Here is a 60,948-nt window from a genome sequence, read left to right on the forward strand (position 1 = left end):
AGTAGCTTCTGTATTAATGCTCATTGACCACTTTTACTTGAAAGTGAAATAGTGTGTTGACATTGATCCATGCGACAAAAATACTTTATGTTTTTTTATTTTTTTATACCTATATGTTGCTATAAGGGTAGAGTTGCTAGCTTGCCCAGTGATGCATAGGTTTTGAAACAGAAATCGGACTCAAATTAATAGAAAAACAAAACATTTTCATGTGATTGTGCATCGAAGGAACCACTTGTGTATGCCATACCATAACTTCACTTTTGGTGCACATGATAGCTTCAATTGATAGAATCCTCATTTCAAACGAAACAGAAATTTTCCCACAATCCTGGGATATATACATGTACAGTAACATATTACTGGAATGGTCTACATATTTTGTGCATGTTTGTGAATCTGCATATTGCTTTGTTGATCTTGTTTAACCAAATAGTGTGTTGAGGGATAAATAATCTGTTGGCATGTGCTTAACCTGTACATTGCTTTTTGTTCGATATTTGTGGACTTTAACACAGTTGTATTAAAGACAAAGCATTTACAGTAACTGAAAACTTTGTGCACACCAAATTTCATTGTTACACTACAAACTGCTTCTTTTCTTTTGAAAGTATGTAATTATTGTAGTAAATCTCTACTGCAGTAAATCTCTATGCATGGTTGTTGGTAAATGAGATGGTAACAAATACAGGTATAGTGAGTATTTATCAAAATTCCAAAGAAGACTTTTTTTACACATGTATGTGTTTTGGGTAAAAATACCAGTGTTAGCTTATTGCATGTTCCTTGTCATTCTCTCTCCAATTTCGAAATTGAAGACCCCCTACCCCCCCCCTCCCCCTTCCCTTAATGAAGGAAACTTCACATTCACCTAAGTTCTTCATGTTTTTCATCTTCAAAAGTTTTCCTGCAAATATGCCTCCGAAGAAGACTTTTTTTACCAGAAGAAGCATAAACAAATACCTATCTGTGACAAGGATACCAGTCAATTTCTCCGTGGTCAATAAGCCACATGTTTCAACTGAAATGTCTGTGTGACGGAGCAGTACCATCAAGCAGTCAAACTCCATCTGGCTGATGAGGTCAGCATAGAGAAACTTCCAGTACCAAGAAGAAGGAAGAGGTCAGTGCATGGCAAAATATTAGACGAAACAGCATACATTGAATCCTCTGTACCCTCTTGCACCGGTTGCCACTTTTGTTCCCAACCCTCCCCTTGAAGTATTGGTCATCTGCTTCGACTGCGACACTCGACCAGTGAAATGCCCTGGATGAGAAGTGGAAAAGCTAGCACTGAATACAAAGTATCACAACTTGGTGCAGTATAAGGTATGCTACTCTATTTTCCTTACTTCAGACTCTGTACCTATATGTATATGGTTTGCATGGGTTATACATGTGTATAATAGGTGCTGTGGGTAAGGAGCTATGATAGGATGGTGGGATATGGATGTGTCATGATATCAAGTTATTATATGTATTTTTGTACTAGCTGCAATATTGCTAGGATATCAATTCATGTTGTAAATATCAATATATTAAATGATGCCCTAATTGCATGTGTGTCAATCAAGCACAGGTTCACAGGTTAATGAAGATGGTGATGCAGTATGTTTAGTCATCACCATCAGTAGATGTATACTATGTGCTGATGAATTTCAGTTTTGATGTTTATTCCCTGTTAAAAGCAAAGGAAGCATATACGTGATGGTAATGCTATATGTTTTTGTCTATGTGATGCATTCGCTTGTAGACATGATAGATCAAGAAGTACTTTGTTTATGAACTTCACATATAAATTGACAGTTTGAGTATTAAAAAAACATCTTGTTTTCTATGGAGGTCTAAGGCCAGCAAAGGTCTGTAAAGTAAAGGCAAAATAGTTGACAGAGGTCAAGATCTGAAAACATAAAAGTTTGGATGCAATTTATACTTGAAGTTTGGACTAATATTTATTGCGCATGACAAATCTTCTTTTAGGAGGGGTTTATTTCTAACATGAAGTCCTTAAAGTAGTTTATGGCTCACAAAACTGATCACCAATCTGTTTGCATATGATTTTAATTTGATTATATAAAGGTAGTGCTTGTTCTACTATTTAACTTTTAGAAGGAGCTGAAGGCTACCCACCATAAAGACTGTGGTAACTTTTTCATGAGGTCAATGGTTGTACAGTATTTGACCATAGAGGTACTGTAAATTGTGAAACACGTTTCTTTTTTCATATGATTGCGTTGCAAATTAATGTTGTGCAGGTGTGAACTTTGGATGTCACATGAAATCTTCTGCAATGTAGTGTTGATGTAACCATTTACCAACTCACCATATCACATTCAATCAGTATGAAAATGGTTCCTAAGGAAAGCCAAATTCCCTTTGATTTAATATCATTTACAAACTGTATTTATTACTGACTAATTGTTCTTTTTTTTTCCTATTTAGATGGACAAGCTATTGCACAGCAGTTAGGAAAACAAATTAAAAAATCTTCCCGATCAATAACAGGCTCTCATCAAACCCTACAATCAAATTTTCAGTCATATAATTTGTATCATGTTTTGGATGATGCACATTCAACGGATTATTATTGTATATGTTTGACAGTTGACTGACTGATCAGTTGTTTTCTGAGTCATTGCACCTTTAAATGTACATATATCTATTTGCTCTGGCTGTTACAGGGTAGACAGTCAAAAACAGTATTATTTGGTTCCTAACAACAGCAGACAAAGTAGGACTTACATCACTAACCATTACAGTTTAAAACTAGATGGAAACATGTATCATACATATATCATCCACATATAGAGCAAACATAGATTGTAATCCTGCTGGTGTTTGCAAGCCTCTTTGCATTCTAAAAAATGAAACTATATTTATATCCATTCAGTCATTTATTTGTAGAAAAATGTGCACAATTACAATGACTGCATCACAACTGCATCACTGACTACATATAGTATTTGTACAATGAATGAATGCATTGTTAGTATTTTTTTATTGTTCAACAAGGGAACACACTTACTTCATAATTTCCAGGACAAGAAAAACTTGAAGAGGAGGGCAGTTTGTGCCCTCAACATGCTAGAGAGAGCAAAAAAGAGGAACAAATCACCACAAAGGACGTGAAGTACACCATTCAGATTGGTGATGTTCAGGCCTCATTACTTTATAACCTCATATCAAACTTAGAGCTTCATGGTTACCGAATGAAGAAGGCCTGTTAGTTCTTTACAGAGGAAAGAAGTCTTCTATTGATTCTTTATCACCTATATTAAAAAGTCAATTTGATATAGCAAGTAGAGGAAATATTGATATTCCTGTGATATTCCTGTGATATTCCTGTGAGTCAGTTAATCTTAATGATGGTGGTGATGGTGTTGGAGGTGGTGGTGGTGGTTGTGGTGGTGGTGGTGGTGGAGGTGGTGATGGTGATGATGGTGGAGATGGTGATGGTGATGATGGTGGAGGTGGTGATGGTGGTGATGGTGGCGATGGTGGTGGTGATGGTGATGATTGTGGAGATGGTGATGGTGATGATGGTGGAGGTGGTGATGGTGGTGGAGGTGGTGATGGTGATGATGGTGGAGGTGGTGATGGTGATGATGGTGGAGGTGGTGATGGTGGTGATGGTGATGATGGTGGAGATGATGATGGTGGAGGTGGTGATGGTGGCGGTGGTGGTGATGGTGATCTGTTAATCTTCCTGTTGAGAAATTGTACACATAACAGAGACGTCAAAACATTTCATTTATTTACCACTGCTTTAAAATGCTTTTTTGTCTTGTGTATGATTTCATTTACTATTATGTGTTCAATGCAAGGTCCATCAGTAACATTTTACTACCAAATGGTTTCCTAATAAAGAAGCCACTGACAAAAAAAAATGCCATCAGATAGGATCTTCATTAATCTATCTTCTAAAAATATTCTCACTGCTTGCAATATGTTATCTCCATTGTCAAATTATATTAATAAGATATTTATGGTCAGTGCAAGAAAATCTTTAATTATTCTTTTGTTGCCTAGTTTATATTCAACAGATAGCTAAATGAAGGAAATTATTGTTGCATTGGTTAGATCAGAACAGATGTAATGGTATGGAACCTATATAAGGTACTCTGATTAGCTGCAGGATTCTTATATAGCTTCTCTGGATAAACTTCAAAGATTTTTGCATGTGTCAATGGAAAGTAATTACCAGTCTTGCATTCATGTATGATGAATATTTGAAGAAATTTTAAATGGGATCCTAAATGAACACTTCCAGAGTTATAAAATTGTAAATGTCAGATGTACTTTTCTTGCCAAGCCCAATGATGATGGAGATTATACTTCCAAAGTTCTCAGCAACTTACATGTAGGACTACTCCTATGGATTTTGCATTATTTCCACAAAAAGAAGCACTTAGAGGAAGCATCCCTTAAAGCAGTTTTGAGTTTGTAGCCACTAGAGATTCAAATCAGACCTGACATAGTCATTACTGTATTTTTCAAATTTCATGTTTAGTAACTTCCGCTTGCGAACATGTATTTCCACTCAGTCAAAGATGGAGGATAATACAAAATAAACATGAAATGTTATCATATTTCATGCAGTGCTGCTTCCATTTGTACCATACCATTAATTAAATTTATGGACAAGTTCTACTATAGAGCAGCACTACAGTTCTCACTCAGATACAGGGATCATTCATTGACAAGCATAATTCTTACATTGGTAGAGGTTATCTATTGAGATGTACTTCCTTTAAGTAATCATGTGTACATGTTAGTCATGTTAAATTGGTATTGTGGTTTGCTAGCCATTTCTCATGTATTAGAAATGGAAGGGATATAATTTTCTGACTGTTTTAAGTCATCTTTCCTTTAACAGACATCATAAATACAACAAAAAACATCTCCTTATTATTTAGTCTTCTGTCCGTCTTAAATTTTGAGATGCTGCACCAATCCCTTACGTGGAGTGGGTGTTTGTCATACAGCTCACATTCAAGTGGCTGAAATTGTTATTGGGCCTTGAAACTATCTAATATGGAGGAAGATAACCCCAAGTATAATTGTAAGTGGTAATAGTATTCAGTGTGTGTGTGTTTTTTTCTCTGTCTCCATTTTTCTAATTTCCACTTGTAACAGTCCATTGAAAACATAAACTACATATCTACTTTGCGAAAACGAACTGTACTTGATGATGAGCAAGTGGTATGCTAAATGAGTGGTTCTAAGTAGGTGAAAGGATGTCTAAAGGGTGTTCTCTCTGGGTTCCGTCTGAAGTTGGTGATCATACCCCCCCCCCCACTCCCACCCCTCCTTGTATGTCATAACATACTGCATGTGGCACTTGATTGGTCTATTCATCATTTGACTGGATATCCACATGTTGCTATGTAAATAACCCTTCCCACCCACCCATACACTTACTTGAAAGAAGGTGATCCTGCACAGTTCAGCTTCACATGTTATCTATCATGTAAATGCATGTGGTTCATGCCCCTCCACCTTCCCCTCCCCACATACAACCAGAATAACATCTACTTCCACAGTAAGTTTTAAGAGAAGGCTTACATTTGTGTAGCCTCCATTTTGTGTGATATTGTCGTTCGGGGAAAGGGAACTCTAACCCATGTAACTCATCCTCCTATGTTAACATACACTTTAAGAAAAACAGAATGAAAAAGTGCATTGTGGTTTTGATGATGCAACATGATCAGTTTTCTTCATATATCTGACGTAATGTTTAGTGATGGTGTACTTGTTTACAAGGGTTTCACGATTTGACCCTAAATGACCTTTGACCTCGACCAAAAACAATAGGCTTCTTGTACTTAATGTGTCACTTCTACACACTGAGTATGCAGTTGATCTGACCTTCCCTTCTTGTGATATCATGTTTACAAGTTTTCCCAAGTTAAGCCCCGGTGGCGATTTTTTTTTTCCCAAACAGGTTCTCAATTGTGTATAAATAGTCGCTCATAACAATAAAACCCTTCACTTCGAGGTTATCAAAATGTCTGCATCCATTCGTTGCAACGAAGATATACCCGTTCAAAATTACCCGCAGCTTTTCGTAAATATATGTAGATGTGTTTGGAATTGGTTTAGACATAATGAGCACACTAGTATTGTATGATCTACTTTGATCGAAGATTTCTGTGAAGGCAGTTTATCGATAACATCGCACAGTGAAAGTTTCGTACAGGGGTACATAACACATGCGATATAGGCCTATATGTATTATAACTGTGTACACAGTGCAGTGACGGAAATACATGATACTGTAGCATGGTGGGCTCATAATTGACGCACTTAAGGATTTGATCAACGATTTCTATCAAGGAAAAATCAAAATCACTCAACTGTATGTGTTTTTCATATGTGTGGTTCCTCAGAAATGTAATGATCTCAATATATTTATTGTTCTGTGCATATGCAACGTACAATTGAGCAGAACTTGACCACAAAATGTCTGCCGTGTCAAGTTCTTTCATACCCCTAAATTGACATATTCGGCGATAAGCTAACTGTAGTGAAGGCTTTAGTATACATCCATTGACTTTAGATGCTGTTTGCTATACTTTGAGCCTCTAAGCTTAGACAGATCAGGTCCCAGAGAGTAGTGTTGTCCATGATATTGAGGAAATGTTGGTTAGTTTTAGGGTGCAAGATTTCCAAATGCCCAAAAACTGAACGTACAAAACCGGGGGAAAGGGTGTTAAAAGCTTAAAAATTCCACAATTTGGTCATCAAATAGCTGAAATGGATTCAAACTCATGAAATATGTAATTCTGCTTGACTGCAAAAAGTTTAGGTGGCCTGCTCTATCGTTGCTAGTAATAATTGAAGGTGCGTCAATTACGGGGGTGCGTCAATTATGAAGCCTTGACTATACACTAAACTGTTTTGCGTATATTCATTCAAGGCTGAACTCGCGTCGTGAAGTTGATTTTAGTGTAGGCCTACCCATTCCACGAAAAGAATTCCGATTTCAATAGAACGGCTGACGAATCTTGGATGGCGTAAACACGAAACCGATAAAATGTAGCGTATGTATCATAAGTAAGGTCAACATGTTATCCAAGCATTAAAAGTAAAAGTTAGGGCATTTGCAGGGAAACCGCGTAACAAGACTTTATTAAGTGTCAGTGTGTAACTCAGTGTATGTCTTCGAACTATCAAGCGTTTGATGCTGACGTCACGAGCAATCTGATTGGCTGAAAACTCCGTAATTGAGAACCTGTTTGGGAAAAAAAATTCGCCCCCCGGTGACCCAAATGACCTTCACCTTCATCAAAAACAATAGGCTTCTTGTACTTAATGTGGTACTTCTACACAACAAATATGAAATTGGTCTGACCATTCCTTCTTGAGATATCGTGTTTACAAGGTATTCACAATTTGACCCTGGTGACCCAAAATGACCATTGCCTCCACTCCAAAAACAATAGGCTTCTTATACATTATGTGGTACTTCTAGGCACTAAATATGAAATTGGTGTGACATTACCTTCTTGAGATATTGTGTTTACAAGCAGCTGGGAGTTTACAAACGCACTCACACATACACACATACGCCATCATGAATGCAAAGGTTACGATTATCATCGAAACCAAAAATGGTGAAACTTATATGTCATATCTTCGGGGATCTGTGACAATATTGATTGCCGCATTTTGTTTTCAAAATGACACCAATTTTAACTTGCAAATTTGTAACGTCACAATTACGTATGCAAGTAATCAAAAGACTCTCGGTTTGGATATGTGTTCGGCATTAAAATCACCCACCGATCTTTCAATATGCAGCTCTCAAACTTTTAGGCGGACACATTGAGTTTAACCCATAGTTAAAAAAGCCTACGCCTTTCCAAAAATGAGATTAAGCAAGAGTATTAGTAATATAAAGTAGCGTTGTATTTTAGAATAGCTCGAGTTGGCAATGTCACAAGAAGCGGGATTACTTGAGGTGGAACTATTTGGTCCAACTGAACAGTCTTTCCCAGCTGGGGAACTTAGCTAGCCCGCTTGAGACCCACTTATACAAATTAATTGAACACCAACTGTAAACACATCCTGATGATATTTTGCTATATATATAGTGAGTTGAATTTTACGTCACTTCCCGGCAAAACTTTACTCAGATGGGTACTTGAATGCTACGCTGATCCTATGCTGAAGATTAGCCAGAATATTATAGAATTTGGAATAAGTCACGATTCATTGTGACTAACTCAAAATGCACCCGCACGGCCAAAATGACACTTTCTTGTGGAATATTGGTCTAGTAATAGCGTTCAAGTATGTACAGAAATATTCAAAACATGGATTGAGCTAACAAGAGTTATTACGTATGTTATTATAATATCATGGTTCGTGCATCAACGGAATATATAAATGTATTTAATATTTCTTAATATATTCATTCATTATCCACCCATATTTGAGAACCGCAAAAGAACAAACACATAAACTTTGATTAGACCAATAAACAGGAAGTACGCAAACAAAGAAAAGGTGTAACAAATATTGTCAAACACATCACCAATTAAAACATGTCCCGCAAAATTTTAAAACTGAATCGCACGAATTGTCACAAATGTTTCATTTATTTTCAGTAAGGTTGAGCATCCCACAGAATAAATCCAAAGTATGAAATATCATCGGTATACCAAATTTTGGCAAACTGGAAATCAAAACTCCGAAATTAAATTGGAAGCTTTATGAATCATCCAAATCCCCTCCCCCTACAATGGGCATGGTATTCTCTGACATTTCATCGTAATTATTATTGATATAGATTTGAGACGTCATGCCGTTATTAATCTGCTGACCGACTCATTCCATTATATACAACTTTCATTCGGGTTTCAATAATTTTATAGCAAATATTTGGTAATACACTCCAGTACATTGCCGTACAGAATACAGATAGAGTTCCACTAACGTTAAATGAATGCTCCGCCTGACTCTGGATGTGTCTTCTCCGTAAATTAAGTTCTATGTTGCAAACATACGCGGCATGTATGTCCATGTCTGCACACTGTGATTGGCGGAAAGTTATTGAAAGTTCACGAACAATTGTCAATCTTAAATAGTACTTCTGTCCCTGTGATCAATCGAGATGATGCCATGGATAAGTAATTGATATAAACTATGACGTAATGAATATTGTTATTTCTATGAGAAATAACGTTTTTTGTTGCGGCTGTACGTAAATCCTTCTGCGTAAGTTCAGTATTAGTACTAGGCTTTAATCAGCCTATTGACAGCACATTGTGAACTAAACAATAGGGGGCCTAGGCCTAGGCCTTACCAATGTTAAGGCCATGGTATGCATTGTCACTAGCCAGCTAAAACTTAGGCTCGGCAAAGTCCTAGGGCTATAGATCTATCTTAGACAATAATGATAAAGTGTTCTACGTTGACCCAAGCTTGGTATGCTTTACCGATGTAAAAACTTTGAAGGTGCCCAGTCGTACAATGCTTAGTATAGTACTAGTACTAGAGGCATATTCCCAACCCCGCACAGCAGATCTGATCCAGGCAGTCACATTCACGCACGACAGTCCATTTCATGACAATTACATTCATGCACAAGAAACAAACGATTACAAAATACAAATGGGAACAGGACTAGTGCATGCATTCAGAAAGGTAAATTTCAAGTTGCTGACACTAACCTAGGGCTTAATTATAGCCTAAGCCTATATCAGTTAGTAGTTCAGTTAGTCTTCGCCCAAGTGTAAGGACGTATTATTGTTTGAGTTCTCATAACTTATTATTGTGTAACCGTTTTATCCCATCTATTTGCTCCGAGTCAATTTGGAATCTGAACATGACAATTAAGTTTATCACAAGAAGAAAAGTATCTGACTCGATCTTCTCATGAACTGTTCCTGTATAATCGCTACATTTTGGACGTTACCCTCGGCAGATCGAAAAATCTTGTGTTAGGTTCACAGTTCACTAAATACCCTGCCTTACTACTGATATAAGCCTACTACTTAGGCCACTATACAGCATATGGTTCTACTACCTAGTCTAGCTACAGTATATTTAGGCTTAGTGTAGTAAAGTGAAATTTTGTAGTGTGCACCCGCTGTATATTTGCATGTATTATGTAATATGCCGTAATAGCCAGTTTGTAGCGTTTGCTGTGTCCACGTGTATTGTTCAGTTCTGTATACGTCGTTTTAATGGCAGCATCGTCCCTGCAGAGCTCCGGGGCAAGTTCGCCTCGTTATCCCTTTCGTAATTTGTTAATTTCATTTATTCTTGGGTCGTAAATTGCCCAGAGTTATTCATAATCTTTACTTTGAAGTCAGGAAGGAGATATCACCCTTTTTAGAGGCAGGATGCCTCAGGTTTTTGGATGGTTCGGCTTCTGGCTCGAAGCCACTGGTTTCCAAATTTTGTAAACATTAGCCTGGCTACATTTGTGAATGTAATGACGCAATTCCTGATATTCACAAAATCCTTTTCTTATCAATCAGCTGTCTGGGCCAGAAGGTGCAGTGGGCCATATGGCAGTTGCGCATATTTTTATGTGCATATTGCAGATCTTGTCTTCATATATGTTTTTTGAGAAGAAATCATTACATTTATTGAGCCTTTGGCTCTTAGATGTTCTCACCATTGCATGACTGTAAGGTAAAACATGCATCAACATATGGTTTATGTGAGACATGCATCTGGAACTTATCATGACACTTAGAATAATTCCATTGTTGTTGGTCAGTGTTCAAAATGGAAAGTTGTATGTGAGCTTCTTCTCTCATCACAATTAATGTTAACTGCTTTTATATGTGGCATGTGTCTTGCTATACTGGAAGTAAAATATCCCGTATTGGCATTAGGTGTGGGTCAAAGACAGATGGAGGTTAGCAAGGGTGACAAAACCTGGAATGAAGATATGCATCTTAGGCCATGTTTGTATATGTGCAGTTAGAAAAGTTCAGAGAAACAGTTCTGTAGATTATAGAGTGCTCTCATTTAAACGTTTGTGCCTTTCTAACTTTATAAATAAAAGGTTAAGTAATAATCCTTACGATACGTTTTGGAATAACCCATTCTTACTTAAATTTGCTTTTTTGGGGGGAAAGGGGGTCGTTGGCATGCCACTCCTTGACTGGTATTCATGGCGGACCATATCTGCTTCTTTTGCCACTGTTTTGAGCTGTTAGACCAGAAGAGCTTCTTTGGAGTACCATATAGCAAACATTGCTGTGGCCGAATGGATAAAGGCGGTGGCATTTGAAGCAATGAGGCTTAGCAATCGGGAGGTTCCAGGTTCGATACCCGGCAGGGTCATAGTAAGGTGGGTTTTTCATCCAACAGCAATCTTAGGTTTTCCCATCTGAAATGACTTTCTAAATTGAAAAGATTCCAAATTTGAGTTAAAATGTTGAATTGGAAGCCACCAGACGTGTAAGATGTAATCCATAAGCCCTGGCGGGTTTCTCCCATATTTGTGTTCGCTTTAGCATCGTAAAACTAACTGCTCATGATTATTATTTCAAACAACAGCTGAGGCAGCGAGATATTAGAAAACTCTGTCTACTTTACTTTTTTTAGGAAGGGAATAGATACAAATTCTAGCGGAGGGCTTTTCATTTTCAAAAGGAATGTTTTAACACTTTTTAAAAAGGTAAGGGGGTCAGGGATATGCCGCTGGTTCTAACACCCTGTTGCACATGTATCTTCGCTGACAACTAATGAAAAGAAATCCGTTGTGTTACACATTTACAGCTTGTCTTTTGTGTAGTCCAGCATTGAATGTAGTACATTTCTACTCATTGATGGGTTTGTAAAGAAACTAACACCAATGATAAATCTAATGATGTAAGATGGTACTTTAATGGATATTCGCGAACATACTAGTATATTATGCATATCTTACAGGATTTCAAGACATGAAAACACTTTGTTTTACTTTGGACACTGAAAGGAATAATTTTCCTCTCAAGTAATGTCTTTTTCTTACAGAAGAAATGAAGAGTAGCAAAAAGTCAACCCACCCCAAATCAGTGAGCATGAGGTATGATACTCATAATTATCTGATACAGTTACAAGAAGATGCCACCTTTGCAATATCATCTGTACCTGACCTTTGAAAGAAACACTATAAAAACTCCTACAAATGTTTGAAGATTTGTACAAGATAACTATTTCATATGGCAGAGAGCTATTATCAATAGATTTTGACCAATTTTCAAAGCATAGGAGGTAATTGGAAGATTTTGTTCTCAAAGCCTTCCAGTTGAGAAGCATTTACTATTTTTTAATCATTCAGTGGGCTCAACATTTGATATAATTACCAAAACCAGTAAAGCAGCATGCTGCTTTACTTATTCAGGTGATGGGCCCAATGATACATAATCGTATTAACTTTCCCTTGTATTTGAAGAATTTTGACAAAAGAATTGGTTTTGATGAAATCATAATCCTTTACGTTCATGATGGCTTGGGTGGGTGCGTGTGTGCATGTGTGATTTGGCACCTAGCTTGTAAACACGATATCTCAAGAATCTCATATTTGGTATGTATGTGTACCACATTAAGAACAAGAATGCTATTGTTGTTGGTGGAGGTCATTTGATGTCAACAGGGTTAAATAGTAAAAACTTTTGTAAACATGATATCTCAAGTAGAGAAGCTTGGATAGATCTGAAATTAGGTATGTTCGTGTTCCACATTGAGTACTAAGGACCATATTGGTTGTGGTAGAGATCAAAGGTCATTTTGGGTCAACAGGATCAAATTGTGACAAGGTTATAAGCTGGATATCTCAAGATTAGGAACTTAAGCTTGGGGAGATCTTATATTTAGTATGCTCATGTATCACAGTGAGTACAAGTAGGCTATCAGTAGTCATTTTATGTCACAGCTGTCATTGTGAATATACAATATGTCACGAGGAGTACTCCTGGCTTCTTGCTGTATTACTTAAAGCAAGTACGTCAGTATGTCCCATTCATACAAAATGTACTCATAGTACTTTATCCACACCACAATGCATTTTGGCATTCTGGTTTATACATATATATACTGTTTTTATGAATATAGCTTACCTTCATTTACATTGTATGCATGTATCTGTTTTCCTTATTGCACAGCTGTCTTTAGGATTTTGCAACCAATATACCAGGATCTGACTTCTTGAAGTGACTTTTGCTGGAGACATATATGTGCTGTTATGCTATTCCCTGTCGCCAAAATCATGACAGTGAGTTTAAAAAGCAGCCAAGATGAAGTGATTTGGGTCAATTACAGTCGGTTAACTTCACACAACATTATCGTTGTGTTTCAGTAGGAGAATGACTGATTCACATTTTGTTCTTAATAATGCATGTTACAGCAATGTTCCAATATTGTTTTGATAGCATGTTAGCTTAACTGAATGAAGTGTTGGACATTAACATAGGACAAGATATTCATCTCTGCAACACATATATGTTACATTAAGTTTTCAACCACAGTAAATTATATCATAGTTCAGCAGACCAGGAACAGTACTCTTTCAACTGTTTGTAATAAGCACATTTATATACAAAGCTAGTTGAAGTGACAGTATTTACAGCTGATGTAAATGAACTCACGTGGTGATTGGTTATGGGTTACTCTTTGCTAAGTTTATCAAAATGTACTAGATACTAGAAATCAGTTAACCATTGCATGGAAATGTTGTTCCACTCCTCTTTCATTGTACAGCTAAACACACTTATAAAAGCACTTGCATGTGTACAAGCATGTTCCATTCCTTACTTAAGTAATGTATTTAATCTTCCAAACTTTCTCTGCTGACCCGAACAACCTCATTGCATTTTCACTGCATATTCTACATTCCTAATAATGTCACACTGACTGGAGCAGCTCATTTGAAATCCTCCCTTTAACCATGGTATTAAAGGGCTCATTTCATATGAACAGTATTAGAGTGTACAGTAGTATCATGTCATATCCTCTGATCCACAAAAAAATGCCAGTCAAAAAAAACTAGTGTGATATAACATATCATTAAGCACATACATTTAATAGGTTGACATATTTTACACATTTTTGGTTCGTTGCTGAAGCAAAGGAACCCATGTATTTAGGTTGGCGTGTGCGTGTGTGTTAGACGCTTTACCTTGTATGCATGATAACTCAACAAGGGAATGACCGATCATTACCATACTTGGTGGCCCATAGTGACTAGATGAAACCTATTGATTTTGGTGCCTAATCATAAATATTAATGAGGTCACAGGGTCAAACGTGAAAAACTCCAAATTGCAATAACTTGGCTACTATTAGTCGGAATTTCGTCAAACTTGGTATGATGATATTGGTAGATAGTCTTCACACACTGATGTTTTATGCAATTGATATCATGCATATTTATGAGGGGGCGGCTTAGCAATATTTTGGTATGAAAAGTTTGTATGCAAGATTACTCAACAAGGGAATGACCGATCATTACCATACTTAGTGGGTGGGGACGTGGCCCGTAGTGAGTAGATGAACCCATATTTTTTGGGCTAATCTCATGAATAATAATGAGGTCACAGGGTCAAACGTAAAAAGCTTCAAATGCTAATAACTCCACAACCAAAAGTCAGAATTTATTTAAACTTGGTAATATGTTGATAAATAGCTGGTACATGGTGATATATGTTTAAGTTGACATTATGCATATTTATTAGGGGTGGAGCTTAAGTTGATTTTCACTAAAATAGATTGTAAACACCGTAACTGAACAATGGCAAGTTGGACTGAGGTCATACTTGGTACATATATGTGCCATAGTGAGTAGAAGAGCTCTAGTGATTTTGTTGCTCATCTCAAGAATATTACTAAGGTCACAGGGTCAATGGTAAACATTTTCAGAATGAATCATACTTTGTGTGAAGGAGTTGGTAGATAGTGGGTGCATGATATTGTATGTTCAATGTGATATTATGCACATTTATTAGGGGGCAGGGCTTGAGTTGATTTTTGCTAAAAGTAGCTTGTAAACATGGTAAGTTAACATATTTAGTAGGTAAGTCCACAGTCAGTGAAAGAACCTTGCTGATCAATTTAATCAACAATGACGAAAGCTTGGAATTATAATCTCAATTGGCAAGGAACGACAATAAGCCAACTGGCTTTCTGGTTTATTTTGCTACAGTGTTGTGAAAATTCCTCAGCATTGAATAAGCTTTTCCATTTTCAATTGCAATATTTCTGTTTGGGTTGCATATATAGATGTGGCCATTTGCTAGAATGGAGTCTGCGGCCCATCTTCACTTGAATGTCCTGGTTAAGTATGACTCCAAGGTGCTATTTGTGACTATACATACATCTAATCAGTATAGTGTTGGGAGTTAACATCTACTAAGTTGATATCACATGAGTATCACATTAGGTTTATTTCAAGAAATAGATTCAAAGCTTACTATAGAGAGGTTTCTACTTCCTACATGAACACAACATATGTAAGGTTACCATGAATCATTTGATATCATAATGGTGCAATAAGACAATCACCTTTTTTATGTATTCCTTATAAGAATCTGTTAAACTTTCATCAATACTTGTTTTCTGTTTCTTCTTTCTGTGTGAGTCTTGTGTTAAGAAAATGTAACTCTGCAGCAAAGCAGAGCATATGAAAATTGACTTGAAGTACCAATCCGGCAATACATCAGATGACCTTTAAAGAATGGACTTCACCTAGTGTCTGGTACCACAAAAAAAAATCAGAAACAATTATGTGGCTCACAGATATCTTGCAATGTATGGTAATAAATCAGCCCCAATATGAGGAGATTTTGGCATCAAGCACTTTACTTGTGTAGTTCTTGTGATAACCATGGGCGGCGATCCGTACTTCCGAGTGGGGGGGATATGACCTTGTTGACTATCTAAGCGTAGCGCCACCATCGGTTGGCGCGAAGCGTACAAGAAAATTTGGGGATTTACAAACCCTCTAGATGGCCGGAAACGGCACTTCCCGAGGTTTCCAAGCGGCATATACCCAACTTTAAAATAGGGATATCATGTCCGAAATATCTCATAATCAGGATCCAAAATACTTTTCTTTTTTTTTAATTTCGGGGGTTATTTTGGGAAAATTGCCCCTGTCAATCTTGTTTCAGGCGCTACGTTAGAATGTTCGAGAGCTCTTTTATATTATTCGATGAAGAAAATGGCCTCATGCAGGCTATTATAGGCCTATACACATGCTATACACAATTACACATAGTTAGATTCCTAGGTACCGATTGCTAGGGCATCCAGGTGAAACGTGTATTAAGCATTACCCTGGTAACATGATATTCTCAGCGGTTCGAGGGAACATGTACGTGTGTAGGCCTACTATAGGGCCTATATGAATACTATGAGGGTGCATATATGTGCTATATCAATACCGTGGGCGCAATAATACATTTTGTTGTTATAGGGCCAATGAAGCCTACAGTCAACTATTCTTGCTTTATAAAGACGGTTTATTTGAAAAGATCGCACTGCGTTTATGGTAGGCGAGAAATGAAGCTAAAAAAGAGCCGTACATTCACGATGATGCATATAAAGGCATGAAAATATTCTTATCCCTGGCATTTGGTGGGGGGGATATGGTGTATTACATCCCCTCCACCCATTTTCATGGGGGGATATATCCCCCCTTCCCCCCCAGGATCGCCGCCCATGGTGATAACCAATACATGTCTAATATGGTATTCTATTTGATTCTGTGAAGTAAGCCTATGAGATATGGGCTCTCTACACTATGGATGCCAATGTGTTCACCATTTCTGATCTTTATTAACTCAGTAGTGAGAATATTGTACCCTATAGCAAAATCCTGTGGCTGCTTCGATACAAGTCTTGCCATTCCTAAGAACACTATTTCTTATGTTGCATTGATGCCAAATATGGTCACCTAGCTAGAAAAAAAATAATGAACAATATGGCACATAAAGGTTATATCAAAGACTTGAATCAACAGGAATACTGAAAGGATCGATATATTACTGTTGAAGAAATCGACTCAAAACTTCGATTTACAACAATTAAATTGGAAGATGTTGGTTTACTAACTTAACTGGCAGCCTAACTGTCGTCACTACACTGCGGGTTAATCAAATGAAGTATCATGGTATCAAGTCACATTTAGCAGGGACTTGCTACCTCAATGATTAACAAGTTACTGACCTAAGCACTGTTACTTAGGGAAACGTTTCTGTCAGGGTTCCTATCATGTTCATTCCATCGTTTCTGATATGATAGTTAAATAACCCCGGAAAATTCTTCAGCACCCAAACTGTATGTGGTGCCCATGGTTGCATCGAAAAAGGTCGGAAATGAACATGGAATAGTTTTGTCAGTATTGACAAATATAGTATTGACCTGAAAATGTTCAGTGTAAGTTGCCTGACCATAGCTGGAATGAGTAGTAACAAGAACACATATATATCGCAAGAATGGTACTCAACCACAACCCATCTGTGCAGGCAAATATACCCAGTACCATGATGTCATATCTTCATTCTTTTTTGTTTTATTTTTTAAGGGGGGATGGGGGCATAGAACTGCAAATGCATGAAACATCTTCCTTGTTCTTGGAGCAATCGTGAGTGAAGGTACGAAAAGCGATGCTAGATCAGTGAATGTAAAAGGGGGGATGGTTGGTGGGGACTTTTGGGCATCTTCCTTATAATCGATAGGTTTTGGTTTCCTCAATAAAATACTTGATGGGTGAGTGGCCAATAATCAGTATAGTGCCCTATTGACTTTGATGCAAATATATTAGATATATGAGGTTAATCTGCTTAAAATTGTCATAATAGCAAGTGCATGCAAGTGTACGTGGTAACCATTTGTCAGAATTCTTAATAAAAAAGTATTATTGATCATGTATATGTACTGAAATGCGGTTGTATGTATTTAGCAATGTGACATCATGATGATGCACTTATGATTGACCATGTGACTATTACATTAAATAAATTGAATGCGGGCGAATGTTGCAAGTGGGAGGGCAATTCTCCCCGATAGCTTCCAAAGCAAAGCAATATTTTGCATATTTTCTTTAGATGACATTACTGCTGAATGAGTGTTTCTCATCCAATAATATTATTAAAAAAATATAAAGAATTGGAATTCGATTTAAATGCATGTGTTTTCACTACTGCGGAAAAAAATAAACCGAAATCACAAATTGCTCACTAACTGACAATCACTTCTAATAATAGAAAAAACCCGGTTACACTGGCCTGCTTTGTCAGTCAACCCTAGCTTAGGGTTGAAGCTTATGCGCCGATGGTCAATCAATTTAGATCAGTTAGACCTTCAAAATGCAAGTGGATTTCGCAATGTCAAATGTAAATTGTCAATACTTAAGAGTTAACATCCCAGTCGCTTTCTGTAATATCCGACTATCAAATGTCTCCTTGAATGGCTTGTAAGGGTCCACGATAGTTATCGTGAAATTCATAACATGTGTGATGAAGTTATAACACAGCACGATAACTATCGTGGATCACAATTAGCAAGAACCACGTTAGCTATCGTGACGACAAGGAGAATCGGGTGGCTTGAGTGCTGTGCTTTTGACATTTACCTCTGTAGATTTATATAGAAAGATAACTGAAGTAATTGTTAGGTGCTGGCTAATTGGTATGTTTGAAACTGATATATCCACGATTAATTTGGGTGGAAAATGCTATGATATCGTACTACTAAAGTATAAAAAATTGTAGTAGCAACGAGTGTTTTCTCGAAAAATCCAATGAGATGAATCATCCGGCAACTTATATAGTTATATATTGTTAGTTTCTAACAATTAATATCGGAAAAATTACGTTAAATTTACTTTTTAAATCAGATTTACAATTTTGCTTTCTATAAGGTGAGTTTGTATCTTGTCCGTACTTTACTAGATCTGTTAGCCACGCACTTCCCGTCCACTCGGTTTGCGTGGCTTTAATGTTTATAGCTCCATGCTTTAATATAGTCTGAACTGTGATATCCGGTTGAAGCAAATGTCTGTGCTGTCATTCACTGTCATTCGTTTTAGTCAATGCAATTTTTTAGTGTGTACAACATATTGTCATTCGTTATGTTTAACGCAATTGTCATTCGTTTAAGTAACCAGGCGCGTATCCAGGATTTTCTAACCCGGGGGGCGCGAATTACTATCTAAGCGGAGCGCCACCATCGGTTGGCGCGCAGCGTACAAGAAAATTTCTGGGTTCTGTACCCCCCCCCCCCCCAGATCACCGGAAACGGCACTTCTCGGGCTTGAAATGACCAACCAGATGTACACTTTTGGCCTGAGAACCAAGTTTTTCCTAATAGTTTTTTTCTCCATCCATAACCTTTTTGAAGATTGTCAACCCGGCACACGTCATGTTCGACCTGATCGCCTGTGGGTCTTTGCTTTTGTAGGTAATTCTATGTCGCGGCCCACAATACCCGTCAGCCCCACTTTTCAAGGTTTTAAGCCCCAAATTTGTTCAGAATTTGAAAATTCACATTTCTCGTGAATAAACTCACTTCAAAACATACCTATAATGTTGTACAAAATTTCATCTATGGACAACCAATATAGAAAAACTACCTTCAACCCCTAACAGACCGGTCAAAATTGCACGAGTAGAGGGAAGTGTGATGCAGAATGTTGGTTAGAAATTTTCGAAAATTCAGACACAGTTAATTTATTGGTGTACAAATATTAAACCTCTTATAACGGCTATTATAAAACTTGGTTGAAGGAAATGAAAAAATAGCAGATGTTTCCGAAACCGAACACTACACACATAGGCGTAGGAGGCGCGGCGGCAGTGGCGGAGCTAGGGGTATTGGTCAGGAGAGGCGAGAATGGTCTGTAGGGGCGCTTTCGACACTATCTAAGCGGAGCGCCACCACTGGTTAGCGCGTAGCGCACAGACAAATTTTGAGAAAAGATACTCCCTAGATCGCCGGAAATGACCACTTTCAGGGCCTGGCTAATTTGCAGATAAACGAAGAATAGGGTGTCATCGCCAAATTACACCAACAAAATGTGACAAATGTCAATAAGTAGATGAGAGCGCAATAAAAAAGTCAATAATCTAGAATAAGTAAAAAGTGGTAAAGAGCTGAAAAAGGCGCCAGCAGTCCATTTGAGTCCGTCAGGGGGCGCATCCGCCCCCTGGCCGTATGGAGGCTCCGTCACTGCGCGGCGGGGGTGCAGCCCCTAATTCGCCATTACTAATGTAAAAGAAACTTTTGACATAATTGGACCTCCATGCTTTTTATACATCTACATGAGACATGTCGTTGTTTACATTAGCATCCCGCGGTATACTGCGCAATTTTAACGGACCGTACGGTAGGCCTACATGATGGCATGCGATGTAATAACCGATGCTTGCTTATATGATATTGACATTGACACGTTGAACGCGCGCTTCGCGCGCGAAAGCATTCGGTTATTTTTTCAGGCAAGTCGAACAGTTTTGAGGATTTTCATCCCGGAACGCCATTTTCATGCTCACTGATATGATGTGATATCTGCTGTTTGCGTTACAAATTCGAACAGGCGCGTAGCGAGGAATTTGCGAAGCCTGTAGGCAAATTATCTAAGCGTAGCGCCACCATAGGTTGGCGCGAAGCGTACAAGAAAATTTTGGCCGAAAATGCCTCCCAGATCGCTGGAAATGGCACTACCCAGGACCATTTGTTAGCGCGAAGCGTACAAGCAAATTTTGGCCGAAAATGTCTCCCAGATCGCTGCAAATGACACTTCCCAGGCCTTGTAAGTTGCATCTAAGCACTTTCTGTTTTGAAATTACTTAGCGATATCATTTAAAAATATGCTGAATGGGGGGGGGGGGGCGGTCGCCCCCATCCCAAAATGCGTCATGTTCCCCGACGACACGGTCGAGTTCGAGACCAGCCACAGTTGGTTTCAGAGCACAATTCTACACACGCGTTATGATAGACCATATATAGTATATATATATAAATCATTAGTGAGAGAGGAAAATGGAAACGTCAAAAAATGGAGTTGTCGGTGTAAGGGGTAGGGTGAGGCACACTTTTACGAAATCATTGATCCGTCACTGGCTACCCTTCAGCGCTGTAATGATGTCACTGTTCCTCTTTCTCTTCCCGGTGTCTTCGCGTTTTTCTTTTACTCCCTCCTTTTCTCCTTCTTCTCTCTTTCTTCTTTTTCTTTTCCCTTCCTTCCTCTCCTCCTCCTCGTTTTCCCCTCTTTTTTCCTTTTTTCTTCTCTTTTTTCTCTCTCCTCTTTTTTCTTACCCGGGGGGCGCGCGCCCCCAACGCCCCCCCCCTGGATACGCACCTGGTAACACCCCAATTTGTTACAAATTACATTAGATAACTGCGCCCGTCAGAGAAATAACTTTCCCTAGGTGAATGAAGTGACCTATGTAAGGGAATTTCCCCAATTGAAAACAACCACGCGCATTTGTTCCTGAACCTACGGAAGCGTAGAAGGGACATGGTGATGAAAGAGTAACGAACTCGTCAAAATGACAAAATTCAGAAAAATGACGTTTTGCCGAGTTTAACAACTGGTCAAAACGACAAAATTATTAAATTTGCCGAGATACAACAAGTCGTCACAATGACAAAATTCCGAAAATTGACGTTTTGCCGAGATACAACAAGTCGTCAAAATGACAAAATTCCGAAAATTGACGTTTTGCCGAGATACAACAAGTCGTCAAAATGACAAAATTCCGAAAATTGACGTTTTGCCGAGATACAACAAGTCGTCAAAATGACAAAATTCCGAAAATTGACGTTTTGCCGAGATACAACAAGTCGTCAAAATGACAAAATTCTGAAAATTGACGTTTTGGTGAGATACGACAATTCGTCAAAATGACAAAATTCTGAAAATTGACGTTTTGTTGAGATACGACAATTCGTCAAAATGACAAAATTCTGAAAATTGACGTTTTGCCGAGATAAAACAAGTTGTCAAAATGACAAAATTCTGAAAATTGACGTTTTGCCGAGATACAACAAGTTGTCAAAATGACAAAATTCCGAAAATTGACGTTTTGCCGAGATACAACAACTCAAAACGTCAATTTTCAGATTTTTGTCATTTTGACGACTTGTTGTATTTCGGCAAAACGTTAAGATTCAGATTTTTGTCATTTTGACGACTTGTTATATCTCTGCAAAACGTCAATTTTTAAAATTTTGTCATTTTGACGAGTTGTTGTATCTCGGCAGAACGTCAATTTTCAAAATTTTGTCATTTTGACGAATTGTCGTATCTCAAGAAAACGTCAATTTTCAGATTTTTGTCATTTTGACGACTTGTTGTATCCCGGCAAAACGTCAATTTTCAAAACTTTGTCATTTTGACGACTTGTTGTATCTCAGCAAAACGTCAATTTTCAGATTTTTGTTATTTTGATGAGTTATTGTATCTCGGCAAAACGTCAATTTTCAGATTTTTGTCATATTGATGAGTTATTGTTTCTCGACATAACTTCAATTTTCAGAATTTTGTCATTTTGACGATTTGTTGCATCTCGGCAAATTTAATAATTTTGTCGTTTTGACGAGTTGTAAAACTCGACAAAACGTCATTTTTCTGAATTTTGTCATTTTGACGAGTTTGTTTCTCTTTCATCACCATGTCCCTTCTACGCTTCCGTATGAACCCCCTATGGCCTAGCATAGAGCAAGGCGCTGTTTACCTGAGTAAATCAGAGCCGTATGTTTAAATATACGGCTCTGGAGTAAATGCGATAGTATTACATATAAACATCACGGAGCCTGGCGACTGAATGGAAGCGCCGTAATTTTAAAGTATCTTCGGTAATATTATATAGGCTAGCAGCATCAGTCTCTTCAAGCCGATCGATTGTTTCAAGGAGAAACACCTCGGATTACAAAAATGGCTGCTCGCACTTTTCAATTCGTGTAAGTGTTTACAGAATTAAGCTTTTAAACAAGTTAATTATCTATGCTCGGTAGGCTATTGAGTAAGAACTTAGGGGGAAGTCATGATAGCCTTTGGTTAGGTTTACTAATGCTGCCTATCGCTGTACAACTTTGGTACTGCGTGTAGCGTTATGTTATTTGAGGTTAGGCTACCAATGGAAGTCTCAAAACAGCAAAAGCTAGATTACTGAGGGTTAACATGTATTATATTGTGAACCCAAACAGTGTTGCCATTGTCCAACATGGTAGCCTCATAATAAAAAGTAGCTGTCTGGAACTAAGAGAACTTAAATCACTTCAAATTTTGAAAGTTGTTTGGATACAACTAGTATACTATAGACTATAGTATAGAACATGCCAACATGCAAGTCCACTTTGTAGCCGAATACATCGTCACACATGCACACAATTCCCACACAGAACAACAAAGACTAACGGATCTCGTTCAACCAAACCCATGCATAACCACGGAAAGTTCCAGTGTAGCCACTACCGTGGAAACCTTTGGACTTAATGCTAAAGTGGCTTAAGGAACAATTGGGGTAGTTGATGGTCGTTTTCATTATATATAATTCTGCAGGGGTATTTTCATGAAAGATCTGACACTGTTGGTGTAACCACTACACAACCAACCTTTGTACTTATTTGAAATATGTTCAAAAGATTTTGCAAAACTTGATGTAGCCACCTGATTTGAGGGGGAGGTGGGGGGGGGGTCTCATGTGGCTGAGTATGCTATAATTGCTCATACATATATACATACTAGGCCTAGTTATCCCACAAATCATAACATAGGATCAATTTGTTGCCAAGCACCCCTAGTAACTCACACATTTCTACAGATTATAACTAAAATTAGAACATTCCTATGAATGATACATGTTTGCATATTACATAATGACCTGTTAAGGGATCATTTAAAAACGCCATATCTGGGTCCGTCTATGATTATGTAAAATTAAATATTCACTCTCCGGTTGCATGCTGTTTTTCGCTAATTTTTCAACAGAAACGTAACTTTTCAGTTTGCACAGTTTCCTAATTCCCAAATTATTTGAACTGCATGTTTCCATTAGAGATGTTACGTACCATTTTTCAATCATTCACAAATTCTGAAAGAATTCTTAGGAGTGGTTGCAGTGGAAACATTTCAAGATGTATTGCAATCAAATGAAAAGGATATGTAGTGATGGGGAGGGAGATTTGAGGTAGATGGTATCTCTTTGGGGAAGGTGAGTTGCAGAAAGGGATTGAACAAAAGTCGCTAAATCAAGGAATAGAGATGGAAGGGTAAGAACAATAAAGGGGACAATAGTTTTTCTATATTCGTCAATCCAATCGTTATTGATTCTGTTTATGATCTCTCGCCACCAATGTTTGCATGTACACCTTTTCACATTGAACAAGGTTCAGAAGTTTTTTGTAATTCTGTAACTTATTCAAAATGTTTGGACTCATTGTTTGGAGCTGTTTATACAGATCATACATTCAACTTATTAAAAAGTATCACATACAGTAGTTCTGGAAATGAATTGTGCACCTTTCAGTGGGATTATGATACTTTCTCATTCTGATATAATACATATTAATTAAGAAGTAAAGACCTCAAAAGTAGACATCAATGAGTCATTTCTACATCTGAATTGAACATTGGCAAGTTGATTCTGACGGATTCACTAAAACCTGCCACACACTGTAGGACTGATCCCAGCCCTGCTCAACTGGACCTTCGTTACATGGAAAATCTTCAATTGTGAAGACTGAAAGTCCTACCACTGACCCCAGCAAACTGACCGACTGATCAGAGCCCACAAGGACCGTTTGTTGTTAATGACCAGAGCTCATTCGGGTCGCATACAAATTCATGAAACTGTGATTGGTTTTATTTGTTAAAACTGTCCAGTACATTCGTCTAGATCATCCACACGCTACAGGACTGCCAGTCTGGAAAATTGATACATGGTCAGTTTCCCTGAATGAAGCCAGGGTGACTTAAAACTGGCAAAGAAACGATCAGTCTTAAACCGTCGCACACTGGCCGACTGTCCATGTTTTCCCACATTACGATAGATGTGTTGCATCGAGTCATGAGCATTCATGTGGTGTGCAAGGGGTGTTAACATGAAGAGAAGTGTTTTGCATTTTGTTTGGTTTGACATAATTTGTTAGAAGAAAACAATCCTTCTTTGCAATATCATGTATTCGTTGAGAAAGGTATGGTAGGCTAGAGACCAAGAAATTGTTATTCAGAATAATTGTGTGACGGCTGAATGGTAACAACATCAGACAATTTCAAAGTGTATTCAAAAACATGCCATGCTGACAGTCGACCCATTACTCTAAATGAGTATGTAAACTACTGTACGTTAAAATTAGGTTCAGCTTTAAACATACATGAATGCATTCATGACAAACATCAAAGTAGCATGTGATTATATATACCATAGGCGTAGGAGCCTAATTTGATTTGGGGGGCTGTAACAACTTGCCCGAAAAATAAAACCCAAACTTTTTCGCTCATTCAACATGTTAATGTGCATATCATATAGGCATCCCTCCGGTTATTATATCACATGCCATTAACAGACAATCATTTTCCGTGTTATTACCCTTCCATATTGGTTATAATTATTGGGCAAGTCGTTACAATAATAATGGTAATAATAATGTAAGTTCAACCAATATTGAAAAACACATTGCAAATTAGTTTTCTCTCAGTACAGCTGTAGGTGCCCGAAAAATTCTCAGCATATTGCCAGAATTTTCACCAAAAAAATTGGTTGGGGGAGCTGCAGCCCCCCCAGCCCCAGCCCCCCCCCCCTCCTACGCCTATGTGATTATATCTAGAGAAAACGATGACATTAAAATATTTGACGTTTAACCAAATAAGTCTCCAACCCAGTAATTCCATTTCTTTTCTTTCTATGGTAGGTCAAACTACCCAGTCCTTTGTTTGTCCCACAAGTGCTTTTCATCAACTGCTACCAGACTACCAACAGTCTATGAAAGTGAGTTCTATTTTCATCTTAAATTGTCAAAAAGCTTAGTCAAAGGTCTGTAGGTCACCATCATATAAAAAGGGGTTTTTGCTCATCATGATGGGAACACATCCTTTTCACAGGGACAAGATAGTGGGTTTCAGATCATGGAATTATGGGAAGTGCCTATTTCCGAATGAAAAACAAACACTGAATATGCTGGCATTTAGCCAGCAAAGAAATAGCCCGAGTATTTCTGATACTTGGGCATTTCAGAAGGGTTGGATAACAGGTTATGGTATGATTTGTTTATGTAACATAGTAAACACTTCTAAACCCGGACGTAAGCATTTGCACGAAGACTTGATCAAGTGTTTTTGTGGTAAAAGTTTACAAGTGAATAACATCTAACGAATAAAGCTAGTAAAACTGCAATGTTATGAAATTCTGGTCTCCAATCATGTTAAGTTTGCATTAATAATGTGTGAAGTAGCCATAACATATTCAGGGGTTCCAAATTATGGAAGAGTTGTTTATACTCTGGTTGATTAATTTTCTTTTCAGAAATGATCCATATATTTGGTGAGCGTGAAGAATAATGATCACTGGACGTTAATGATCTAATTGATGTTTTCTTTTCTGTCTATTACAGTTAGAGAGAAAATTAAATCGATTGTGTCTGCATCCCAAACATGGAGGTATGGTGGGCAGAGATTAATAGATAAATTATTTATTAATTAGTTATCCATCAATGAGTTATTTACTAATAAGTATATCATCACCGTAGCAGATACTAGAACTGCACATCTTCGGTACTCCACAGTTTTACATTGAGTTACTTAATACTTAGGTTGCAATCAATGCGTACAATAGAACATGATGCAATGTAACACAATATATTACAATACAACACAACCCAATACAATGGCATACAATATGTGTGGTCGGGTAACTCGGTTCGGTTACAGGCCATTACTACCGGTTATATTACATTGAAAGAGCGCGTAATTAAAAAGAATTTACAGCCATTTCTTTTCATAGTGGATACCAGTGACTTGCGCCAGGGGGCTGGGATGGCTTGCATTGATACTAGGGCCCCACCAGTGGCGTAACCAGAGGGGTTGTTGGGGAGAAATCCCCGCTCTCAAAAGTCTCGCCCCCCATCCCTGCTGCCCCAAAAGAAATTTATAATACAATATAACTTAATAAATAGATATAACATACCCTATTTTAAACAATATCGCGCCCCCCCCCCTTGTCAATTTCTTTGACCCCCTCTGAAGCTCCTCAAATGAAAAAGTCTAGTTACGCCTATCGACCATCGGTTCGTGGAAATTCAGTCTTGCGGACCTTCACTCTTGTGAAATTCCCCCCTCGGTTCATCAATATCTTTCACCTGGTCAAGGAAACAATATTCCTCTTCTAACGTGGAAACCACTATTATTTGTTTAAGGATTTGAATGGCTGATTCATCTTTTTGCCTGTTGTATGCTTTATATTGTTTGATATATATTGTAAACTGCATTTATTTCTTTTTATGTTTTGATCTTTTCCTCTGTAACAATTCATACCATAGTACCATCAATTTATTATTCAGCTTGGGTAAAACTTACTTATAAAGTGAAAGTGTCTTTGACTGCGTTTCATGTGCAGATTCCTTTTGTTCGTTGGATTGCTATGCGATACAAGGCAGTGCCACTGTGGCGTAGCGAGGGCAGGGCCCTTGTAACAGGGCCCTTGTGCAGCAGTAGTCATGGACCTCCAAGTGAGAGTCCACATTCACACAATCCCAACAGGGGGTTTCTTGCTTGGATGAGCAGTTTTGATATTTGGTACCAATATTCACCCTTATATGTCTACTCTCGGGCTTTCTCTATTTATTCCCACCCATGTCACTGGTCCCCTCAGGGGTCTGGGCCCAGGGTGAACACACCTGCCCAGTTATGAAATATGCACCAAAAGTTAGTAATATTCCTATCTATTTCATTCATAATATTACTCTCAATAATATTTTCTTCAAATTTTAGGCCCGATGTGAAGAGGTCTGTCGCGGGCATGGATACCCCAATCGTCCAGAGTGACCTACCTCAGAGGACCATGCAAGACAGTTATAGTGAGGCAGTTATACCTCTATCTGACCCTTTGATCAGAGAGAAATACATCAACCAGTTCTCAAATCTAAGGATCGGCAGGTTACTGGAGGATTTGGATACAATGGGAGGTAAAAAGAAGGAAAAAATGATTTTGAATTTGAAGAATTTTTCTTTCCCTTTGAGTTTGCATTGATTTGCCCGGCATTGAAAGAAATTCCAGGATAAGCCTTAAAGAATTTTTGCATGCCCACAACCAGGGTATACTATAGTAATCCAACAACTTCCCTCATACATGTACAAACTATCCCTTACCCCTCCATATCCCCCCCCCCCCCATCCCAACTTCACCAACTAATCTGAAAGCAAATCAAATTGAAATTTTCAACGTAAATGTCTCTTATTACTTAACAGTAGTCTGTATGGAAAAAAAAAAAACATTTTCTTTTGAATTATTGAATGTAACCATCATTCTGTGACATTACTGAGATTGTTACATTACCTTTGCTATTACTTTTACTGTCAACTTCAAGAAAGTGGCAATTCCAATTAGAATGCTTAGAACAATTGACTTGCAAACTAAGGATTGCAGGTTTAAGGCTACGTCATTTACACTGTGTCCTACCTGAAAAAAAGTGCTTTATCTCAGCGACCTCTCTTTTACCCAGGTGTATTGATATGCTGTAACGTGTCGATATAGTCAAGTGCACACTGGTTAGTGGCTCCAACCCTGACACGTCAAAATGGCGCACAGTAGTAGCTTGGGAGCCACCGTTTTATTTGTGTACACTTGTAGATCTCTGATCAGGGGGGGAAAATGTTGCAAATCATAATATTTAGTTATATTTTTTTTGTGTATCTTACTGTGATATGATTCCTTCAACCCTTGTAGTTCTGCAGTCAGGTCCATACATTAGTACAGTACACAACATGCAGTGTGGGAAATAACCATTAGAGGGTGCGCCACAATTTGCTCAATTTGCAAGAGCGTCCTCCCTTCACGCTAAGTACCATTGACAGGAAACGATTTTCTCCACGGTGTGCATAAAGGTGGGATCCACGTAAAAGTGAGGAGGCCTTGCCTTCATATTACAAGGCTGTTCATCTTGAAACTTTTACTTTTACTTTTTAAGAAAGGCCATCTTGGAGGGTGACAGCAGGACAAAGAGGAATGGAATCAAGGAAAAATGACAAAGGAACCTAAGACAAAAAGTTATTCTAGCTCAGTTTGTAAACCCAACGTTTGGTTCCTGTGCAAAAGGCACATTACAATTTCTTTGCAAAGTGTAAACCATTTTGCTTTGAGTTGTATCTTAAACTTATTGAAAGATTCTTATTCGTATATGTTTGCTCATTTCATTATATTAAAAAATTTTTTTTGGTTTTCTTTTCATAGTAATGATTTCTTACAAGCATAACATGCCTGATCCTGGTCAAGAGACATCTCCTCTTACTATCGTAACAGCATTGGTCGACAGGTTAGGTATGATAAAGCTTTCTCTTTTTATGATAGAGGAATGAAGGAGGGGGGGAATAGAGTAGTGGAAGGGGGAGGAGTATATAATCCCTGTCTCTGAAAAAAGGAAGCTGTTTATCTTTCCTTGAGCAACTTTTTGATTCAGCTTCGTCTTCTACATTACATGTGTAATGATATTGAAAAGTCTTTGTTAGTGCGTAGAAAAAGAACTTTTATTTTTTTTTTAATTAGATATCTTTCACACATTCTCCAATTTTCAGTGATGTAGTTTATTAATGTGCCTAGCTACCTGACATGAATTTCCAAGATTTTACAGATGCCTCGAAATGTCAGTGATCAAGAGTAAATTGTTGAGTTGTTTATGAAGTTCATGCTCTAACACCTATTGTAGAAGACGGAAACTATTGTCGTATTTTTGAGCTACGGTTTAAATTCTTGGCTGAGAGTGTCATTAGCGTGACATTCTGCCAAGTTTGCATACTCCCTCATTATTGAGTTCTATCTTGGTGAGCGTGGTGGCCAATTGTCTAAGGCGTCGGACTCGTGATCCAAGGATTGCTGGTTCGATTCCTGCCTCGTTCATTACGTTGTGTCCTTGGGCAAGATGCTTTATCTAAATTGCCTCTCTCCACCCAGGGGTTAAATGGATACCTGTGAGGTAACTTGTCATAGGGCGCAGTATGTAACTGCTGCCGACTGGAGGGATTGTCTCTGGGACAGGTTATCATTGACCAGGGGTAATATAACATCTGTGAAGCGCTTTGAGACCTATCGCTGGTATAAAGCGATATATAGAAAGGAAATATTAATATTATTTCATTATTATTATTATGTGTAATGTTCTACTTTTTTTCTTTTTTAAATACTAACCAATTTAAGAAGGAATTTATCTTTATGTATTTTACCTCAAAAAAGAAGAAAATAGAAAATAAAGAAAGCTTAAATTATTTTGATGTTTTGTCTCTAATCAGATTAGCAGAAATAATATTTTCCACAGAGAAATTTCTTCTCCTCTAGATTTGCACACAAAGATTGTCGGAGTGGAGCATGACCTCAAATTGACCGGCAATGTCACCTGGGTTGGCACCTCCTCCATAGAAGTAGCAATGTCTGTAAAAATGGTAATCGTCTTCCCGGGCTTTTCCTATTTTTACTTTTCAGTGGAAGGGAAGGTGTGTGGGGGAGGGGGTGAGGGGGAGGGTGGTGGAAGGTGGGGTTTATTTAGATGGGGATTGCTCTACTAAGGATGCTAAAATAAAGGCAAGAAGAGACAGATGTCTGACGAGTACTTCTCAGTCCTGGTGATCGTCAAATTATAAAGTGATGGTTATTCTTAGCTGTGATATCAACTGTATTCCTCTGCTGATAATGAACCTCCCAAGCATTGTGTATGTTTACCTCTACCAGGAAGTCACCGTCATTATTATAAATAGCTTTGAAAACCGTCTCAAAAAAGGAGTAGCTCTTCCTGGCTGACTGTGTTACGTAGATGACGAACCACTGTTATTCATCGCAGAGTAGGTTTCTCGCTGTGAGTTGAGACTATGGAAAAATGTGTCACAAGTTCAACTTATATGTCTGATGTAACTATTTCATTATTGAAATACATGTTTGCTTGTTTTCTTGATATCTCCTTAGCTCAAGGATGGCTCAGAAGAAGAAATTGTTTCCACGACGTTTGTCAACGTCGCCAGAGATTCTGGTAATTCAAGGTAAGAACGATTGCTTCGAGCGTTCTTATCATCAATCGGTCAAAGGCATTGAAGACTCGCCCCAAACCGTGTGCCACGCTCTGAAAAAGTTAACTTCATGTTGCTTGCAAATGACGTTTCTTCTTGTCGCTACAAAATGTAGACAGTAATGAAACGTGATACCTTGTTATCTTTTATCTACACCTGAGATGTCCACGCTGCTATGTGCACTGTGTTGTGGGTATTGACCGTAGCTGTATGTATTGACTGTACAATAGTGTCTAATTACCGACGGTAGCAAGCTGTGTGTGTATTTTCTGGGATGGATGGTGGTGTCTTACACTTCCGTTACACCTCATTCCAAACTTGGTCATATTACCAGCATGAGACGTTTCTTTGTGCGCAAGTCTTCACACCCTTTAATAGTCCGAAAAAGAGAGATGAAGATAAATAAAAATGTATTTTAAAACACGGCTCAAGTTGAACATACATGCACTAACATATATTTTTGATCGTCACAAAGACCCATTTTGAAAAATAGGCACAATTTCAGTCTCCCGGCAGACCAATATATATTATTCCTCGCACAAAGGGGACAATCCAATCGTATGGTAACAAAAGCCTTACATGATTTTTATAAGAATGTACACTCACTCGAGGAGGGCTCACTCGAGTGAGTATTTGATTTTTACTCACTCAATTCATTTGTTTATTTACAGGGCAGGTATATGTCACCCCTTAAAGGCCACGACACCACTGGAAGAATCCATCATCAGTGAGGGAGAACAGAAGAAGTTACTACGGCAACAGCGAACTAGGGATTCACTGTTAAAGAACGCACCTACAGCTGAAGAGAGGGAATTGGTACACAGTATATTTGTGGATACTCTAGACCCGGGGTAAGCTTTGGCTAGCGGGATATGGGCCGCTTACAATTATCTAAGACTGTCTTAGAACTTAGCATCTACCCCTTGGTTCACTACAGTGGTGCACTATGGGTACTGCTGCTGCACTTTAAACTTCAGCCTGCAGACTATCAGCAGTGTTATATATTATTCAAATGTTGAAGTTCATGAATAACCATAAGCAATACAGGAAACAGTGATGCAACCAGACGAACATCATGTGACAATCTCTGGTCCACACCTAAAATTTATAATTGGCCAAAATTCATATACCAGCTGTCAAACTGAAATATTCCATATTTATTAAGCTGTCTGTTCATTGGTCTGTTTATTAAATGGGTTCTCAGTATGTTTTCGTTTCGGTTATACTCTGAAAAAGGGCCATGCTAAGATCCAAACGTCAAGTCCTTTAACTTTTCATAAATTTACCCGTTCAGGCTTTCTGCAGTACATAAACAGTCTGTTAACAGTTTTTGTATTTAATCTCACTTTAAAAATTTAAAACTTGTATGGATATTGATTTAATTTCGCTAATTTTACCAGAATTCGAAATCGAGAGTTTTTGCGCTTTGCAAAGTGACGGACGGTTTACATGTAATAATGTTCAAGTGCACAGTGTTTCACATTTTCCATTTTATATCAAGTGCTTTAATATTGTGCTCTGCTAGGCTAGGATAAATTTGAACGAAATGTGTGAAACCTTCATCGTGTTCCTTCAAGTATGTTGCCAGGTACTTAAAATGTTGCCAGATGCCTACATATATCAGCTGAGTGAATAAGAAAGAATACTGACCTTTGCATATATCCATGGGTAACAGTAGAGATGGAGAACGACATGAACCGAAACGTTATTATACCAATCTCTGATTTATTCAATCTCAGAGTCTCGTCTTTCTCTGTGAGACGAATGCCGCCTAACTCGGTTTGGATGGAATCGACCAAACTCAAGAATGCTCTGCTATGTTTTCCTCAGGTAGTATTCATACTTTTTCATTTGGGTATGAAATTGAGTGACATGCAATTTATTCATCGTAAAACCAATCTTTTTACACAGATCACTGATTCTGCCTTTTGGATTTGCAAAGGTGGAAAATGATTCCCCACAGAAAGGATCCCCTTTGAAGTGAGGCTTGCACCGACAGTTTTATTTGTTTGTTTTTTGTCACTGCTCAGCCATCAAAATAGCACCCTAATCAGCCTGTAGAACCCCACTTGGTCTTTTGTGCAATACTTTACTATTTAAAGTACCCTGTGGCCCTTCACTCATTGTTTGACCCTGGCAGTGTAAACCTATGAATGAAAGCATTGTCTCATGCCAGTTATTGTTCGCGGTATGAAAAGGAAAAATTCTTTGATTGTGATTGAAAAAGAAAAGAAAATGACGTTAACAACTAGAAATCATGCCTCAATCTAAGCTTCCTGTTTCTAGGAACTACCATGAAACTATCATTCGTGACAGGACTGCAAAATAATTTGTTCTTCTTAGTCATCAGAATGAAAATTGGAAATATATAATGACCCAAGTTTAATGTATACCTTGGTACATCTATTATGAAGATTCGATAGGCCTTAGTCTTGTGTTGCTATGTTTTTTCTCTCTCAAAAAAATATATATATATATCAAATAGATCTTTCTTGGGGTACCGCATGTGTCAGGCAACAAACTGATTATAATTTGTTTGCGTTCAACTCTTTACATGGTGGGGTGAGGGTGGGGGGGGGGGCTGGGGATGTTACCATGGGAAGACAAAAACATCATCTTTTCCTGGACTGAATAGCTTCCAGCTCTTCCACAAGTATCTATTTTGGAAAGAATTAATATTTTTTATGTTCTGAAAAATGAGGTAGTCTTCTTTTCAAAGAGTCAGTGTTGATATTTTTTAAAATGTCATATTCTTTCTTCACAGGAGAGAAACATTCACAACAAAATATTTGGTGGTTACTTAATGAGGCAAGCAACAGAAATAGCCTATACAAATGCTGTCTTATTTTGGTAAGATTTGTTCCTCTTTCTTTTTTTCTATTTTTTTATTTTTTTGCTATTTCAAGTTCTGAAAAGGTAAAATCCTACTTGTATTGTCATCGTGCAAATGGTTTAAATGCCGACTTATCGGGAAAAACATGTAAGGCGAGAGAGAGAGAGACATGATTGGCTAATGCCGGTGTGACTATGATGTAATCGTAGGGAGAAAGAACTATAGAGCATGGACAAACTTTGTTTCCAAAGATGATGAAATGACTCTTTTGGTTTAAATGCCGCCTGACATGGTGGCAGTATTGAATAATATGGCTCCGAAAAATGCTTGATTGGAGGTACTGCTCAATTGGAGAAAAAAAATTAATTTCTTTTAAGTATTTTTGACAAATCTCATCATATACCGACGATTTTAATTTACTGTCAAAGAAACAAAACAAGCAGATGAGAAAAAAAATTTGGCAATAGCAAACGTTGTAATTTACAGTAATGTATCTCTCTCTGTTTGTTTCTATACAGCAGAGGCCGAGTGTTCATCAGAGCTATAGGAAACATTCAGTTTAAGAAACCAGTGGAGATAGGTTCCGTTATATTCTACTCTTCTGAGGTTTGTAAAATTTTTGTTATTATTTCATTTCATGTCATTGTTTGCAGATTAAAGGCAATTATAAGAACCTTCTGGGTGGCTGGAGCTGATTGCTCTGCAAAAACTGCTGGAAATTTCTGTATCTTCAGGATCAAAACCACATCCTCCGAACCTTTTGGTTATTGCAAAGATATGAATTTTTGGTTTAATTGCCATAGGCAGGCAAGTTAACCTTTTTGGTCCTGCTTGACAATATTCCGTTCATTTTACACATCTCCACATTGGAAAATAAATTTTTCTATATAAAATTGCATTTTGATTAAATTCATACTACAGAGGACATTGATGACTAAGCGAACGTTCCAAATGTATCAGGTTTCAAGGATAAAACAACGAGAAGTTTTTTAATAGCTGTATAATAGTTTTAAAATAGTTATATTTATATATTTTTATATATTTATATATATTTTTTTATATATTTTTTATATATATTATTATATATTTATATATTTTATAAATTTTATAAATTTATATATTTTTTATATATTTTTATATATATTATTATATATTTTTATATTTATATATTTATAATAGTATAAAAGTTTTATAATAGTTTTATAATAAGTTTTATAATAGTTTTAGTAATATAAAAGTCAAGGTTTTGAAGAGCATCTGCCATGATGACATCACAGACCACCCTACTGTGTAATTCATGCCCCTTAAAAATGGTGGACGAGTCTTCTTGCATTTTTCCTCACCTTTTTTTTTTTTCTCCCTTCAGGTGGCGTTCACTGAGGACAAATTCTTACAAATCCGAGTCCACACAGAGGTTGAGGATGTCAAATCTGGGAAGAGAGACACCACAAATGTCTTTCATTTCACCATCGAGAGCGACAGTGCTCTTCCTAGGGTTATACCAAAGTCTTACGGGGGTGAGTGTCTCTCTCTCCCTATATTTTATCAGCAGTTTGGACATAATCGTGTACCAGATCTGTGAACAAAGAAAAAGTGATATATTGATGGTCAGCTGAAAATGAAAATTTCCTAAGTCTATGCCAAATTGGATTGACTCATTTGACTAGTACTGTTTTCCTTCCAAATGCTATCGAATCCCTTGCCTCTGGCAAAAATTGGTGCACTAAGCTGTTAATTATTATGAAGAAATGATCATTCATGTTCTTCTGCCCTGATTCCTGTATGCAATAAGCACATCAAAAACACGTTGCATTTTGAGATACAGTTTGAGTTTCCAACACAAATTCAAGAGTTGTAATAAAAAGTTACATTTCACTTGTTGATTCAGAAAGGCTGAGGGAATGTTGCAATTAATCATTTGCACACTCAAATTGGTGTAGCAGAATCGCCAAATCACTGTTGAGATTTTTTTTTTTTTTTTTTTTTGGTCACTCCTTTTTCATCACAACTTTGTCGGAATTACCAAAATATCGAAACAGTTTTTATTTATATAATTAAATCCAACTGGACACTCCTCCACTAAGCTAGAAGAAAAAGAGGACATGTCCTGGGATATCCAGGCACATGGTAACACCAACAGTATGGTGACTCCTGATGAATTCTGGCATAATTAGACCCCAGAGTGGGTCTTAGAAGTGAAAATGTTTTAATTGTTGTGTAGTGATGTAAACAATGTCAAAAAATGGAAATTGAAAGTCAGACAATTTTGACCTCAAATAGCACTGCAGTGGTTTGATTCACTTTCGTCAAGGATAGAGGTAGATATACAGCTCGGCTTTTGGGGTTGTCACTAATTGACTGCGTATTTGTTTTTTACTGATTTCATTTAGGCCTACAATTAATTTGGTTTCATTTTATGTGTTAGTTTGTAGTTTTGTTTATTAATATTTATTTCATTTTGTTTTGTCATTTTTGTTACAGAGTCTATGTTATATTTAGCTGGCAGAAGGCAATTCTTGAACTTCAGGAGCAGAAATGAAGATCTGTAGCTTACTGTCTTAACTGAATCTGAGTGTTAGGTAATGCAACCTAGCCAACAGTACCAGAAATGAAGACTTACGTTCTTAACTGAATATGCACGTTAGGTAATGCAACCTAGCCAACATTACTGACCATACAGCCATGTCTGTGTGTTAGGTAATACAACCTAGCTAACAGTACTGACCAAACAGCTTTATGTTTCTCTTCTTCTTTCAATATATTGGTGCAATGTTATCTTCTTAATCATTCTTTTGCCAGTTTCTATATTATTCTATTATCCATCTAGATTCCACCATCATGCTAAACCATGTTGATATTAACTGCACAAAATGAGCTACGTTTTTTTTTAATAATGAAAATATAACGGTCTTGAAACAGAGGCTTACATAGCTCAAAGATGGATTTTGATCCTCCCTGTATCATTTTTAATGCACTATGTAAGAGTTAGGGGGCCTGATGTTTTACTCTTAAAATGTTCTTCTTCAGAGGCAAACTCAGGATCTACTTTATCTCTCATTTTTTATTCAGTTTTCGTTTCCATAAACCCTCGCTTTTATATGCCTGTCATAATAGTAAGCTCTGTCAGCTGTGATGTAAGCAGTTTTAAGGAATTATATTTACTTCCCCCAGTTATCCCTCTTTCCTCCCCAGTCCCCCCACCCACCAGTTTCCCTTGACCCACAAGAAAGCACTTGGTATGAAAGATGGTAGCAATTCATCTGTTCCATTTCATATACCTGGTTTTAATTTTCACCAGGTTTGCTCTAGTAGCTAGTGAAGTGGATCATGCGTATGCTATCAAACTTTCCTTTTCTCCCAATAACAACATGTATCCTGATTCTTATATGCAAAGTAGGTTAAAATGTTGGTGTACAATTGTTTGTATGATAAGAGATGTTAGTAGCTACAAGTAGGCTAACTGTTATTGGTGTTGTATTGGTGCTGTATGGTGTTGCAATGTGCAAAATGGAAGCTTAGTATTACTCTCACTAATTTCATACCAAAATTTGGAAAAAGCAACTCATTCAAGCTCAGTAAATACCTTTGAAATGCACCTTGAAGTTCAGTCTGGCAATGTAGGTGCCTTTTTACTTTTTCTTTTCTTGTTTTTTGACAAATTTTGGCAAATTTCATTGCCTTATTTATTAAATGTAGGAATTTCAATTGTCAGCTTGGTTTCGTCACAAGCACAAGAATTGTCCATTCTGTTATATATACATGTATAAGTTGACATCGTCTTTTATCTTTTTGAACAGTTACTGACTGTTAGTACTAATTATTTTCTACAGTACTTAATGACTACAGGATGATTTAATGACTGTATTATCTTAAAAAATAGCTGGTGGTGTCATAAAAGAGGAGGTTGGCCAAGGGGAGACATGGATAGGGGAAGTTCCCCCAAACTGTTCAGCATCCCCAAATGAAAGTAGCAATGTTATAAAAAAAAACTGTTGCCAGCGAGATAAACAATAGTTTTACCTCTAAAGGCTCTTATTTACTCTTGTCTACCTCCAAAGTTCTGCTGAAATAAATTCTTGAAATTAAGAAAAATAGCAAGACTTTAGGTGACTCTTTCACCTTGACCCCCTCACCAGAGGTCCGATGGCTGGCCCCCAAACCCCCTGCAGACATGGTTGTCGGTCTTCGCTACTACTGGTGCCTCCGGCGAACCAGTTTGTGTAACCCCATCCCCACTGCCAAATGTTTTGATTAGCCCCCTCCCCACTGCCAAATGGTGGTCGACACCACTGTGAATAATGCCTTGCATAGACTACACCTTGGAGATTTGTACGTTTTACGTTTTGTATCCCAATCCGATCCCAGGGGATTCATTTACAGATCATTTCCGCTTCTAAGTGTACCTTTCTGTGATAGTGTTGATTACTGCAACAAATAAGTAATAGCAACGCTATGATAGATGAACCATTGGGAAGCACTATTCCTCTCATTAGAATCAGAAGATGATATTTTCACTGTAGCACTATCAGTTCGAGTTCAAGCAAGAATTGGTAGGTGAACACTGCCAGCATAGCCTGTTACTGTAGGATTTAGATTGGACTAAAGATTTATGAAAAAAATGTTCAATGGTCAAACACCCCACCCCCCCCCCCACCCTACCCCACACACACATCTCTCAATGTCAGGTATCAATTAAAAAAGAACTATTTTTTAAAGTTTGAAAAATGTGAATAATTTGATTGTAATGAATGAATATGATGTCATGTAATCTTAACTCCGGTTTGTTCCTCTATCTTTGAATTTTTTCTGTTCTTTCTGTAAATTTCCGCTGAATGGTCATAACACTTAGAATATGGGAAGTGTGCCAGAGTTGGACACCACCATTCCCCTCCATTTTCCCCTCCCCTCTAAACCTTCACTCGAACAATAACAAGCATTGTGTACTGTTATCATCATCAAGCCCTCTGTGGGGAGATCCATGCCTGGACGATTTGGAGTAGATCCAGTGTTTGAAAAGAGAGTAGAGATGCGGCTCTTTCGTCGTGTAAGCCGACGTCATGTATTGAGGGGGCGGAAGGGGGGAGGGAGGTTCCTCTCTCCAAAAAAATGAGTTTTTGAAGTGAAATAGAACATTAGGCTGAGGTATATCATCATTTAGGGTATAAATGAGGTATAAGTAGGTCTACATTGCTAATAACTACTTTTAAAGGCGGTTGAAAAAGAGGATGTATACTCCTTCCCCACCCCCTCCCTCCCCACCCCCGCTTGATCTCCGGCCTGCCTCACGACACGCTGAATTTAATTGTTAATTAAATGAAGAAGCGGAGATGAAAAGTTTACTTCTTCAATGCTGCCCTCATTCAAGTCCCGATTTTGTCCGTACAGCGCTTTCGTACCACTGACGTATATAAACACTAAATTTGAGTTCACTTTTCAAGCCAGCCCTCTGAACGATAGAGGTGTCGCACCACAATTAATTGCTCCCATTGACTTACACACTACACTAGTAACTTTCCAAGGCCGCTATAGCATAGATAGAAGTTTTTCAACTGACAATATATCCTACCCACCATATGATAGCTGGTGGTTGGGCTATCACAGCACATTCAACTTTTGCCACCATGACCGATTACATTTTGAGCTAGAAGAGCTCAACGTTTAGCATAGTTGTTCCCCAACCCATCTGTCGCTGCGGAATCTTCTTGTTTTACCCAAGACTTTCTAAAATAACTTAAATCACTTTCAATCCTCCAGGTTTTTAGACCATCAGTAGTTTATGTCATTCTCTTCAACCTCCAAGCATCAAAAACAATGAGGATGACTCACAAAATGCTAGAATAAAATCAATACAGAGTAGGTCATATTAGGGCTATTTTCCGACAAATGATTAATCTCTCGTGCTCTACTAGGCTAATTGTGGTGTGATACATAGATAACAGTTTTCAACTAGAACATCTTGAAACGCTATTTTGATAGTTGATGACTTGGGCTATCATGACACAAATTTACCAATCATGGCCTTTCAGATTCAGATTGAAAGCTAGAAGCTGTAAAGATTAATAAGCATAACACTTAATATAGCCATCTCTCGTTGTGGAATGTTGCTGTTTCACCAACGAAATTCTAAACTGCCTTAAATCACCTTCAAACCTCCTAATATTAACCCTCAGTGGATTACTTTTGTTTTATTTATTTCTCTCCAACATTCAAAGTTTTATCAAAAGTAATGAGGTAATGAGTAACTTCAAACATGCCAAAAACATATATATATATATATATATATATATATATATATATATATATATATATATATATATATATATATATATATGAATATATATATATATATATATATATATATATATATATATATATGTATATATGAATATATATATATATATGAATATATATATATGTATATATGAATATATATATATGAATATATATATATAAATAAATATATATATATGAATATATATATATATATATTCATATATATATATATATATATATATATATATATATATATACATATGCGACGTTGAAAGGACTGGATTGTCAACGAGCAATGACCACATTGTTTTTGGCAAAATTTGTAAAACGAAATCCTTTATTTATTTTTCAATTTGCCCGATTTTTCGGGGAAATCGTTTGTTGGCCGATATGACGATGGATCCTCGCAGTTTAAATTAACAATGCTACAAAATAACATCTTGGATAAATAAGAGGTTTAATAATCATCCAAATAATTAAATATAACACAAAGCAAATAGACTAGTACTAAAATAGACTAGTACTCTTCTGATCGTGTAAATTAAACATTCGTCTTCCTGCTAAGAGATTTAATATTTTATACCCGCGTAACAAGATTTAATGAGAGGGAATATCTTTATCAGTGACGAAAATCTGTGTTGAAAAATGATAAATTATTCATTTAAAAGACATGTGTGTTAATTGAACAATACGATGGCTCGAAATCCGCTAGGCTATAAATGTTGTTGTTTTAATGTTACATCTATGCTACAGGAGTGAAACCACCAGAGTTTAGGTTAGTATGCGCAGCTAAGACTGTTCTGCAATCGTCGTGTGGGAGGGGTCTTAGGGAAGGTCCCCCTTCCCCTCATTTTGGTAACTATTTGATGGTGCTTCGAGGCAAAACATTGTGCAGATTTTGAAACATATTGAAGAATTTTCAACTGCTCAGGTTGTATAGCCTATACTTTAGGTCTACATGTAATGTATATATCTATGCATTGTATAATCAAGGCGTTTGATAGGGTGTGTGTGTGTTGTGTGAGTTTGTGTGTATTAATTTGCCTGTATTACAAGGATTATCTCTCGTATCTTTGAGAGAATTGCGGTTACAAGCCGGTTGCTATGGTGACAAAGACTGAACAAATTGCAGTCTGTGAACTTCTTCACCTTTAAGCGTACAACCGACACGTGTATAGCTTATCGAAGGATCGTCGGTATAGTGACGTATAGTCTAAAATGGCCTTCTGTATAGCAAGTATTGTCTGAACCAGGGAGCAGGACCTACCTGAACAGATAGGCGGTATAACATAATGAGTTCGACTCGACTGATCTAGTGATAATGGCACCATATACACTGATATATACATATACATATATGCCACATATGATCACATTACCAGGTTCGATATATCGAACAATACTGAGAATAACCTAGCGAAATACGTTGCTCCCAGTGACCTCCCACCCCCCCCCCCGTCCCCCACATCCCCTTCCATTTTCCCTTCCCCACAGACGTATTTGACTCTCCTTGTTCTTTGATGCAGGTGTAACTACTTATCTATCTAAAATCATTTAGAGATCATTTAGTTTACAGTTAGTATTCAGCTTGCCTTTATCTTTGTATGTTTCTCAAGTACCTTCATTCGGTTGCGAAATATACTTTTCGCAACACTGAAAGACACTCGACAATGCGGCATTTCATCGTATCTAGAGTATATATATATATATATATATATATATATATATATATATATATATATATATATATATATATATATATATATATATATATAATATAACGAAAATCCACGTTTACTCCAAAAGAAAATATTATTAGAGAAAACCAGAGAAATAAGATATGACTCATAATTGACAAATAAGGAGTAAGTTTTAGAAAATATATTGGAATTTTCGGTCCCCCTGGGACCTTCGTCAGCAATACTCGGCAGTCGAATGAGAAGTGCCGAGTATTGCTGACGAAGGTCCCAGGGGGACCGAAAATTCCAATATATTTTCTAAAACTTACTCCTTATTTGTCAATTATATGAGTCATATCTTATTTCTCTGGTTTTCTCTAATAATAATAATATATATATATATATATATATATATATATATATATATATATATATATATATATATATATATATATATATATATGCATCTGGTACATCGTGCTGGATGTATGTCTCCGTCGATCGTTGCCAGAATAAATGACCTTCATAATACTATATTCATTCGACTGCCGAGTATTGCTGACGAAGGTCCCAGGGGGACCGAAAATTCCAATATATTTTCTAAAACTTACTCCTTATTTGTCAATTATGAGTCATATCATATTTCTCTGGTTTTCTCTAATAATATATATATATATATATATATATATATATATATATATATATATATATATATATATATATATATATATATATATATATATATATATATATATAGGTTTCGAACCTCTGGACATACAATCAGCGTCCATAGCCTAGGGTGTCCGCGTACAGAGCGGGAGGCCCGTGGTTCGAATCCCGGTGGAGGCTGAAAGTTTTTTCACTGTTCTTGATTTTCCAACTCATTACGATTTTCATTTATATATATTCATTTGCCTTTGTCGTTTACCTCCATTGCATTAACATAAAGTCTGATCAAAGTATCTCTTTCGAGATCCGGCTTTAGGAATCACAAATGATTTTCGAGTTGGATAGCATCATGTTTGATCTCTAGAGTAGGGCAAAATATGTCACCAAAAACAGAACTAGTATTGTTCGATATAGGTGACAAACGCCTGCAGTGGAATTACGATCTTCCTTACCGGTTTCGAACCTCTGGACATACAATCAGCGTCCATAGCCTAGTGGTTAGGGTGTCCGCGTACAGAGCGGGAGGCCCGTGGTTCGAATCCCGGTGGAGGCTGAAAGTTTTTTCACTGTTCTTGATTTTCCAACTCATTACGATTTTCATTTATATATATATATATATATATATATATATATATATATATTTATATATATGCATCTGGTATATTGTGCTGGATGTATGTCTCCGTCGATCGTTGCCAGAATAAATGACCTTCATAATACTATATTCAAGTGTCATCTCTCATGCATTCCAGAGGCAAGTGACGTAGATGAATGTCAAACGAACAGATCTCTAATTTACCGTAACTTCTGATCACGACGTTCGACAAGTTAGTTGACAAACTATAGGGAAGACTTCGTATATATACAGGTGCGTATCCGGGGGGGGCGTTGGGGGCGCGCGCCCCCCGGGTGAGAAAAAGAGGAGAGAAAAAAAAGAGAAGAAGAAAGGAAAAAAGGGGGGAAAAAAGGAGGAGGAGAGGAAGGAAGGGAAAAGAAAATGAAGAAAGAGAGAAAAAGGAGAATAGGAGGGAGTAAAAGAAAAACGCGAAGACATCGGGAAGAGAAAGAGGAACAGTGACATCATTACAACGCTGAAGGGTAGCCAGTGACGGACCAATGATTTCGTAAATGTGTCACTCACCCTACCCCTTACACCGACAACTCCATTTTTTGACGTTTCCATCTTCCTCTCTCACTAATGATCTATATATATATACTATATATGGTCTATCATAACGCGTGTGTAGAATTGTGCTATGAAACCAACTGCAGTGGCTGGTCTCGAACTCGACAGCGTCGTCGGGGAACATGACGATTTTTGGGATGGGGGCGACCGCCCGCCCCCCCCCCCCATTCAGCATTTTTTAAATGATATCGCTAAGTAATTTCAAAATAGAAAGTGCTTAGATGCAACTTACAAGGCCTGGGAAGTGTCATTTCCAGCGATCTGGGAGAAATTTTTGGCCAAAATTTGCTTGTACGCTTCGCGCTAACAAATGGTCCTGGGTAGTGCCATTTCCAGCGATCTGGGAGGCATTTTCTGCCAAAATTTTCTTGTACGCTTCGCGCCAACCTATGGTGGCGCTACGCTTAGATAATTTGCCTACAGGCTTCGCCCCTCCCTTGACAAATTCCTCGCTACGCGCCTGTTTGAATTTGTAACGCAAACAGCAGATATCACATCATATCAGTGAGCATGAAAATGGCGTTCCAGGATGAAAAGCCTCAAAACTGTCCGACTTGCCTGAAAAAATTACCAAAAATTTTCGCGCGCGCTCAACGTGTTAATGTCAATATCATATAAGCAAGCATCGGTTATTACATCGCATGCCATCATGTACCGTACGTTCCGTTAAAATTGCGCAGTATACCGCGGGATGCTAATGTAAACAACGACATGTCTCATGTAGATGTATAATAAGCATGGAGGTCCAATTATGTCAAAACTCTCTTTTACATTAGTAATGGCGAATTAGGGGCTGCACCCCCGCCGCGCAGTGGCGGAGCGTCAATACGGTCATGGGGGCGGATGCCCCCCTGACGGACTCAAATGGACTGCTGGCGCCTTTTTCAGCTCTTTACCACTTTTTACTTATTCTAGATTATTGACTTTTTTATTGCGCTCTCATTTACTTATTGACATTTGTCACATTTTGTTGGTGTAATTTGGCGATGACACCTTATTCTTCGTTTATCTGCAAATTAGCCAGGCCCGGAAAGGGTCATTTCCGGCCATCTAGGGAGTATCTTTACTCAAAAATTTTCTGTACGCTACGCGCCAACCAGTGGTGGCGCTCCGCTTAGATAGTGTCGAGAGCGCCCCTACAGACCATTCTCGCCCCTCCTGACCAATACCCCTAGCTCCGCCACTGCCGCCGCGCCTCCTACGCCTATGTGTGTAGTATTCGGTTTCGGAAATATCTGCTATTTTTTCATTTCCTTCAACCAAGTTTTATAATAGCCGTTATAAGAGGTTTTAATATTTGTACACCAATAAATTAACTGTGTCTGAAGTTTCGAAAATTTCTGACCAACATTCTGCATCACACTTCCCTCTACTCGTGCAATTTTGACCGGTCTGTTAGGGGTTGAAGGAAGTTTTTCTATATTGGTTGTCCATAGATGAAATTTTGTACAACATTATGGGTATGTTTTGAAGTGAGTTTATTCACGAGAAATGTGAATTTTCAAATTCTGAACAAATATGGGGCTTAAAACCTTGAAAAGTGGGGCTGACGGGTGTTGTGGGCCGCGACGTAGAATCACCTACAAAAGCAAAGACCCACAGGAGATGCGATCAGGTCGAACATGATGTGTGCCGGGTTGACAATCTTCAAAAAGGTTATGGATGAAAAAAAAACTATTAGGAAATAATTGGTTCTCAGGCAAAAAGTGTACATCTGGTTGGTCATTTCAAGCCCGAGAAGTGCCGTTTCCGGTGATCTGGGGGGTATCAAAATAAGAAATTTTCTTGTACGCTGCGCGCCAACCGATGGTGGCGCTCCGCTTAGATAGTAATTCGCGCCCCCCGGGTTTGAAAATCCTGGATACGCGCCTGATATATAGGTCATCCGCTGTTATTTCCGCGATGTGTGTAAAACAGAATGCAATCGTTGATGAAAGATGCAACGAAATGATTGGGATTGCCAGTTGTAAACCGTTAACATCTCACGCGTAGCAAACATGCTCGTATTTTTCGACTATGGAAAATCGTGTCCCATAACATATCAATCGTGTTCTTTATAAGTTAGAAGTTGTATTGACATTATCGGTAAGGTTATGTATAGTTACCAACTTATTTGACCTCTTCTCGTCTATACAGTGAATGCCATCCTATTTTTGAGCACTGCGGTGCGCAAAGTTTTAGATCCACAACTTCCTATGAGTATATTTTTGGTCTGAGCCACTACCGCCCCCAACCCGACCCCATGCACCATGGGCGGCGATCCTGGGGGGGAAGGGGGGATATATCCCCCATGAAAATGAGTGGAGGGGATGTAATACACCATATCCCCCACCAAATGCTAGGGATAAGAATATTTTCATGCCTACATTTATGATGCATCATCGTGAATGTACGGCTCTATTTTAGCTTAATTTCTCGCCTACCATAAACGCAGTGCGATCTTTTCAAATAAACCGTCTTTATAAAGCAAGAATAGTTGACTGTAGGCTTCATTGGCCCTATGTATTATTGCGCCCACGGTATTGATATAGTACATATATGCACCCTGATAGTATTCATAGGCCCTAGGCCTACACGCGTACATGTTCCCTCGAACAGCTGAGAATCTCATGTTACCAGGGTAATGCTTAATACACGTTTCACCTGGATGCCTTAGCAATCGGTACATAGGAATGTAACTATGTGTAATTGTGTATTGCATGTGTATAGGCCTATCATAGCCTGCATGAGGCCATTTTCTTCATCGAATAATATAAAAGAGCTCTCGAACATTCTAACGTAGCGCCTGAAACAAGATTGACAGGGGCAATTTTCCCAAAATAACACCCGAAATTAAAAAACAAAGTATTTTGGATCCTGATTATGACATATTTCGGACATGATATCCCTATTTTAAAGTTGGGTATATGCCGCTTGGAAACCTCGGGAAGTGCCGTTTCCGGCCATCTAGAGGGTTTGTAAATCCCAAAATTTTCTGGTATACGCTTCGCGCCAACTCATGGTACGCTTCGCGCCAACTCATGGTGGCGCAACGCTTAGATAGTCAACAAGGTCATATCCCCCCCCCCCCCCGCTCCACTCGGAAGTACGAATCGCCGCCCATGCCATGCACCCCTCAAAACCGATGCTCACAAAGTATGCAAGCTAGCTTGGACTATGAACATCAGAAAGCGCTAGAAACTGTAGTAATTGATTTTCGGTCGTCATGGTACCCAACCGAAAAAATTTGGACTACCCACTTAATTTGGGTCGCGCGTCATAGATTGGGAGCGGTCGCAGAGAATTTTAACGGAAACACTACCGAGGGAATTTATGGCGGGAACTTATAAACCTTTATGTTACATTAATGGAGGAATGCTGCACGCTGCTTACATGTAACTAAATGCTTCTGATGAACATAGTTAATAGTATTCGTGATTATTTGCAGTGCAACTTATCCACTAAGATGAGTGATTTATACTGTATTGACCAAGTTGAACTTATTTCGCTTCATTTAAGACCACACCCATAATATCGTCAGGATATTATCTATGGCTTTATACTGTAAAATAATATTTTTACAGTTCGCTGAAAATACAGTGAACTTTCGACCTCCTCCCCCCCCCCCCTCCCCCACCCCCTCTTGCTCCCTTTTCTTGCTTATCAACCCATCAAACCCACCTCTCCGGCTCCCCACCGGTTTGTATAGATTTATTTCCTAGCTTCTTTCTAACGATATCTTCATTTTATTCCTTGATGACAACTTAATTGATTATATTGCTTCCCTGTTTCCTGCGTGAATGATTTTAAGGTCGTTCGTTCATTTCTATAGGAATTTACACTATTAGTATGCTCCACTTATTCATATACTGAATACATACATAACAACTGTACGCCCTGACCCACTAACTCATTCCGCAAATATACGTTATAACCGCGCTGCACTGTGTTCTTTATGGGCTTCGCTAATGGATCCGTAAAAGGATTTTACTGAAAAGATTCCGATCAACCTATATATATATATATATATATATATATATATATATATATATATATATATATATATATATATATATATATATATATATATATATATATATATATATATATATATATATATGATGTCATGTATGACGTAAACGGTAAGAATGGATATAAAAATATTAGGCTGTTCAAACCGACCCTCCCATCATTACGCAAATGATTGAGTAAAATACATTCAAGCACATTCATATGTCTATCTATCTATCTGTATGTATGTATGTATGCTTGTGCGTAAATATATATAAATAGCTTACATATCTCCGACGCGTGTCTGTCACATGTTTTATATTGTCAACTAAAAGGCTAGCATATTTTGGGCGAGAGAAGAACATTTATATATATATATATTTAGTTCCTGTACTGAACATTACGCTAAATTATATACCTTTGGGAATTACGTGAGAAGGGGAAGTGAAAATGCAATGCAAAGTAGCTTATATAATTGCAGAACCGGGAGTATGCCGCCGCAGTTGCCTTCATTTTAAAAGCATAAAATGGCGGGTACACATTACATAATTTAGAAAGTAGGTTTTTCCTTTTATCTTACCCCTCACCCATTCAATGTATATATATATATATAACTGAATGCTTTTTTAATCAGTCAATCCAAGCAGGTCACTAGATTCTTGAGAAAAAAATCCTTTTAAATATGCAAATTAATCACTGCTGGCATCCTTGCACAATCTACTAGCCATTAAAAATTTAAAAGCTTTTAGTGGTTTTGCAATATAAAAAGAATAAAAAAAAAGAATTTAGGTATAAATGATTGAAATTTGGAATCATGGAGACATATGATACTACCTATGAATCGAACAATAAAGTTATTTACGTAAATTGTGTATTTGAAAATTCCGGCTGATATAGAATGCGATTTTGCGAGTGGATACAAATTTTCAGGGCAGATTTTGTGCATGGAAAGGAAGTAGTATTTATTGGGGGAACGCGTTAACATACGTGGACTATTTCAAAGGTTATATATGTTTACACGTGATTCCAAAACAATGGACAATATGAGGTTAACTCATGTTAGTCAGGTGGCTTAGCAACTTTAACGTTACCGGCCGGACAAAAGTACCAAATTTGGCATGGAGTTTCTTTCAGACCTATCTATCGATTTTATCCGTGGAACCCACTTTATCGGTTCCGATTTTTCAAGATGGCGGCCAAAATCCAAGATGGCCGCCAGAAAAAAGGAAATGTCATATATCTGGCTGTAAAAATCGGAGATGAACAAATGAGGGGTCAATTCAGGTGTTTCCGGGGTCACTGAAACAGATGATGATCATGGCATGTTGCTTGAGTAACCCACTTCCAAGATGGCGGCCAAAATCCAAGATGGCCCCCTGAAAAAAAAGGAAATTTCATATATATTCATTCCCCAGACCCCCTGTGCTCTTTTCTGATCGGGACCATCAAACCTTCCGTCCTCAAACGTGTAAATGAAACCGGGCTAGCACCCTGACTATATGTTATGACTGGTATTCTAATTGTGTCACTTTGGTTCAGGAAGCCACATAGGACTTATTGGGGAACTTTGAGGTGTGATCGACCGTGGATAGACACTGTTGCAAAGCCCGTTATTATATGGGAGTTACGAGTGTCATGTAAGACTGATTACATTGAGTCAATATAATAGGGTAACCTGAGGGAAAACCGACCAGATGTGAATATCGACTCATTGAGAGATTTTGTACGATTGTGCACCCTTCATAAACACAACGTCAATTGTGCGAACCAAATTCGCTAAGCAGGTCACTAGGCATCTGAGGTATTTAAGTCGTTCTTTTCGAACCTGTACCCCACACTGTTAAAAAAATTTCTGTAAATTAACAGAAAACGATTGGAAAAAAAGTTTCCAATCGTTTCCTGTTATTTTTACAGACAATCTGTAAAAAGGAATTAACTGGAAAATAATGTTTTCTTTTTACATAGTTTTCCAGTTAAAATTTTTACAAGAATAATCTGTTAAATAGAATAACATAAAAATTCTGTTTTATTTAGCATTTTTCTCATGTATATTTAACTGAATTCTTCTGATAAAATTACAATTTATTCCTGTTTGTTTACAGACAGTTTTGTTGTGTTTTACTACCAAATTCTGTCTTTTTACAAGTTTTCGATGTTAATTTACCAAATCGTCTGATAAAATTTCAATTTTTGTCTGTTTTTTTACAGACGGTTTTACTTCTAAATTCTGTCTTTTTACAAGTTTTCGATGTTAATTTACCAAATCGTCTGATAAAATTACAATTTTTGTCTGTTTTTTTGCAGACGGTTTTACTTCTAAATTCTGTCTTTTTACAAGTTTTCGATGTTAATTTACCAAATCGTCTGATAAAATTACAATTTTTGTCTGTTTTTTGGCAGACGGTTTTACTCCTAAATTCTGTCTTTTTTACAGGATTTTGATGTTAATCGTTCAGTCAATTTGCTTAAATCTTCTGATAAAATTCAAATTTATGTTTTTTTTTACAGACACTTTTAACGTGTTTGTCTACCAAATCTGTCCTTTAACAATTTTTTTATGTGAATTATTAATGGTTTATCAATTCCATAAAGAAGAAACATAAGTGTGAAAATTTGATATTGACAATTAAAATAAATTGATGGGTTTTATCTGTCTTAGTTTACGGCAAGGTTTCTACAAACAGAAAGTACATACTTAAGGAATACGCCAAAAATATACGGTAGAAGTACGTTGAAATGCTCATGTTTATTTTCACCCTTTATTTACACTTCTTCATTCATCTTGGAGTGAGGTCTTCCCCAAAAACCTGCACATACAAAGGTGCTTTTAACCTATCACTTTTCACCACTTTACTAAAACTAAAAGCTTCTTAAGTAGATACTAGAAACACAAAAACTCAATTATAAAACAACAAGTAGAGAACTTAAACTTCAACACTGAAACAATAATTCTACTCTTCAAGATTTGAGAAAAGACTGGTGACTGATATCACAAACTTCAGGCCAAGGCAATTACAAACCAGTTACAAAAGTCTGTATAGGAACAATAAGAGATACAGGTTTTGCAACTGTTCTCAAGAGGTGGTAAGATCACCTTACACCAAAAGCAATACATTGAAAGCTACTTCATTTGTTACTATCTTTGGTTAGGGCCAATTAAGTTGCCCAAAAAAACCACAAACTATGTGACCCTTAATTTTACAAACTGACTGCAATTATAAACTTTCTAAATGGCATATACTGCAAAAAGCTCTTCACCGAATATTAAGCTAAAGTAAGATTTTTCATACAATAATATCTTTGTAATGTAATTATAATCATATACTATATTATGTCAGCCTCCTCACATTATTAAAAATTCTCCATAGAGTTGGTCAAGGCATGTGGCTTATGACCAACTATTCAAGAACAACTATATGATCATCTTCTGTAAATCAGTTTCAAACATTATTTTTCAACCCATGAAGTGGAAGACCCCAGTTTGGGACGACAAACACCCTGAAACTATCCCAAAGTGGGCATTTCAAATGGAAAACAATCATTAGCCAAAACCTTCATGGTAGGCTTAAGGGTTAATTGACGTTATAAGCTTCAAACTTTCTAATTATTATTACACAACTTTCAAACATTTTCATATAAAGCTGAGCCATGATATCACGAACATGCTATCATTTCTGCAATGCAAATGTCAAAATGGAAACTAAAAACACAGAACTTAGTAAATCAACAAGGAAGTAACTTAAAGTCCAAAACTGAAACAGTAAACCTCTTTTTCAATGTTGAAAAAAATGGTGCATGTCAATATAAACTTCAGGCCCTGTCAATTCCAAACCAGATGTCTATGAATACCAAGGCTAAAATATAAATTACAGCCAGAAATGGATATTCTCACAAGTACATTAATAATTATTTGATGGAGTATTTCACTGGGGTAGGGGATGTAGAAAGGGAAAACTTGGTCTTAATGCATAGGCAGTGCAATTCCTATAGACCCTACACTACACACAGTAATAGACAAGCATACGTTAGTATAGTTTTGTGGCACTACACACTGTAATCACACTTTTTTTTAAATGAAGTAGTTTAAATAATATCACATAGTATAAACTCACCACTGAAAACGAAAAATGGCAAACATTTCACCATTTAAGGAATGGTTCAATGTGCATGAGCACTGGTATTAAAATGAACCCATTGTCCTTGTAAACATTTATACTTATTAGAAAGTTTCCTTTCGTGGCTACTGCCTTTATGCATGCTATGATCAGGAAATCCACTGGATGAAATTTTTCTTCAATTGAATAGCACTCTAGGAAGAGGATAGAAGGGGGCACAAATTTGCAGTCAATTCTTTGGGCAATTTGAAATGTAAGGTCACAGAAGGTGTCACATTTACTATCAAAAGTGAACTTTTAGCAGACAGGTGTAACAATATAGTGTTAGTAATAGAACTTCATATTAATCAATACTTTATATGTCTGAATAACATGCCAACATGAATGAATAGAATTCCATAAACAAACTCTACAGTCTCATCTCCTGCTTGCTTCAAGTCCACCTTAGGTAGAAAATGTGATGCAAAGCCCATGAAAATGCATAGATTTCAGTTCTCTTTAATTATCTAAAACAAAATTTCATCTGAAACCATTCTGCTTTAGAGGCACAGAATATGGAGATTGGTGTGCAGATTATTTCATGTCTGTGTACTCAGTACTGATCGTAGTACATAAAAACATCATCCACCTGAACGTTCCTTACATATAAGCTGAATGTCTATATACATGAAGGAAACACTAAGAGTGGCTAAAGGCGACATTGAGGTTCCAGCCAGAAGTAACCATCTTAACTTGATTTTGAATGAGTTGAAGAAAAACAAAAAAACAAACGTTTCTAAATGGTTCCTGTAGTAACTAAACTCGAAATAAGTCCACTGATCACCATACTACACTGTTTGATGTTTTTATTACTTTGTTGACTCATCCTTGATATGTCCCAAAAGAGACAACACTTTGGGATTTATGGCTGAGGATTTCCTACTTTTTCCTGATGTGGGTGGGTTGATTCCAACAAAGCACCTGCCAAAAAAAAAAAAGTTGATTTTTGTTACTTTTGGTGGGAATTAATATTTTCATCGTTGACCTTGACCAGTAGAAAACCATGTCTTTAAAACATTATACTACTGAAAATGTGTTGCACATTAATTATTCACTTCACTGTTTCAGGTATAAATTAAATGGCTACTCACACTGCTTTCATATTAGTTTGTATTTATAATTATGAAAGTCATAATGATTGTGGTCAAAACATTTTGAAGCATATTTCCTTATTCACAATTCTTTTATTACTTTTTTTTTTGAAAACAGTTGTTGTTTATAACAGTCAATTCCACAAGAAGACTGTCCATGAAATCAATTTGGAATGTACAGTTTGAAGGATTAAAGCCTGGGTCCCATCTATACAATTCTACAAGCAGTAAATTTTAAACAAAGTCCGACGATGAAACACAAGAATCAACTTCAAAATCGACAAAATGCAGGTGGATTGTAGTTGAAAGGAAATAGGACACTGATCTTCTTGGAGCAACGATCAGGATCGACTTTTTCAGCTGTGCATTTTGTTGCAAGTTTAATCCCAATGTTGATGGGACTAGGGCTCTACAAATAATGTCACTGCATAAATATTCTACGATCTTCAAATTAATGATGCTGTTACTATTTAACACTAAACACCTACTGCAGCAGTTCATCTAAACTGAGGTAAATAATTGTTAAGTTAGACTATGACCAAATTTCATGTAACAGTACCTTCAATGGTATTCTACGTTGGGATCATGATCTTCTCTCTAGACAGACAAATTATGACTTACTTGTGTAACTACTCAACTGAATTTTACACTGGTTCAAGTCTTTCCCAAGTGTTGGTAGAAAACACACTAAACAAGGAAAACACTACCATGAGTTACAACTCCAATCCCAGCTATAACCACTACTGTACAAATATTCATTCATATTCCATTAACACTTACCTCTGGATGAACTCCAATGTCACACAGCTGTCTGCAGGATACTGAATGTTTAAAACATAGTATGTGGCAAAGAGGTAGGCAAGGGCACTCTGAAAATCAGCAATAAGATGATTGACAACTACCTTGTCAACTGCGATCATATACTTCCGCCCGGCCAACAGTTTGGTTCCTGTGATATCAATATCCAAACAAAGATAAAAATGTCAATCCGAGTTTCACTTTGTCATTATTTTCCGAAATTGAATTTTTTTAGTGCTGTTACGGACTAAGAATATGTTTCCATTCTTTTACTGAAGGATTATCATGTAACATTCTCAAGAGTAGTAACTTTTTTAGGGACCTTAAAAAAGGTATGTCCATTAAACACTTAACCTAGAAACTGCACTGACAAGATCAAAAGTGAATTGCAAGCAGAACCCACTGATTTTTCACTGAATGATGCAAAGCCTAAATCAGTGGACAACCCCTCCCCCACATTGGAAGAAAAAAATTCTCTGCCCTGCCTCTGTAAGAATAGGTATCACACCAAACAAGAGCATTGGTCATCTATCTATTGCCTTGCATCTTGGATTCTATGCAAACCTTATGCATAACTTGAAAGGCCAAATGCAATTACCCCATTCTGACTACAAACCCTCTATACTAATTCATAAATATGTACACGTCATTCTTTTAATCTCAAAACAATGTTTCTGTTACATTTTTACCTTTACTACTGGACATTAACGTTCTGAACCAACCTGAATGAGAGATTTGAAGGATTTAGCTGATGCTTCCAAGTAAGAGTTGGATGATTGCTTATGCCATTACACCAAACTGAGTCTAAATTACTGCCGCCAGACTGGTTTGTGGCATATTTAGAGCCACTTCCCATCATAGCCAGAAGATGTAACTTCAATAAATTCTTTCATCTAAATATCACATTATACTAAATCTTGGAAAACTGCTTCTCAGTATCTAACAAGTATCTACCACACTGAAAGCTAGTACATTTGTTCCCATGTCACATTTAGAACACTTTTGATAAGTATATACCTCTATTGCACAATTTGGAAAGGAAGACTTTGCATTTGAATTAAGAAACAGGAATTCCTACTATAGTCTGAGCCTAGCAAGGGATCAATGGTAGGAAAAGACAGGCTTGGTAAAACAATCAGTAGTATTCAAACAAAATGTTGAGCAGGATCCAAGGGATACTTTAAATCTGATGTGCTTAAATATTGTTGATGAAAATAACAAAGCTCTGTAAACAGAAACACCCGAAATGTACATTCAAGAAGCTTACCCGAAACAACATTCAGGGTGATGGAGAGTTCAAGCCAGAAACAGCCTCCTGATCACTGCTTGTCTCCTGGGAAAGTGAAATATGTGCAACTTGTATTTTAAAACCTGAAACTTATACAAAGTTGTCTGGTGGCAGAAATTGGATAACAATTTGATCTGGGCCCCATTCTACAAAGAGTAACCCACAATCTTAGATTTGATTCATAGTCTATGTTTAACTTTAAATCACACTCAAGACAAAGAAAAACTCTGTATGGAACAGGGCCCTAGTTAGGATATTATATAGCAGTTTTATATATATATATATATATATATATATATATATATATATATATATATATATATATATAGCAGTTAATTGTCACCTTAGTGTAGGTCAAAGTTCACTTCAGTAGCCATCATGATGGCAGTCTACATGACTACTCATTACTAAATAATGTTTAATTATTGGCCATATACAGCACAGATTTTGACCAAGTCTGTATAAACACACTTAAAAGAACACATGTGGCATTACACCTCGAGTACACACATTGCTTTTGGCATGATCTAAGAACATATTCTGCACCTGTGGCATAGTCAGGTTGTTGTCACTGGGCTGATCTGCAACTCTATGTAAGGTGTCCTGAAAGGCTGATCAACATAACACTACAGAGACTATAACAATGTGACACTGAAATTTTACTTAAAATCCCCACTTTGCCATCCCTTGCTTAAAATTAGGCTTTCAACTAATCTATGGTTAGTTCAACAAGGGTGAAATTGCACTTTTTACTGTAGTCTTCAACCTACAGTAAAACTACTGTAGCATTACTGTTAGGCCCTAAGCTTTGTTGGGTATCATAAGTTTTCAAAGCTAATGAGTAATGTTGGCTTAAACTTAATCAACAATTCGGTTAAAAGTAGCCTATTAATATTAATAGCTTAGGCTACAGCCGCACAGGCAATAGCAAAAACCTAAGTTTTTAAACTGTATATTGGCCAAGCCTATAGGCCTAGGCTATTATTTTATTTCATCAATATCGCTCCGGACTAAGACCACCGTTAGCCACTGATGCCTAACGTTATGCTAGGCCCTTCGTTATTCGGCCTAGCCTATAACTATAAAGCTCAGTTATCGCATCCGTTATACAAAAACATTTAACAGATTTTCCGAAACGGCAAGAAAAAGCCTTCTAAGAATTTGTTATTGATGAATAGTCAATGTTTCTACCAACTTATTTGCTAACAAAACTTGAATGAACTTCCACTACACCCACCTCAGTCGAATATTGAAGAATTCTCCTGCGTCATCAGTGAAAAGGCAGCTAGTGTTGTGTACTGCATGCTGGACGCAAGCAGTAGTAGTGTGTACGTACGTACGTGGTCGGAGTTCGGTGCGCTGTTGTATTGTACGTATAACTGAAAAAGTTTCTTGTGCACTGATACGTCAGGCCGTGGACTGTTATTTTGGCGGGAAACGTTAATATGCAGATGTTACACTCGTGAACCCAGGTGGAAACCGTGACCTTAGGTCACCGAGCCATTGCGAAACCACTGGACTGCATTAGGTGTGCCATACACGCTGTACGTTGTTTTCCACTCCAATGCAACCCTTAACAACATCAATCTGTCTCACCCACATGCTCGCTGTATCACGAAATCGATCGGCATTTACTCAAATTTAAATTATTTGAAATAAAAATGCCCAAATTAAATAGAATTTTTTTCGTCTATTTAGTGCGCATTCAATGCCAATTGAAGACAGTTAATAATGATCACAATTTTTTTAAACCCCAGAGCTTCCGTGCATGGGCATCGCCCAAAGGTCCCGAAAACACATTGACTAACCTAGGGCCCGAAGCGGGTCCCTGGACCACACACCCGAGATGAGCGCATCCCATATATTGTTCAGTCAGATTGTGCTTGAAGAAACATACGATGAATTGGTCTATAAAGGGACCCTATAGTGTTGCTAATTGAAATACTAAATATTTGTTTATTCCGTAAAAATGAAAAGTTTCTGTTTAAAAACATTTTTTTGTCGTAGTAAATACAAATTGATGGTAAAAAAAAACAGTGCGATCATGTTATTGCAATAAAACAGATATAAGTTGTAAAATAACAGGATTTTTCAACTGTTACTTTAATTTACAGTTACTTCTGTAAAAATATTAATGATTGCAGTCAAATTTTGTTAAAAAAATAGAAAATAATTGTTTTCTAAATAAACAGAAAATATACGTTATATTACATTTTGTTTTTGTAGCAATACAAACTGTTTGTAAAAATACAGTAATTTTTGGTTAATGGGAAAAAACCGGAAATTTATGTTAAAAAAGTCTGTAAACTGACAGATATTTTTAACAGTGCAGGGCTACTGTTAGCGAGGATCTCCAGGAAGACTTGTTGTCTGGTATAGACAAGGCCCCCCCCCCCTCATAGTAAAACGATAGCTTGGGTTCGAATCTCTCCGTTGGTGAGCTCTGGACAGCGGTAGCAGCGATGAAGAAGGGAAAGTCCCCGGTCCCGATGGCCTCCCTGCTGAGTTCTATCGGACCTTCTGGGAGGTTCTCGGTGGGGACTTTAGAGACGTGTTCGCTACCGCTTTCCAGTTGAATTACATGACCCAAACACAAAGGGCTGGAAATATTGTTCTCCTCCCAAAGTCGGGAGACCCTTTGGACCCTAATTGGCGTACAATAACGCTGTTAAATCTGGACTACAAAATCCTGGCCAAAGCATTAGGAAATCGCTTAGCGGATGTGATGCCGGATATTGCAGGTCCTCTCCAGACTTGCGCTGTGCGAGTCCTTCGGATTGAACACAGTGTTTATTCGTTGGGTCTCGTTACTATATAAGGACGTCACGAGCATGGTCACTGTTAACGGATTTACTTCTGGTTCCTTCCCGGTTCGAAGGGGAGTCCGTCAGGGTTGTCCCCTCTCCCCGTTGTTGTATGTTCTCTTCAGCGAAACGCTCAGTACCTCGCTGGACAGATGCTTGGGGTTTCGACCTTTCAATGTACCGGGTGTGGCTATAGTTAAATGCGTGCAATATGCCGATGACGTCACTTGTATTGTGTCGGACCTGGTCTCCTTCAAGCCTTTATCGAAGGTTTTAGCCACCTTCCAAGAGGCTACTGGTGCCAGACTTAACAAGTCCAAGACCAAAGGGCTGCATTCAGGAAGTTGGCGCGGCCAATCCCTCCCGTTCGATGCTACTTGGTCAGATGTCATGATCAGGGTAATCGGCATCTGGCTAGGTTATGGTGCCCCGGAGGCCACCACTTGGCCCGAGAAGGCTGATCAGGTGGAGGCAAGGCTCGACACATTCAATCGGAGGTGACTCTCCCTCCCTGGTAAGGTTACAGTTGTCAATCGTTTTATTGTTCCTCTCCTTTGGTATCCTGGTACGGTGATCGCTGCACCAGATTATGCCTTGGTGCGATTGGAGAGGATCATTTTTTTTATTTCATTTGGGGAAAGTGCAAACCAAACCTTCTCAAAAGGACCGTTCTGTAAAAGACCCCCTTGAGCGGGTGGGCATGGTTTGGTCCACCTACCATCTTAACTGCGCTTTCTCCTTTTGAAAGGTTTTTTCGTTGCGTTGAGAATCCCTCGTTTGCCTTTTTTTGTTAGGTTCTGGGGTGGTTTTCATTTTCGCCACTACTGGCCCGGATCCTTTTCCAATAACCGGCCAAAGGCGACACGCCTTTCGGGGGTGTATACTCAGATTGGTGACTCACTTTGTAGAATCAAAGAGGAGGTTGGGCCAGATGTTCTGCTGAACGTGGCCCCCTCGGCTTGCCAAACAGCCATCTCTCCAGATGTGTGGTGTTCTGTGTGTTGTAAGTCACTAGATAGCCGTCTCCGGGACTTGGCGAGGAGGATTGCACATGGGGTCCTCATCACTAACCATTTTCGCCTTGTCAGGTGGCGATTAGGTTATGGGATTTGTCCCTGTGTGGGCTGTAAAGCCATCAGGACTATGCAACACCTTTTGCTGGAGTGTCCCTTTGTCCGGTTGGTGTGGAAATGATGGTTTCACGCCTTCATTATTGGTGTTATTGGTTGTTATTGTTGTTGTTTTGGTTATTAGTGTTATTGGTTGACCTCAGATGACTAGTGACCCGACTTAGCGTGTGTTGTTCGCACAATTGACGTTGTGTTTATGAAGGGTGCACAATCGTACAAAATCTCTCAATGAGTCGGTATTCACATCTGGTCTGTTTTCCCTCAAGTTACCCTATTATATAGTTGACTCAATGTAATCAGTCTTACATGACACTCGTAACTCCCATATAATAACGGGCTTTGCGACAGTGTCTATCCACGGTCGATCACACCTCAAAGTTCCCCAATAAGTCCTAAGTGGCTTTCTGAGCCAAAGTGACACAATTAGAATACCATTCATAACATATAGTCAGGGTGCTAGCCCGGTTTCATTTACACGTTTGAGGACGGAAGGTTTGATGGTCCCGATCAGAAAAAGGCACAGGGGGTCTGGGGATTGAATATATATGAAATTTCCTTTTTTTTCAGGGGGCCATCTTGGATTCTGGCCGCCATCTTGGAAGTGGGTGGCCCAAGCAACATACCATGACCATCATATGTTTCAGTGAACTCGGAAACACCTTAATTGACCTCTCTTTTGTTCATCTCCGATTTTTACAGCCAGATATATGACATTTCCTTTTTTCTGGCGGCCATCTTGGATTTTGGCCGCCATCTTGAAAAATCGGAACCGATAAAGTGGGTTCCACGGATAAAATCGATAGATAGGTCGAAAAGAAACTCCATGCCAAATTTGGTACTTTTGTCCGGCCGGTAACGTTAAGCCTGAAAATTGTTGCTAAGCCACCTGACTATGTATTGTTTTACACAGCTAGTCTTCAATGTCAGGCACACAACAGTGTAACACTACAGCAGTCTTAAAAGCAGTGTTTTTTTATTGGTGTTTTTTTTTTAATCCTATCCAACATATCAACATCAATTTCTTGATAAAATTCTTAGGTTTTAAATGAACAACACACTTTACTAATAGATTAGGCCAACTTTATCAAGCTACTCAGCTTTTACGGTTCGTTAGTTATTTTCGATTGCGCATGCGTAGTTGAAACCATTTTGAGATATATTTATATCTCTCAGAAAAAGGATTACTTAGCGAAAAGATATGACCATTCTTTGTTACAAACTCCATGTACTGAATATGGCCTTCATTGGTCGAAGCGTAATTAATTAGCTGCTTATATCATCATGCATCGAGAAAAAAACACATACCGTAATTGCGAAATGGGAACTATATATAATGTTTTTGTTCATATATCGACGCCGTTTCAGTGCTTTCCCAAGATGTGTTTAAATTATCACGATTTGTTCTACTGAACAGATATTCTTATATATGATTATTCGGTGTTCTATGATATTATTCGCTAATGCAGTAAACAAATATGCAAGTTATACTGAATTATATATGCATAGCTTTCATTGTTTTCCTATGCGGTGATCTATATTTATAACAATAATATTAATAATAAGAAGGCTTTTACGACGCTTAAGCGACCCGCACAATTGTGGGAGAAACCCGCAAGGGCTTATGGATTACAACTAACACGTCAGGTGGCTTCCAATTCAACATTTAACGTAAAATTTGGAATCCCCTCAATGAAGAAAGTCACTTCAGATGGGAAAACCGTAGATTGCTCTTGGATGAATGCCCACCTTACACTATGTATGACCCGCCGGCCGGGTGTTCGAACCCGGAACCTCCCGATTATTAAGCCTCATTGCTTCAAATGCCACCGCCTTCATC

The 60,948-nt window shown here is 37.7% G+C and overlaps 1 protein-coding gene and 3 long non-coding RNA genes across 5 annotated transcripts; 3 read left to right on the forward strand and 1 right to left on the reverse strand.

Annotated features, from left to right (window-relative positions):
* The first annotated feature begins 1,073 nt into the window (after positions 1-1,073).
* LOC139974958 (uncharacterized) lies at positions 1,074-2,878 on the forward strand. The gene is made up of 3 exons (XR_011795603.1): positions 1,074-1,329; positions 2,110-2,190; positions 2,443-2,878. It is a non-coding gene; the product is annotated as an uncharacterized lncRNA (long non-coding RNA).
* A 5,986-nt stretch (positions 2,879-8,864) lies between these two features.
* Positions 8,865-15,785, forward strand: LOC139974956 (uncharacterized). 2 transcript variants are annotated; one of them, XR_011795600.1, is made up of 3 exons: positions 8,865-9,222; positions 11,100-12,034; positions 13,113-15,785. It is a non-coding gene; the product is annotated as an uncharacterized lncRNA (long non-coding RNA). The 2 variants fall into 2 exon arrangements; XR_011795601.1 differs by having other exon boundaries at positions 8,865-9,155.
* Positions 15,786-22,742: 6,957 nt separating this feature from the next.
* LOC139974925 (acyl-coenzyme A thioesterase 9, mitochondrial-like) lies at positions 22,743-38,823 on the forward strand. Its single transcript, XM_071982479.1, has 13 exons — positions 22,743-22,911; positions 25,864-25,940; positions 26,563-26,608; positions 27,938-28,131; positions 29,397-29,483; positions 30,495-30,598; positions 31,116-31,189; positions 31,888-32,067; positions 32,956-33,046; positions 33,981-34,066; positions 34,568-34,655; positions 35,416-35,566; positions 36,531-38,823. The coding sequence occupies exons 1-13, from the start codon at positions 22,886-22,888 to the stop codon at positions 36,596-36,598; spliced, it is 1,272 nt and encodes a 423-aa protein (XP_071838580.1). The 5' UTR covers positions 22,743-22,885; the 3' UTR covers positions 36,599-38,823.
* An 11,754-nt stretch (positions 38,824-50,577) lies between these two features.
* On the reverse strand, positions 50,578-56,559 carry LOC139975069 (uncharacterized). The gene is made up of 4 exons (XR_011795644.1): positions 56,415-56,559; positions 55,157-55,222; positions 53,872-54,040; positions 50,578-52,921 (listed from the first exon to the last, which is right to left on the reverse strand). It is a non-coding gene; the product is annotated as an uncharacterized lncRNA (long non-coding RNA).
* Between the last annotated feature and the right edge of the window lie 4,389 nt (positions 56,560-60,948).

This window comes from Apostichopus japonicus, chromosome 10 (genome assembly GCF_037975245.1).
Source record: "Apostichopus japonicus isolate 1M-3 chromosome 10, ASM3797524v1, whole genome shotgun sequence".
Taxonomy (NCBI): Eukaryota; Metazoa; Echinodermata; class Holothuroidea; order Aspidochirotida; family Stichopodidae; genus Apostichopus; species Apostichopus japonicus.

Bases quoted from the DNA above. Each gene is read 5' to 3' on its own strand.
- LOC139974925 (XM_071982479.1), top strand. From the start codon at position 22,886: ATGGCTGCTCGCACTTTTCAATTCGT. The intron at 30,599-31,115 runs GTAATCGTCTTC...ATATCTCCTTAG, and splicing joins TAGCAATGTCTGTAAAAATG to CTCAAGGATGGCTCAGAAGA. The intron at 35,567-36,530 runs GTGAGTGTCTCT...TTTTTGTTACAG, and splicing joins TATACCAAAGTCTTACGGGG to AGTCTATGTTATATTTAGCT.